Below are 72,089 nucleotides of genomic sequence, written 5' to 3'. Positions count from 1 at the left end.
CTCGGGGTACAAAGTTTCCATGAGACGGGGTTTTTGGAGGAAAGTTTCTTGAAATGGAAAGTTTCCAAAAGTGGAAAGTGGTAAAAGTGGAAAGTTTTATGTGAGTTAAAATTTGTCCATTTTAGTGGGGGAAGCCGTGGAGGGGCTTGTGTGGCCTTAGTGGCAGACTTTTTAGTCATTGTGTGGCCTTAGTGGCGGTCTTTCGAGACATTTTATCGCCTTTGTGGCGGGCTGTTTAGCCATTGTGTGGCCTTTGTGGCGGGCTGTTTAGCCATTGTGTGGCCTTTATGGCGGGCTGTTTAGCCATAGTGTGGCCTTTGTGGCGGGCTGTTTAGCCAGAGTGCCTGTTGAGGCGGTCCTTCGGGGCAGATGGTCATTGTGATGGTCCATTGGGACGAGTGGCCTTGGTGGCGGTCTTTTTTAGGACATTTGTTTGGCCTTGGTGGCGGTCCTGTTTAGGACAATTGTTTGGCCTTGGTGGCGGTCCTGTTTAGGACATTTGTTTGGCCTTGGTGCCGGTCCTGTTTAGGACATTTGTTTGGCCTATGTGGCGGGTCGTTGGGCAGTGAGATGATCCTTGTGTGGTCATGAGGTATCCTAGTGAGGGGATATGTGGTTGGTAGGGCATCGTGTTGTCTTACGCGAGCCACGGGAAGGAAACCTGGATAGGGATAGGACTCAGACGTGTTCAGAATTGTTTGCTCGCGAATCTTGGGGGGACTTAGGTTCTCCTATTACTGCCATATTCTGAGACTTTGTGGCTTGGGAGTATAGTTGGTATATCGACTTCAGATGACGATCCGGAGGCGCGCTGAAGGGTGACGACCCGAGAGACGAGTATTGGATTTTTCCTTATACTGTATGGCATGCGGGTTTAGGCCCGATGAGGAGCCAACATTATGGCATGCAGGCTTCAGTCTGATGAAGAGCCAATAAAAACTCAGGGTTTAGGCCTATGGGTAAAGGAAAGTCCAAAAGTTGAGAGCAAATAATGCCTGGAGCGTGAGTCTATCGCCTAGAGGTGACCTTTTGTAGATCAGTCGGAGGAGTGCGGGCCGTAGAGACGGTGGCACGAGAGTCCTTGGCTGACTATTGTTCAAGATTCGAGGACGAATCTAAATTGGTGGGGGAGAATTGTAACATCCGCAAATCAAAATCCTGGTTTAGGGATTGCATCGGTCGATGCAAGGTTGTTATATGCGGACGAGTTTAGGTGAAACACTGCGTTTTGGGCAAAGGAAAAGGGGAAAAATCCTTAAGTCGTTTCTTTTGTCTCATAGTTGTTTTGGCCGCTTTTGAGAGAAAACAAAAGAGAAAAAAGTTCCCTAAGTGTTCTTGGTGATTTTTGGAGATTTGAGGCTGTTCCTGTAGAAATCTGTAGCTGGGATCGTTGTAGGAGCTTCCTAGGAGCGTTGTTTTGCTTGTTTGAGCTTCAGATTCGTCTTGGCAAAGGTAAGTGCATGACCATGGCTTATCTAAGCTGGAGAAATCTTTGATCTGCTTGTTTTGTGTTGTTAGGTTTGTTAGATTGGTATTTGGGGACGATTGGAAGCTTTCTTGTGGCTTGGGATTGTGTTTTGTGGTTACAAGAACAAAAATCCGGCGAGAAGCTTCGGGGGAAAATGATGCTCGACATTGCATCGGTCGATGCATTCTGTGCGTCGGTCGATGCAAATACGAGGATGGCGCGTAAAATCTAGGGTTTTTGTGCTATGTCGAGCATGCGTCGGTCGATGCAATGGGAGCATCAGTCGATGCAGATCTTCCGTCGGACGACGCAACCTCCATCTGGTGTCGGTCAATGCATATTGATGTCGGTCGATGCTGAGTCCTGGTAAAGGCAAAGTGTGATCGTGCAATCAAGGCAATGAAGAGGAGGATGTTCTAGTGGTTCGCTTGGTTGTCTGGCTTCTGTTAGGTTGCTAGAGTTGAGTCCTAGAATGTTGTTTAGGATTGCTGGTTCTCTGGTTTATGCTGTTTTGGATCATTAGTCTATGATTGGAATTAATATTGGTTATTGTTTATTATTTATTGAATTACTTATTGGATATTGGTATTTGTTTTTCCGTTGTTGGTTGTGTTTGTGGTTAGGTGGATAGTGGGTATGGGACCACTAGTTGTAGTTATTTATTATTTATTATTTATTAATTAAAAAAAAAAACGGGTCAGGTCGTTTCAACTCGTCTCTCGGGTTGCCACCCTACAGCGCGCCCCCGGATCGTCATCCGAAGTCGATATACCAACCATACTCCCAAGCCACAAAGTCTCAGAATATGGCGGTACTAGGAGAACCTAAGTTCCCCAAGAGTCGCGAGCAAACAATTCTGAACACGTCTGAGTCCTATCCCTATCCAGGTTTCCTTCCCGTGGCTCGCGTAAGACATCTCAATGTCCTACCAACCACATATCCCCTCACTGGAATACCTCATGACCACACATGGATCATCTCACTGCCATAAGGGCCGCCACAAAGGCCAAACAAATGTCCTAAACAGGACCGCCACCAAGGCCAAACAAATGTCCTAAACAGGACCGCCACCAAGGCCAAACAAATGTCCTAAACAGGACCGTCACAAAGACCATCTGTCCCGAAGGACCGCCTAAACAGGCACTTTGGCTAAACAGCCCGCCACAAAGGCCATACATCTGGCTAAACAGCCCGCCACAAAGGCCACACATCTGGCTAAACAGCCCGCCACAAAGGCCACACATCTAGCTAAACAGCTCGCCACAAAGGCCACACAATGTATCAAAAGACCGCCACTAAGGCCACACAATGACTAAAAACTCCGTCACTAAGGCCTCACAAGCCCCTCCAAGGCTCTCTCCACTAAAATGGACAAATTTTAACTCACATAAAACTTTCCACTTTTACCACTTTCCACTTTTACCAATTTCCACTTTTGGAAACTTCTATTTCAGGAAACGTTTCTCCAAAAAAAAACCCCGCCTCACGGAAACTTTGTACCCCGAGCACCACCTCATCTTGTTACTTAGTTGCACAACCAACCACCCCAATCGACCAAGTAAACAAGAGAGATGGGCTTGAATACTCCATTCCCGCTCCAGCCACGGATTACAGATAGGACCAGGCTAGACAAGCTCAAGTTGCGGCTTGCTTCTCATACCACCTCTTAAACCTTGCCTTCATCCACGCCTCAGTTTCCCAAGTCTGCTCCTCAACACCATCACAGTCCCAAAGGATTCTCATCAAAGGAATCTTCTTCTTCCGAAGTTCCTTAATCCTCCTCTTGAGAACCCTCACTGGTCTTGCCTCCAAAGTCATGTTAGGCTGAAGATCCTCAGGAATTTTAGCCAACAACTGATCATCCTCACGGAGACACTTCCTCAACATAGAAACATGGAACACCTTATGGAATGCACGCATAACCTCTAGTTACTCCAGTCTATAAGCCACTGGTCCAACACGCTCAATCACTCTGAACGGACCCATATACCTCGTACTCAACTTAGTCTCAATCAATGACCTGTTCGGACCCCGCAACATGTCCATCTTGAGGTACACTCTGTCTCCTACCTGAAACTCAAGATCTCTCCTCCTTCTATCGGCATAACTCCTCTGCCGATCCTGAGCCTCCTTCATGTTCAGCTTGAGAACCCAAATCTTCTCTGAGGTCTCCTGAACAAAATCTGCCCCGTAAATGCTCCTCTCCCCCACCTGAGTCCAGCATAACGGTGTACGCCACAACCTCCCATAGAAAGCCTCATAAGGAGCCATCTTAATACTTGCCTGATAACTGTTGTTGTAAGCAAACTCTACCAAGCTCAAGTGATCTGCCTAATGGCCTCCCCAATCCAACACACACATTCTCCGCAAATCCTCCAGCGTCTGGATCGTTCTCTCTGACTGTCCATCTATCTGGGGATGATAAGCTGTACTCACATGTACCTTAGTGCCCATCTCTGCCTGATATGCCTTCCAGAACACCGAAGTGAACTTAGAATCCCTATCAGACACAATGCTTGTTGGCACCCCATACAACCTGACTATCTCCTTCCCATACTTCTTAGCCAAGACCGTTGCTCCATCAGTCTTCTTAATGGCCAGAAAATGTGCCGACTTAGTCAACCGGTCCACAATGACCCAAATAGCATCAAACGTCCTGGACACTGGCAAACCTACCATGAATTCCATAGTAATCATATCCCACTTCCACTCCGGAATGGGAAGACTCCTCAGTAACCCTCCAGGAACCTGATGCTCAACCTTCACTAGCTGACACACGTCGCACCTCGCGACCCAACTAGCTACATCCTTCTTCATCCTGACCCAATGATAATACCTCTTGAGATCACGGTACATCTTAGTCGCTCCTGGATGAATAGAAAACTTGCTCCCATAAGCCTCTCTCAGGATCTCCTGCCTCAACTCCTCATCCTTGGGCACACAAACCCGACCGTGCACCAAGATAGTACCATTATCTGAGACCTGATACTTTGAATCCACATCCTTTGAGGCATTCACCAGCCCCAAGTCCTTCTCCTGAGCCAACCGCACCCTGGTTAGAAGATCTGCTCTATCAACCGCCTCCAAACCCAACGGTTCCTGAGACACATCACACAAACTCAACGCACCGATCTCTCCTACCAGAGACTCCATCTCCTGCTCTTGAGCCGAAGCTACCCTCTTCCGAATCAGAGCATCTGCAACCAAGTTAGCCTTACCAGGATGATAGGCTATCTCCAAATCATGGTCTGCCTCAAGCTCCATCCACCGCCTCTGCTTCAAATTCAGCTCAGGCTGAGTGAATATATACTTCAGACTCTTATGATCTATAAACACATGTACCTTTGCACCATAAAGATAAGATCTCCAAATCTTCAGGGCAAAAACTACAGCACCCATCTCCAAGTCATGAGTAGGATAGTTGTCCTCATGCTTCCGCAACTGCCGCGAAGCATAGGCAATCACCTTCCCATGCTGCATCAACACACATCCCAAACCAACTCTAGATGCATCTGTATAAACCACATAGGGTTCTCCTTGCTCGGGCAAAGCCAACACTAGCGCAGTAGTCAACATCTCCTTCAGGCTTGTAAAGCCCTTCTCGCACTCCTATGACCAAACAAAAGGAACATCCTTCCCTGTCAACTTAGTCATATGACGTGCTCTGCTCGCAAATCCCTGCACAAATCTCCGGTAGTAACTTGCCAAACCCATAAAACTCTTGATCTCTGTGGCATTCTGCGGTCTAGGCCAATCTCTGATAGCCTGAATCTTCTCCGGATCTACAGAAACCCCGTCTGCAGACACAATATGACCCAGAAAGCCCATCTCACGCTGCCAAAAACTGCACTTGCTCAACTTAGCAGACAACTACTGCTCCCGCAGCTTCTCCATAACTGCCCTCAAATGCAGTGCATGCTCCTCAGGACTCTTAGAATAAACCAAGATATCGTCGATGAAAATGATGACAAGTACATCCAGAAACTCCTGAAACACACTGTTCATCAATCTCATAAACGCTGCTGGTGCGTTAGTCAACCCGAAAGGCATCACCACAAACTCATAATGCCCATACCTCGTCCTCACATCTGCCTCATCTATCAGTATCTGATGATAACCCGACGCCAGATCTACCTTGGAGAACTAAGTAGAACCCCTTAACTGATCCAACAACTCATTGATCCTCGGAAGAGGATACTTGTTCTTCACAGTGACCCGGTTCAAACCCCTGTAATCAATACACAACCGAAAACTCCCACCTTTCTTCTTGACAAGCAACACCGGTGCTCCCCACGGTGATACAGTAGGACGGATGAATCCCTTACTCAACAAATCCTCTAGCTGCTTCTTCAGCTCTGCCATCTCTGCTGGAGCCATTCTGTAAGGAGCCTTGGATAACGACATCGTCCCTGGTTCCAGTTCAATCGTAAAAGGATCAGACCGAGATGGTGGTAACCCCTGCAACGACTGGAACACATCCTCAAATTCCTCTACAACCGGTATACCGCTAACCATAGACTTCCCCACTGACTCACAGCATACAACTGAAGGGGTAACCCCTGCAACCATGTGCCGATGCAACCAATCCATCCCGAGAATCACAGCATACAACTCCACTGGACTGATAAGCAAATCCGCTGGCCATGACTCCCATGCAATCTGAATATCAATTCCTCTGGCCCGTCCAATAACCCTCGGGAACTTGCCTCCCGCAACTCTGACAACTCATGTACGCTCCCCGGGATCCCCTCTGATTCCCGCGCTCTCTGCACACTCCGGAGTAATGAAGCTATGAGAAGCTCCAGAATCAAACATAACGTGGGACTTAAACCCGCCCACCAACAAGGTCCCTACACAAACCTCATGTGTTGAGAACCTAACACTTTATCACAGGAAAACATAAAATCTGAACTTACGAAGAATTCACAAAGTTAAAGTACCAGAAATTTTACCTGTGATCGCCCCGGCACTGGTCCACCAGTCTCTGCAGTCGTGTAAACCCGTGGCGCCTGCTCAATCCGTGCCACCTGCTGCCCTCCAGGCTGCACCTGCTACAACGCTGCCACTGCCACTGGCTGCAACTTGGGACACATGGGCTTGATATGCCCTGGCTCCCTGCAATGATATCATACACGAGCCGCTGTCGTCGGAGCACTCCTCTTGCGACAGCTAGCAATCTTGTGATCCTTGCTTCCAAAACCGAAGCAACTCCCACCACTCGGCCTCTGCGTAGCCTCACACCTCCTCTTGGTTCCCTGCGCAGGCTTGCTGCCCCTGCTAGAACCACCTTGCTGCTGAGCCCTACTAGGCTGAACTGCTGGACTAACCGCCACTGACTGTGCTTGGATGTCCTCCTCAATCCGCGCTGCAGTCTCAACCAGCTCTGCACGCGTAGCATAACTCCGCCCTCTACAGTGAACCCTCAAATCATCACGTAGGGCCCTCAAAAACCTCATGATCTGAGCCTCCTCAGACTCCATAGCCCGACCCCCATAACATAGAAGTCGACTGAACTCCAAGTCCAGCTTTCGCACTAACCGCGTCCCCTGAGACAACTGAAGGAACTGCACCTCCAACCGGTCCAATGCCTCTCTCGGAAATTACTTACGGTTGAACTCCCCCACGAAGTCAACCCAAGTCATCTCCCGCAGCACTCTCCTAGCAGCCACTGATCTCCACCACAACTCAGCATCACCAATCAAATGGTGGACCCCTATGTCCACCCAAAACTCCTCACGACATCTCAGAGTATGGAAGTTATGTTCCACACTCGTCCTCCATGCATCTGCAGTAGTAGGATCTGTACCACCCGAAAACTGCGCGGTCACGAGACCCTTCATCTCCTTCAGCATGGACAAATAACGTCAATGTGCTCCTGCATCCGCAGCCACTGGCTGCCGCTCCTCAACTGAGCCTGAGCTGGTACCACTGCTGGCAACCGCTCCAACAACTGTGCTAGCAAAGCCGTAAATTCAGCACCAGGGACTAAACCCGCTGGGACTCCTACACCCGGGACCCTAGCATCACCGGCCACTGGAGCATCAACACTGCCCCCTCCGGCCACACTCATGGAATCCTCGTGAACACCCTCAACTGTCACACTCTGGTCCTCGGTCTCACTAACCACTGGGACTCTGCCCCTACCACGACCACGTCCGCGTCCACGACCATGACCACGACCAGCAACAGCATCCTCTCAAACCATCTGCACTACCATGAAAAGAAGGCTAAGCACGCAATTAAACATAACACAAAAACATATACTCATCGTGGAATCACACTGTAGGCTCGAAGAGGATGTTCTAGGACTCCATGCCACACACAATTGACTAACTCACATAATCAATCAAGACATGCACTCCCAAACATCACAACAGAAACCTAGTGAACCCAAACCTAGAACCGTAAAGGCTCTGATACCAAACTGAAACGACCCGACCCGTTTTTTTAATAAAAATAATTAATAAATAATAATAATAAATAAACTACAACTAGTGGTCCCATACCCGCTAGCCACCTAACCACAATCACAATCAACAGCGGAAATAACCAATAATAAACCAAAATTATAAGATAAACAATAACCAAATATCCAACATCAGGAAACATAAAACCGGCAACCTAGCAATGTTTCTAATGACCCAACTCTAGCAACCTAGCAATGCCAGACAACAACCAATCGAGTCCCTAGAACATCCTCCTCTTAATTGCCTTGATTCCACGATCACACTTTGCCTTTACCTGCACCACAAACACAAATTGCAATGCATGAGTATTTAATAAACACTCAGTAAGGCAATCCTCCCATCTACTGGGCTATACACACAAGCAATAGAGACATCTCTAACCATCAACGAACAATCAACAATCAACAAATAACAAACCAGGACTCTGCATCGACCGACACCAACATGCATCGACCTACACCACATGGGGATGCATCGACCGACACAAGGGATGCATCGACCGATGCAAGTTATACATGCATCGACCGACACTCGCACTGCATCGACCGACGCATGCTCGACATAACACGAAAACCCTAAGGTTTTACGCGCCGTCCTCGCACTTGCATCGACCGACGCACAGAGTGCATCGACCGATGCAACATGTCGAGCATCGTGTTCCCCGAAGCTTCTCGCCGGATCTTTGTTCCTGCAACCACAAAACTCGATCCCAAGCCACAAGAAAGCTTCCTAACGTACCAAATAACCATCTAACAAGTCTATCAACACATAAACAAGAAGATCAGAGAAGCTCTAGCTTAGATAAGCCATGGTCTTGCACTTACCTTTGCCACAGAAGAAAACCAACCCAAACACAGGAAGAAAACGTTCCTAGGACGCTCCTACAACGATCCCAGCTACAGATCTCTACAGAAACCACTTCCAACTCCAAGAAATCACCAAGAACACTCAGTAACACCAAGAACTCTTCTTTCTCTCTTCTTTTCTCTCAAAAACGGCTAAACTCGCCGAATGAGACAAAAACCTCGACTTAAGGGTTTTCCCTAACACAAAACGCAGCGTTTAACTTAAGTCAAAACGCAGAAACTCAACCCTGCATCGACCGATGCACAACCTGCATCGACCGATGCAATCCCTAAATCGGGATTTCGGTTCGCGGGTGTTACTTGTTCATTCATCGTAACAAGGATCACTACAAGACACACCAAAGACATGTTAAGTTTTCCCATTTTTATATGTTTTTAAACTTTTAAATTGATTTTTCTTTTTTGGTGAAGGAAAAAAAGAACTTTTAGTTTATGTTTTTTTTCTCCGATTGAATATCCTTACTCTATTTATAGATATGAATGATAGTCTTTAAACATGACATTAACTTAGATACAGTTATTTCTTATATTACATTTATTAAGCTTTAATTTAGCTATTTGGTTATAGACTTATATATCAAACAATCAATAGCGCTGATTTGAAAATATTTTCTTTACCTTTAAAAAATATTAAAAAGTATACTTTTAAAATAATTTTCTACTGTAAATTATATTTTAATTTATATAACCGATTATATGATCTTAAATGCTACCCAAGTTCTTGAACATACTGTTTTGCAATTTAGTAGGCACAAGAGAGTTTTAGTTTCTCGAAAGAGAAACTTTTCCCTACCATTATTGGCTTTGAATTTGTGTTTCTCTTATGGATTTTCTGGTTCATTTCGCTAGCCTTAAGAGTTTTTAATTTAGTTGTGTTTATGTAGACTAACAAAATGTATATTCTACACAATATAGAGTGTGAAAAAAAAATTGTGCAATCACAGTTATGTCTAACCTTAAGGGTATAGGACATTTATCTCACAACGTCATCTATATTAAGATTTGTATAATAATTTTATTGAGATCTTTGAATATTTAGCTATGTATATTTTTAATGTAATTTCTCCTCACATATAGTTATTTCTCCATTTGTTTATAAACAAGACTGTCTATTTATATTTATCCATGACTAGTAGTTCAAGTGTATTTTTTTTATTGTAGTTATTTTTTTTTGACATGTCTAGTTTCATATGAATTTTTTTTCTCCTCATTTCTATCCGAAAAGAATAAAGTTCTTAGGATTTTGAGGGAGTTATATACTTTTCCATGTAATCATATATATATATGAAACTGATATAATTCAAAGATTTACTCATATATAGAGTTTACATAGCCTAAAAGCATTATAGAAAGGAGAAATAAATAATTTTATTTAAATAAATGTCTTATCTTAAAACATTTAGTCATACAATATTAAGACATCTATAAGGTTTTGGTAACAGAAACACAATAAACCCACAAATCATCTCTTTTTTTGAAATATTGGGCTTCATGTGCAATCAAACTAGGTCTATCGACAATATATTTGATAAGTGTATCATGATATTCTTTTCCTTCTGTCACAAGCTCCTTGCAGCAAGCATCCGAGACGACTCCATTCATGAAAACTTGAGCCATTATATCCAATGCACACTTTGCAGTAATCTTGAGAACACATTGATTCCACAGTGTTTTTGGTTCGCTTACTTCTACAGCAAATGATTGGATGTGTTCACTCATCGTAACAACGATCACCACAAGAAACACCAAAGACATGTTAACTTTTCCCATTTTTATATGTTTTTAAACTTTTAAATTGATTTTTCTTTTTTGGTGAAGGAAAAAAAGAACTTTTAGTTTATGTTTTATTCTCCGATTGAATATCCTTACTCTATTTATAGATATGAATGATAGTCTTTAAACATGACATTTACTTAGATACAGTTATTTCTTTTATTACATTTATTAAGCTTTAATTTAGCTATTTGGTTATAGACTTATATATCAAACAATCAAAAGCGTTGATTTGTAAATATTTCCTTTACTTTTAAAAAATATTAAAAAGTATACTTTTAAAATAATTTTCTACTCTAAATTATATTTTAATTTATATAACCAATTATATGATCTTAAATGCTACCCAAGTTCTTGAACATACTGTTTTGCAATTTAGTAGGCACAAGAGACTTTTAGTTTCTCGAAAGAGAAACTTTTCCCTACCATTATTGGCTTTGAATTTGTGTTTCTCTTATGGATTTTCTGTTCATTTTGCTAGCCTTAAGAGTTTTTAATTTAGTTGTGTTTATGTAGACTAACAAAATGTATATTCTACACAATATAGAGTGTGAAAAAAAATTGTGCAATCACAGTTATGTCTAACCATTAGGGTATAGGACTTTTATCTCACAACTTCATCTATATTAAGATTTGTATAATAATTTTATTGAGATCTTTGAATATTTAGCTATGTATATTTTTAATGTAATTTCTCCTCACATATAGTGATTTCTCCGTTTGTTTCTAAACAAGACTATCTATTTATATTTATCCATGACTAGTAGTTCAAGTGTATTTTTTTTATTGTAGTTATTTTTTTTTTGACATGTCTAGTTTCATATGAATTTTTTTTCTCCTCATTTCTATCCCAGAAGAATAAAGTTCTTAGGATTTTGAGGGAGTTATATACTTTTCCATGTAATCATATATATATATATATATATATATATATATGAAAATATATATATATATATGAAACTTATATAATTCGAAGTTTTACTCATATATAGAGTTTACATAGCCTAAAAGCATTATAGAAAGGAGAAAGAAATAATTTTATTTAAATAAATATCTTATCTTAAAACATTTAGTCATACAATATTAAGACATCTATAAGGTTTTGGTAACAGAAACACAACAAACCCACAAATCATCTCTTTTTTTGAAATATTGGGCTTCATGTGCAATCAAACTAGGTCTATCGGCAATATATTTGATAAGTGTATCATGACATTCTTTTCCTTCTGTCACAAGCTCCTTGCAGCAAGCATCCGAGACGACTCTATTCATGAAAACTTGAGCCATTATATCCAATGCACACTTTGTGGTAATCTTGAGAACACATTTATTCCACGGTGTTTTTGGTTCGCTTACTTCTACAGCAAATGATGGGATGTGTTCACTCATCGTAACAAGGATCACCACAAGAAACACCAAAGACATGTTAAGTTTTCCCATTTTTATATGTTTTTAAACTTTTAAACTGATTTTTCTTTTTGTGTGAAGGAAAAAAGAACTTGTAGTTTATGTTTTATTCTCTGATTGAATATCCTTACTCTGTTTATAGATATGAATGATAGTCTTTTAACATAACATTTACTTAGATACGGTTATTTCTTTTGTTACATTTATTAAGCTTTAATTTAGCTATTTGGTTATAGACTTATATATCGAACAATCAAAAGCGTTGATATGTAAATATTTCCTTTACCTTTAAAAAATATTAAAAAGTATACTTTTAAAATATTTTCTACAGTAAATTATATTTTAATTTATATAACCGATTATATGATCTTAAATGCTACCGAAGTTCTTGAACATACTGTTTTGCAATTTAGTAGGCATAAGAGAGTTTTAGTTTTCCAACAGTGTAACTTTTTCCTACCATTATTGGCTTTGAATTTGTGTTTCTCTTATGGATTTTCTGGTTCATTTCGCTAGCCTTAAGAGTTTTTAATTTAGTTGTGTTTATGTAGACTAACAAAATGTATATTCTAATAAATATAGCGTGTGAAAAAAAAAATTGTGCAATCAAAATTATGTCTAACCTTAAGGGTATAGGACTTTTATCTCACAACTTCATCTATATTGAGATTTGTATAATAAGTTTATTGAGATCTTTGAATATTTAGCTATGTATATTTTTAATGTAATTTCTCCTCACATATAGTTATTTCTCCGTTTGTTTCTAAACAAGACTGTCTATTTATATTTATCCATGACTAGTGGTTCAAGTGTATTTTTTTATTGTAGTTGAAACAACTCTTCCCGTTTTTTTTTTTTTTTTAATATTAATTCACTAGTGGTCCCATGCCCACTAACACCCTAGAATAATCAACAACAGCGGATAACAAAACAATTCCATTAAACCAATAAGAATTCCAATAATAACAATCCAATAACCAACAGTGCAATAATCCAGAACCAACAATGAAATAACCAAGTTCCAACATCCTACAATGTTCTATCAACTCAACACCAGCAACCTAACAATAGCTATACCACAATCAATCAAGCCTCTAGAACATCCTCCTCCTCATCGCCTTGATTCCACGATCACACTTTGCCTTTATCTGCACCACAAACACATATTGAGATGCATGAGTATTGTCATAAACACTCAGTGAGGCCATCCTCCCATCTACTGGGATATACACACAAGCAACTGAGATTCCATTGTTAAGCTAAACAAATAAACACAATCAACACATCAAAACAAGGCAAAACTCAACATCGGATAAGACTGGTGTCGACCGACAGCAGGTTGGTGTCGATCGACGCTAACACAACAGGGTGTCGACCGACACCAGTGACGCGAACTACATGAATCCGAACGTCGATCCTCCATTTCAAATCATCCCGAAACCGTCCCAAACTCTCCCAAACACCTCAGGAACCTATGGGAAACACGAAAACAACAAACCCAAGAAAGCAAACACCACAAATAAACAAAGAACAACCAAACAACAGAGATCTCAGGCTTAGATCAGCCATGGTCAAGCACTCACCTCTTTTGCAGGAATATTTGATTGAGAAACGGTGGAAACAACACCTTAGGAAGATTCTCCTTCGTTCTCAACAACAGCTCTCCCTTCTACAGCTACAGATCTCACCAAAAACCACCAAGAACAAGCTAAAATCTCAAAAACCAAAATTTCTCTCCTTTCTCTCTTTTTCGTCTGCAAACGGCGACAAGACACACCATAAAACCCTTAATTCGTCGCTTCTCCACTTATATACTCGGTTTAGATAACTAAACCAAACCAACCAAACCAAAATCGTGAATTAAAAACAAACCTGACGAACCAAGAAAAGTTGGTGTCGATCGACACACCCCTAGTGTCGATCGACACCCATCCCCAAATCACACTATTTGGTTCACAAATGTTACAATTCTCCTCCACCAACAACGATTCTTCCTCGAATCCCGCAGCACCATCCCTCCGTCAAGGACCTCCATGCCACCGTCAACACGGCCAGCACGTCCTCCGACCGAACTGAACACCGTCAGCCAAGGTTTTCTGTGCAATTATCGCAACAGCCCGCACACCTCTGACTGAACACCGAGGTCTCCCTCTAGCAAATATACTCACATCCTAGACGTTATTTGCTCACAACTCAGTGCTTCCCCCGTCCGTGGTCGCAACCAACGAATCATGTCGGCTCGCTATCAGGCCAACCGCCTTAAGCTACGACATCCAGGAAGTCACTCACACACACTCTCCCCCCGCTCTCGGGTCGCAACCCTCGAGACATACCAGCTCACTGCAGGCCACCGCCTACAGCTACGGTATCCAGGGAGTCGCTCACACCCACTCCCCCCGCTCTCGGCTCGCAACCCTCGAGACATACCAGCTCACTCCCGAGTCGCGGCTCACAGCTATGATATCCAGGGAGTCTCAAAAATTCTGCTCTTGGGTCGTCTCCCTAAAGCGCGCTCTCGGATCGTCATCCGAAGCAACATACCACTCCCACTCTCTGGCCACAAAGTCCATCGAGCTATCGGTATCACATGAGTTGGGCCCATACGGCCTTGATCAAACAAGTCTGATGCCATTGAGTATCTCCCGACTAGATCTACCTCAACACTTTCCACAAAAAAGAAAATTCCCGTTTTAGAAACTTTCTAACTGTGGAAACTTCCTTTTTGTGGAAACTTTCTATTTATGGAAATTTTCCAAAAATAGAAACCCGAGCTATTTCTCTTTTTCCCATGACAACATCAGTCAACCATAAAGAAAAATACTCATCTCATTAATCTCAAAAATGTCATAATCGTTACAACCTCAACGAAAATACATAAGAAAAATAAGATAACAATCCAAGCCATCAACCTGCATCCCGAGCACCACCTTATCTTGGTACTTAGTTGCACAACAAACCACCCCTAAGTGACCACATATCAAGAGAGATGGCCTGGAATACTCCGTACCCGCTCCAGCCACAAACTACTACATGGACCTCAAGTCGTCCTCTAGCCCAGTTGCAACCTCAACCAGCTCCGCTCTCGTAGCGTAGCTCATCACTCTGCACCGAGTCCTCTGATCATCCCGCAGAGCCAGCAAGAACCTCCGCACTTGAGCCGACTCTGGCTCCAAAGCCCGACCTGCATACCTCATAAGTCGACTGAACTCTGCATCCAGCTCCCGCACTGTACGGTCCCCCTGAGTCAATGTGACAACCCGTCCCACGGACCCCACTAGCCCCCCCGCTAGCTGGCCCAATGGACCGTCCGTGGACCCCGCTAGCCCCCCCTAGCCGCCCAAACGGACTCCAAGCTGGCCCTGCAGGGCATCGATCCTAACCCATCACTGTAGGTTATCGGTGCGCCAGGCGTTCCTCGAACCCTGGTACCCACCCTTTAACAACCTTCCCACAGGACAAGCTGTCACCCTTTAACCGGTCCGTTGGGGCAGCTAGTAGGGTCCACGGGACAGGTTGTCACAGTGAACCCCAAGAACCGTGCTTCCATGCGATCAAGAGCCTCCTGTGGAAAATACTTGGAGTTAAATTCCCTCACAAAATCCACCTAAGTCATATCCCGCTGCACCCTCCGTGTTGTCACCGACCTCCACCACACACGTGCATCACCTGACAAGTAGTGCACTGCCAAATCCACCCTAAACTGGTCGGGACACCGAAGCGACTGAAAAAGATCCTCCATCTCCTCTCTCCACTCATCCGCTAAACTCGGATCCGCACCTCCCGAGAAAGATCCCGCTCCCACTCGCTGCAGCTGCACCATCATCTGCACATACTGAGCATCCACTACCTCGGCCCCCGGCTGCACACCTGCCTGCAAACCTGCCACAGGCTGCACCGCTGGAACCTGCCCACCAACCACTGGCGGCACCACTGGGTCCTGCCCACCAACCACTAGCGGCACTACTGGAACCTGCCTACCAACCTCTGGCGGCATTGCTGCTGGAAGCCGCACCAAAACCTGAGCTAGCAAGCCCATCAAGGCATCCTCCCTGCCTGGAGCACCCTCCGCTGCAACCCTCACACCTGGGGCAACACCGTGACCGACACCGGGCCCATTCGCCCTTCCGTCACCCAAACCAACCTGGTCTCCAGACACACTAGGATGAACCTGTGAATCCGCTACCTCCTCACTGGCCATGCTCTGGGTCATACTCTCACTGGCCTCGGGAACCTGACCTCGTCCCCGACCACGACCATGACCATGACCACAACCACGGCCACGCCCGCGACCAACATCATCCCCACCTCTAACCATCTGTATCACCAAGAACAGAAGGCTAAGCAACAAATAATTCTAGTAGCACAAGAACACAACTCACCGTGGAATCACAAAGCAGGCTCGAAGAGGATGTTCTAGGACCTCATACCACACACAATTGACTAACTCACATAGTCAACTCTAGCATGAAATCCTAAACATCAACAGCAAAAACACAGTGAACCCTAGACCTAGAACCGTAAGGGCTCTGATACCAAAATGAAACAACCTTTCCTGTTTTTTTTATATATATATTAATTCACTAGTGGTCCCATACCCACTAACACCCTAGCACAATCAACAACAGCGGATAACAAAACAATTCCATTAAACCAATAAGAATTCCAACAATAACAATCCAATAACCAACAATGCAATAATCCAGAACCAACAATGAAATAACCAAGTTCCAACATCCTACAATGTTCTATCAACTCAACACTAGCAACCTAACAATCGCTAGACCACAATCAATCAAGCCTCTAGAACATCCTCCTCCTCATCGCCTTGATTCCACGATCACACTTTGCCTTTACCAGCACCACAAACACGTATTGAGATGCATGAGTATTGTCATAAACACTCTGTGAGGCCATCCTCCCATCTACTGGGCTATACACACAAGCAACTGAGATTCCATTGTTAAGCTAAACAAATAAACACAATCAACACATCAAAACAAGGCAAAACTCAACATCAAATAAGACTAGTGTCAACCGACACCAGGTTGGTGTCGATCGACGCAAACACAACAGGGTGTCGACCGACACCACACTGGTGTCGATCGACACTGCTTCTGCAGACGCAAACTACACGAATCCGAACGTCGATCCTCCGTTTCAAATCATCCCGAAACCGTACCAAACTCTCCCAAACACCTCAGGAACTTATGGGAAACACGAAAACAACAAACCCAAGCAAGTAAACACCAAAAATAAACAAAGAACAACCAAACAACAGAGATCTCAGGCTTAGATCAGCCATGGTCAAGCACTCACCTCTTTTGCAGGAAGATTTGATTGAGAAACGGTGGAAACAACACCTTAGGAAGCTTCTCTTTCGTTCTCAACAACAGCTCTCCCTACTACAGCTACAGATCTCACCAAAACCCACCAAGAACAAGCCCAAATCTCAAAAACCACAAGTTCTCTCCTTTCTCTCTTTTTCCTCTGCAAACGGCGACAAGACACACCATATAGAGTTTACATAGCCTAAAAGCATTTGAATATTTAGCTATGTATATTTTTAATGTAATTTCTCTTCAGATATAGTTATTTCTCCATTTCTAAGCAAGACTGTCTGTTTATATTTATCCATGACTAGTAATTATAGTGTTTTTTTTTATTGTAGGTAATTTTTTTTTTGAGATGGCTAGTTCCATATAAATTTTTTTTCTCCTCATTTCTAACCCAGAAGAATCAAGTTCTTAGGATTTTGAGGGAGTTATATACTTTTCCATGTAATCATATATATATGACCCTGATATAATTTGAAGTTTTACCCATATATAGAGTTAACATAGCCTAAAAGCATTATAGAAAGTAGAAAGAAATAATTTTATTTAAATAAATGTCTTATCTTAAAACATTTAATCATACAATATTAAGACATCTATAAGGTTTTGGTAACAGAAACACAATGAACCCACAAATCATCTCTTTTTTTGAAATTTTGGGCTTCATGTGCAATCAAACTAGGTCTATCGGCAATATATTTGATAAGTGTATTATGACATTCTTTTCCTTCTGTCACAAGCTCCTTGCAGCAAGCATCCGAGACGACTCCATTCATGAAAACTTGAGCCATTATATCCAATGCACACTTTGCGGTAATCTTGAGAACACATTGATTCCACAGTGTTTTTGGTTCGCTTACTTCTACAGCAAATGATTGGATGTGTTCACTCATCGTAACAAGTATCACCACAAGAAACACCAAAGACATGTTAAGTTTTCTCATTATTATATGTGTAACACCCGTGAACCAAAATTGTGCGTTTTGGGGGAGGGTGTCGATCGACACCAAGGTGGTGTCGCTCGACACCAATGTTTCTGGTTCGACCAGTTCGATTTAATTATCGATTAGGAATGGTTTGGTTTAGGAAAAACCACTAAGCCGAGATATTTAAGTGTTTTGTCGACCAGAAGGGTTTTGGGAAGTTTCTCTTGTCGCCGTTTAACGCTTTTGAGAGAAAAAGAGGAAAAAGAGAGTTCTTGAGATTTTTGGTGAGATTTGTGAGTTTCTTAGCTGTTCTTGTGAGAAAATTGGAGCTAGGAAGGATCTAGAGGCTTGCTAGGAGGGTTGGATTCGTTGCTATTGGTCTGAATCTTCCTGCAAACAGGTGAGTGCATGACCATGGCTAATATAAGCCTTTGATTTCCTTGTTCTTGCTTGTTTGTTGTTGTTTTGTGTGTTTTTCTTGCTGGGATTGTTTGCTATAGGTTCTTATGGATGTTTTCGGCTTGGCTTTTGAGTATTGGACGATATGGTGGAGGTTTGGGAGCGAGATTCGACTCTCGGCTTTGTGCGGATTGCAGTTGCAGAGGTAGTGTCGATCGACACTGTGGTGTAGTGTCGGTCGACACCAATGCCAGTGTCGGTCGACACTTGGCTGGTGTCATTCGACACCTCCCTTCCAGCGAGATGATGTTTGTTTTCCTGGTTTGTATGTTTTGTTTGTTGTTTGTTTGGAACATTGGTATCACTGTTGCTTGTGTGTATAGCCCAGTAGATGAGAGGATTGCCTCACTGAGTGTTTATCAAATACTCATGCATCTCAACTTCATCTATATTAAGATTTGTATAATAATTTTATTGAGATCTTTGAATATTTTGCTATGTATATTTTTAATGTAATTTCTCCTCACATATAGTTATTTCTCCGTTTGTTTCTAAACAAGACTGTCTAATTATATTTATCCATGACTAGTAGTTCAAGTGTATTTTTTTTATTGTATTTTTTTTTTTTTTTTGACATGTCTAGTTACATATGAATTTTTTTTCTCCTCATTTCTATCCCAGAAGAATAATGTTCTTAGGATTTTGAGGGAGTTATATACTTTTCCATGTAATCATATATATATATATATATATATGAAATTTATTTAATTCGAAGTTTTACCCATATATTGGGGATGGGTGTCAATCGACACCAGTTTTTTGGGTTCGACAAAAATTATTTTAAATTTTTGATTTTGGGTTGGTTTGGTTCAATTGAAGTGCCAAACCGACATATTGAAGAGAAAGTCGACCTAGGGTCGTGGATTAGAGAGTTGGTCGCCATTTTTGAGAGGAAAAGAGAGAAAAGATTAGGGTTTGAGAGTTGGGTGAGTTTTGGGAAAGTTCTTGGCTTGTTTGGGAGATCTGTTCTTGTAGAGGAGAAATTTTGTGCTAGAGACGAAGGAGGAGCTTTGTAAGGTGTTGGATTTGTTGCTGTTGGTCAGAATCTTCCTGCAAAGAGGTGAGTGCAGGACCATGGCTGTTCTAAGCCTGAGATCTCTTGTGTTTTCCTTGTTTGGTGTTGTTTTGGTGTTTTTCTTGTTGGTTGTGATTGCCTTACGGTCTCTAATGGTTCATGTGACCATTTGGGTGAGTTCTGGATGGATTGGAGATGGATTGGAATGGAGATTCGACGATCGGGTTCAAGAAGAACGCGTCTGCGGAGTCGGTGTCGATCGACACCAACTTATCTGTTGCGTGTTTTCCTGGTTTGTTGTGTTTGTTTGTTGGTTGTTAAACATTGGAAACTCAGTTGCTTGTATGTATAGCCTAGTAGATGGGAGGATGGCCTCACTAAGTATTTATGATAAAACTTACGCATCTCAATAGTTACATATTGTAACATCCGTGAACAGAAATCCCGGTTTAGGGATTGCATCGGTCGATGCACTATGTGCATCGGTCGATGCAAGGTTGTTTTCTGCAGACGAGTTTAAGTTAAACGCTGCGTTTTGGGTTAGGAAAAACCCTTAAGTCTTGTTTATGTCTCATTCGACGAGTTCAGCCGTTTTTGAGAGAAAAGAAGGGAGAAAAAGTGTTCTTGAGTGTTCTTGAGCATTCTTGGTGATTTCTGGTGTTTGGAGGCGTTTCCTATAGAGATCTGTACCTGGGATCGTTGTAGGAGCTTCCTAGGAGCGTGTTCTTGATTGTTTACGGTTCAGAAACTTCTTGGAAAAGGTAAGCATCGGTCGATGCAAGTGAACCTGGTGTTGACCGATGCATACCTTGTGTCGGTCGATGCTGGTCCATGATGGTGTCGGTCGATGCTGGTCCATGATGGTGTCGGTCGATGCAATCTTTGTGTCGGTCGATGCAAAGCCTGGTTTGTTTGTTGATTGTTGTTTGATGGTTAGAGTATCTCTATTGCTTGTGTGTATAGCCCAGTAGATGGGAGGATTACTTTACTGAGTATTTATAAAATACTCATGCATTGCAATTTGTGTTTGTGATGCAGGTAAAGGCAAAGTGTGATCGTGGAATCAAGGCAATGAAGAGGAGGATGTTCTAGGGACTCGATTGGATATTGTCTGGCATTGCTAGGTTGCTAGAGTTGGGTCATTAGAAACATTTCTAGGTTGTTGGTTTCATGTTTTCCGATGATTGGTTATTGGATATGAGTTATGTTATAATATTGGTTATTATTGGATATTTATTGGTATTGTTTATTTCTGCTGTTGGTTGTGATTGTGGTTAGGTGGCTAGTGGATATGGGACCACTAGTTGTAGTTTATTTATTATTATTAATTATTTATTTTTATTATTTCTTATTTTTTTTAAAAATGAGTCGGGTCGTTTCAGTTTGGTATCAGAGCCCTTACGTTTCTAGGTTTGGGTTCACTAGGTTTCTGTTGTGATGTTTGGGATTTGCATGTCTTGATTGATTATGTGAGTTACTCAATTGTGTGTGGCATGGAATCCTAAAACATCCTCTTCGAGCCTACATTGTGATTCCACGGTGAGTATATGTTTTGTGTAATGTATAATTGCATGCTTAGCCTTCTGTTCATGGTAGTGCAGATAGTTAGGGAGGATGTTGTTGCTGGTCGTGGTCGTGGTCATGGACGCGGACGTGGTCGTGGTAGGAGGAGAGCTCCAGTGATTAGTGAGACCGAGGACCTGAGTGTGACAGCAGAGGGTGTTGGCGAGTCGCAGGGTGTCCAGAGGGATTCCGTGAGTGTGGCCGGAGGGGGCGGTGTGATGCTCCAGTAGCTGGTGATGTTAGGGCCCCAGGTGCGGGTGTCCCAGTGGTTGGAGTCCTGGGTGTCGACTTTGTGGGTTTACTGGCACAGTTGTTAGAGCGGTTGCCACTAGTGGCACCGGCTCAGGCTCAGGTAGTGCCACCAGCGGTGGCGGAGGAGCGGCAGCCAGTGGCTGCGGATGTGGGAGTTCATTCTCATTATATCAGCATGCTGACAGAGATGGGTTGTATTCGTACCGAGCGGTTTTCGGGAGGTACAGATCCTACCGCTGAGATGTCCAGAGGAGTTTTGGGTGGACATTGGGGTCCACCATTTGACTGGTGATGCTCAGTTGTGGTGGAGTTCTGTGGCAGCCAGGAGAGTGCAGAGGGAGATGTCCCTAGAGAGGCACTGGATAGGTTGGAGGTGCAGTTCCTTCAGCTAGCTCAGGGAACTCGGTCAGTGCGGGAGCTTGACTTGGAGTTCAGTCGACTTCTGAGGTATGGGGGTCGGGATATGGAGTCTGAGGAGGCTCAGATCAGGAGGTTTTTAAGGGCCCTACGTGATGACTTGAGGGTTCACTATAGAGGGCGGAGTTACGCTACGCGTGCAGAGCTGGTTGAGACTGCAGCAGGGATTGAGGAGGATATCCGGGCACAGTTAGTGGCGGCTAGCCCAGTAGTCCAGCCTAGCAAGGCTCAGCATCAGGGAGGTTCTAGCAAGGGCGGCAAGTCTGCGCAGGCAACCAAGAGGAGATGGGAGGCTACGCAGAGGCCGGGTGGTCCGAGTTGCTTTGGGTGTGGGGGCAAGGATCACAAGGTTGCTAGCTGTCCCAAGAGGAGTGCTCTGACAGCAGCAAATCGTGTGTGCTATCATTGCAGGGAGCCAGGACACATCAGGCCCTATTGTCCCAAGTTGCAGCCGGTAGGAGTGGCAGCATTGCAGCAGGTGCAGCCAGGAGGGCAGCAGGTGGCACGGATTGAGCAAGTGCCACGGGTTTACACGACTGTAGAGACTGGTGGAACCAATGCTGGGGCGATCACAAGTATAATTTTTGGTACCTAATCTTCGTGAATTCTTAGTAAGTTCAGATTTTATGTTGTCTTGTGATAAAGTGTTAAGTTCTCAACACATGAGGTTTGTGAAGGGACCTTATTGGTGGGAGGGTTTATGTCCCATGTTATTTTTGATTCTGGAGCTTCGCATAGCTTCATTACTCCAGAGTGTGCAGAGAGCGCGGGAATCAGAGGGGATTCCAGGGAGCGTACAGGAGTTGTCAAAGTTGCGGGAGGCAAGTTCCTGAGTGTTATTGGACGAGCCAGAGGAATTGATATTCAGATTGCAGGGGAGTCGTGGCCTGCAGATTTGCTTATCAGCCCAGTGGAGCTGTATGACGTTATCTTGGGGATGGACTGGTTGCATCGGTATATGGTTCATCTTTATTGTCATCGGGGTAGAGTGGATTTTGAGCGCTCAGGAGGGAAGTTGGTTTATCAGGGGATTAGACCGACTTCGGGGAGTCTCGTGATCTCGGCCATTCAGGCTGGGAAGATGATCGAGAAGGGCTGTGAGGCTTATTTGGTTATTATATCTATGTCAGAGTCAGTGGGGAAGTCTACGGTTAGCGGTATTCAGGTTGTAGAGGAGTTTGAGGACGTGTTCCAGTCATTGCAGGGGTTACCACCTTCTCGGTCTGATCCTTTTACGATTGAACTGGAACCAGAGACGACACCGTTATCCGAGGCTCCTTAAAGGATGGCTCCAGCAGAGATGGCAGAGCTGAAGAAGCAGCTAGAGGATTTGTTGAGCAACGGATTCATCCGTCCTAGTGTATCACCGTGGGGAGCGCCGGTGTTATTCGTTAAGAAGAAAGATGGGAGTTTTCGCTTGTGTATTGATTACAGGGGTTTTCACTGTGAAGAACAAGTACCCTCTGCTGAGGATCGATGAGTTGTTGGATCAGTTGAGGGGTGCTACTTGGTTCTCCAAGATAGATCTGGCGTCGGGTTATCATCAGATCCCGATAGATGAGGCGGATGTGAGGAAGACTGCTTTCAGGACGAGGTATGGGCATTATGAGTTTGTAGTGATGCCGTTTGGGTTGACTAACGCACCAGCTGCGTTTATGAGATTGATGAACAGCGTGTTTAATGAGTTTCTGGACGTGTCTGTCATCATTTTCATCGACGACATCCTGGTTTATTCTAAGAGTCCTGAGGATCATGTAGTGCATTTGAGGGCAGTTCTGGAAAAGCTGCGGGAGCAAAAGTTGTTTGCTAAGTTGAGCAAATGTAGTTTCTGGCAGCGTGAGATGAGTTTTCTAGGTCACATTGTGTCTGCAGATGGGGTTTTTGTAGATCCGGAGAAGATTCAGGCTATCAGGGATTGGCCTCGACTGCAGAATGCCACAGAGATCAGGAGTTTCCTTGGTTTGGCAGGTTACTACAGGAGGTTTGTACAGGGGTTTGCGAGCAGAGCACGACCTATGACTACGTTGACAGGGAAGGATGTTCCTTTTGTCTGGTCACAGGAGTGCGAGGAGGGCTTTGCAAGCCTGAAGGAGATGTTGACTACTGCTCCGGTGTTGGCTTTGCCTGAGCAGGGGGAACCCTATGTGGTGTATACAGATGCATCCAGAGTTGGTTTGTTGTGTGTGTTGATACAGCATGGGAAGGTGATTGCCTATGCTTCGCGGCAGTTGTGGAAGCATGAGGACAACTATCCTACTCATGACTTAGAGATGGGTGCTGTAGTTTTTGCCCTGAAGATTTAAAGATCTTATCTTTATGGTGCAAAGGTACAAGTATTTACAGATCATAAGAGCCTAAAGTATATATTCACTCAGCCCGAGCTGAATTTGAGGCAAATTATGATCTGGAGATAGCCTACCATCCTGGTAAGGCGAACTTCGTTGCAGAAGCCTTGAGTCGGAAGCGGGCGGCTTCGGCTCAGGAACAGGATATGGAGTCTCTGGTAGGGGAGATCAGTGCGTTGAGCTTGTGTACGGTTTCTCAGGAGCCGTTGGGTTTGGTTGCAGCTGATAGAGGAGATCTGTTGAGCAGAGTGCGGTTAGCACAGGAGAAAGATTTGGGGCTGGTGAATGCCTCAAAGGATGTTGATTCTGAGTATCAGGTTTCGGCTAATGGTACTATTCTGGTGCATGGGCGGATCTGTGTGCCCACGGATGAGGAGTTGAGGCAGGAGATTCTGAGAGAGACTCATGCTAGCATGTTCTCTATTCATCCTGGAGCGACTAAGATGTACCGAGATCTCAAGAGGTACTATCACTGGGTCGGGATGAAGAAGTATGTGGCTAGTTGGGTTGCGAGGTACGATGTGTGTCAGCTAGTGAAGGCTGAGCATCAGGTACCAGGTGGTTTGCTGAAGAGTCTTCCCATTCCAGAGTGGAAGTGGGATATGATTACTATGGACTTCGTGGTTGGGTTGCCAGTGTCCAGGACGTTTGATGCTATTTGGATCATTGTGGACCGGTTGACTAAATCGGCACATTTTCTGGCCATTAAGAAGACTGATGGAGCAGCGGTGTTGGCTAAAAAGTATGTGAAGGAGATAGTCAGGTTGCATGGGGTGCCAGCGAGCATTGTGTCTGATAGGGATTCCAAATTCACTTCGGTGTTCTGGAGGGCATTTCAGGCAGAGTTGGGCACTAAGGTGCATATGAGTACAGCTTATCATCCCCAGACAGATGGACAGTCAGAGAGGACGATCCAGACGTTGGAGGATTTGTTGAGGATGTGTGTATTGGATTGGGGTGGCCATTGGGCAGATTATTTGAGCTTGGTAGAGTTTGCTTATAACAACAGTTACCAGGCGAGTATTGGCATGGCTCCTTATGAGGCTTTGTATGGGAGGCTGTGACGTACACCGTTATGTTGGACTCAGGTGGGGGAGAGGAGCATGTACGGGGCAGATTTTGTTCAGGAGACCTCGGAGAAGATTCGGGTTCTCAAGCTGAACATGAAGGAAGCTCAGGATCGGCAGAGGAGTTATGCCGATAGGAGGAGGAGAGATCTTGAGTTTCAGGTTGGAGATAGAGTATACCTCAAGATGGCCATGTTGCGGGGTCCGAACAGGTCATTGGCTGAGACTAAGTTGAGTCCAAGGTATATGGGTCCGTTTAGAGTGATTGAGCATGTTGGACCAGTTGTTGGCTAAGATTCCTGGGGAGAGGAGCATGTACGGGGCAGGTTTTCCATGTTTCTATGTTGAGGAAGTGTCTTTGTGAGGATGATCAGTTGTTGGCTAAGATTCCTGAGGATCTTCAGCCTAACATGACTTTGGAGGCGAGACTAGTGAGGATTCTCGAGAGGAGGATTAAGGAACTTCAGAAGAAGAAGATTCCTTTGATGAGAGTCCTTTGGGACTGTGATGGTGTTGAGGAGCAGACTTGGGAGCCTGAGGCGAGGATGAAGGCAAGGTTTAAGAAATGGTATGAGAAGCAAGCCGCGACTTGAGCTTGTCTAGCCTAGTCCCATCTGTAATCCGTGGACTGAGCGGGAATGGAGTATTCTAGCCCATCTCTCTTGTTTACTTGGTCGCTTGGGTTGGTTGGTTGTGCCACAAAGTAACAAGATGAGGTGGTGCTCGGGGTACAAAGTTTCTGTGAGGCGGGGTTTTTAGAGGAAAGTTTCCTGAAATGGAAAGTTTCCAAAAGTGGAAAGTGGTAAAAGTGGAAAGTTTTATGTGAGTTAAAATTTGTCCATTTTAGTGGGGGAAGCCGTGGAGGGGCTTGTGTGGCCTTAGTAGCGGACTTTTTAGTCATTGTGTGGCCTTAGTGGCGGTCTTTCGAGACATTGTGTGGCCTTTGTGGTGGGCTGTCTAGCCATTGTGTGGCCTTTGTGGCGGGCTGTTTAGCCATTGGGTGGCCTTTGTGGCGGGTTGTTTAGCCAGAGTGTGGCCTTTGTGGCGGGCTGTTTAGCCAGAGTGCCTGTTGAGGCGGTCCTTCGGGGCAGATGGTCTTTGTGACGGTCCTTCGGGACGAGTAGCCTTGGTGGCGGTCTTTTTTAGGACATTTGTTTTGCCTTGGTGGCGGTCTTGTTTAGGACATTTGTTTGGCCTTGGTGGCGGTCCTGTTTAGGACATTTGTTTGGCCTTTGTGGCGGCCCGTTGGGCAGTGAGATGATCCTTGTGTGGTCATGAGGTATCCTAGTGAGGGGATATGTGGTTGGTAGGGCATCGTGTTTTGTTATGCGAGCCACGGGAAGGAAACCTGGATAGGGATAGGACTCAGATGTGTTCAGAATTGTTTGCTCACGACTCTTGGGGGACTTAGGTTCTCCTAGTACTGCCATATTCTGAGACTTTGTGACTTGGGAGTATGGTTGGTATATCGACTTCGGATGATAATCCAGAGGCGCGCTGTAGGGTGACGACCCGAGAGACGAGTATTGGATTTTTTCTTATATAGTATGGCATGCGGGTTTAGGACCGATGAGGAGCCAACATTATGGCATGCAGGCTTCGGTCTAATGAGGAGCCAATAAAAACTCAGGGTTTAGGCCTATGGGTAAAGGAAAGTCCAAAAGTCGAGAGCAAATAATGCCTGGAGCGTTAGTCTATCGCCTAGAGGTGACCTTTTGTAGATCAGTCAGAGGAGTGCGGGCCGTGGAGACGGTAGCAAGGGAGTCCTTGGCTGAGTATTGTTCGAGATTCGAGGACGAATCTAAATTGGTGGGGGAGAATTGTAACATCCGCGAACCGAAATCCCGGTTTAGGGATTGCATCGGTCGATACACTATGTGCATCGGTCGATGCAAGGTTGTTTTCTGCGGACGAGTTTAAGTTAAACGCTGCGTTTTGGGTTAGGGAAAACCCTTAAGTCGTGTTTTTGTCTCATTCGACGAGTTCAGCCGTTTTTGAGAGAAAAGAAGGGAGAAAAAGTGTTCTTGAGTGTTCTTGAGCGTTCTTGGTGATTTCTGGTGTTTGGAGGCGTTTCATGTAAAGATCTGTAGTTGGGATCGTTGTAGGAGCTTCCTAGGAGCGTGTTCTTAATTGTTTAAGGTTCAGAAACTTCTTTGCAAAGGTAAGTGCATGACCATGGCTTATCTAAGCTGGAGATTACTCTGATCTGTTTGTTTCTGTGTTGTTAGGCTTGCTAGTATGTTATGTGAGGCGTTAGGAAGCTTTCTTGTGGTTGCAGGAACGAAGATCCGGCGAGAAGCTGTAGGGAAAACAATGCTCGGCATGAGCAACGGTCGATGCACTATGTGCGTCGGTCGATGCTAGTGCGAGGACGGCGCGGATTGACCTAGGTGCATCAGTCGATGCCATGTGGAGGTGTCGGTCGATGCAACTAGGGTTTCCGCGTATTGTCGAGCATGTGTCGATCGATGCAAGTTGAAGCATCGGTCGATGCAAGTGAACCTGGTGTCGACCGATGCATACCTTGTGTCGGTCGATGCTGGTCCATGATGGTGTCGGTCGATGCAATCTTTGTGTCAGTCGATGCAGAGCCTGGTTTGTTTGCTGATTGTTGTTTGATGGTTAGAGTGTCTCTATTGCTTGTGTGTATAGCCCAGTAGATGGGAGGATTGTCTTACTAAGTGTTTATAAAATACTCATGCATTGCAATTTGTGTTTGTGATGCAGGTAAAGGCAAAGTGTGATCGTGGAATCAAGGTAATGAAGAGGAGGATGTTCTAGGGACTCGATTGTATGTTGTCTGGCATTGCTAGGTTGCTAGAGTTGGGTCATTAGAAACATTTCTAGGTTGCTGGTTTCATGTTTTCTGATGATTGGTTATTGGATATAAGTTATGTTATAATATTGGTTATTATTGGATATTTATTGGTATTGTTTATTTCCGCTGTTTGTTGTGATTGTGGTTAGGTGGCTAGTGGATATGGGACCACTAGTTGTAGTTTATTTATTATTATTAATTATATATTTTTATTATTTATTATTTAAAAGAAAAACGGGTCGGGTCGTTTCACATATAACCACGACCACGTCCAATTCCATGACCAGCAGCTCCAACACCTCTAACCATCTGTACCACCAAGAATAGAAGGTTAAGCAAACAAAACGATCATGGCTACATAAGAAAACACAACTCACCATGGAATCACATTGAAGGCTCAAAGAGGATGTTCTAGTACCCCATGCCACAAAGAAGCATTCAATCCAACATCTAAATACACAAAGCACACAGCGAACCCGTACCTAGAACCGTATGGGCTCTGATACCAAACTGAAACAAGCTGACCCGTTTTTTCTTAATATTCTAATAACTAATAATCTCATACTCACTAGCAACCTAACCCCAATCAAACAACAGCGGATAACACAAAACAATTCCACTAATCCAATAACGAGTAACATAATACCAATAGCAATCCAAAACATAAATCAAAGTCATAGAACCAGCAACCTAACATCCATTCTAGACAACTAAGTTCCACTCTAGCATCCGATCGAAGACACAAAGCAATCAACCGAGCCTCTAGAACATCCTCCTCTTCAGTGCCATGATCCCACAATCACACTTTGCCTTTATTTGCGCCACAACACAAAAGAGAGGCGTAAGTATTACCAGAAATACTTGATGAGGCAATCCTTCCATCTAGTGGGTTGTACACACAAGCAATAAGATCTTCTCATACCACAATCAATAAACAACAAACAAACCAAGTAATACACAAAGCAATCACAAGATCAACCGCTGCTGAAGGATGGTATCGATCAACACCTGCCAGGTGTCGATCGACACTAACACCTGGCGAAGGTTGTGACACACACCATGTGTCTATCGATGCAGTCTCCCGAAGTTGACCGACGCACTCCTAGTGTCGATCGACACCTGCTCGACATCTCGAAATTCCTAATTTTCATCCACCGACACCTCCACCTGGCATCGATCAATGCTCGTAGGTTTCTCGCGCCATCCTCGCATTAGTGTCGACCAACACACTCCTTGTGTCGATCGACACTCAAGCCAAGCATCGCTTCTCTTCGTTCTGAAACTCTGAATCTCGCCTCCAAACTTCTCCAATTCCTCCTACACAATCCCAGGAGCGAATCCAAGCCTCAGGAGCCACAAAAACACACATAAAACTCAAAGGAAAACAATCACACAACACACAAAATCACATAAACAAAGATCTTAGCTTAGATAAGCCATGGTCATACACTCACTTTAGCCAAAACAAGAGATCCAAGCCCCAAACGGCAAAGCTAGCACCACAATAACCTTCCCACACGTCCCTAGCCTTGAAACCTCATTCTCCACGAAGAAAAACTCATCAACAAAGAGGTGTGTGACACCCCAGTTCCAGACTCTTACAGAGAGGTTTAAAAGAATTGATTTGGCCACCTATGTCACCAAAGTGCACTTATCTTTTCGGTCAAGGGTCTTGAGAGAACTCCAGAGTTAAACATGAGCTGGAGTAGTCTCAGGATAGGTGACCTTATGAGAAGTGACTGTCGGAACTGTGTGAGTGAGGACAAAACACAAGGTAACATCATGTTGTGATTTTTAGGGATAGTAACAAGTCTTCAAAGCCTCCCGGACGTAGCAAACCGGCCGTCAGATAAGGATGGGCTCATGGGCCTAATGAGAGGACGTCCCATGGACTGGGATTGTACATAGGACCTACTGAGAGGTGGCGATCGGGGCGTTACAAGTGGTATCAGAGCCGAACCCAGATGAGTGTGGAGTCGAGTGGGCTCACACCATCGGGGGTGATGGTCTTGGTGCATAACGAGGATGTTGTGATCTGTTAGTTGGGGTGAATAGTGACACCCCAGTTTTAGAGACTTCCGGAGAGGTTTAAAATAATTGATTTGGCCACCTATGTCACCAAAGTGCGCTTATCTTTTTGGTCAAGGGTTTTGAGAGAACACCAGAGTTAAGCGTGTTTGAGCTGGAGTAGTCTCAGGATGGGTGAATTTCTGGGAAGTGATTGTTAGAACTGTAGGACTGAGGATAAAATACAAAGAGATATCATGTGATGATTTGTAGGGAGGGTAACAAGTCTTTAAAGCCTCCTCGACATAGCAAACCGGCCGTCGGATATGGATGGGCTCACGGGCCTAGTGAGAGGATGATATGCTCAAATTTACCCTAGAGCTACTCTCTCAAATTAAAAGATCAATTATAGTACTTAGGGATCGAATCCACAAAGACTCCAGATTGACACAATAGATTTAATAATCTTTTAATTACGCTAAACAGAAATATTGTAATTAAATTGCAAAAGAAAACAGAAAATAAAAGAGTTGTAAATTCAGATTGATGAAACGCTAGGCCTAGGGAAATTCTCAGGAAATCATGGAAAATCAGATCAATTAATTAAGCAAGCAGGATTCAATAATTAAGCACCGTTCTTGAACTCTAAATACAACTGTAAAATAAATCAGTTTTTACTGCAAATATTATCTAAATTTAAAACCAGAAAATCCAAATCTCTTTGTAAAATTCTAGGTTAAAAATCAGTAATAAAATCAAGTTTAGATAAGTTCACAAAATCACTAATTCAAATCTCTTTGCAAAATGAGATTTTTTTCACCAAAGGTTTTTGTCAGGAAAATCAATTATATTTTCATATTAATCAATAATCCTAAGATCTAAATCCAGATGACTAATAAAAGATCTAGCATTAAGAACAACATATGGTGAAAACAAGAAAGATAATGAATCCAAACAATTAATCAATCTAACAATCCATGAAATCCCTAATGAGAAACCCTAAACCTAACAAGCAGATCTACTCAGACATAATTGTAAGAACACAAATCATGAATAAAATAAATAGCATTAAGAGATTAAAAGAAGAAGAAGAAAAGGAGTTCTGAATTTTCTCTCAAGGAGTCTTGATTCTTCTCTCCAAAAGCTCTCTAAAAATCTCTCAGGGTTTTCTCTCAAAAGTTGCAGAGAAAAATAAAGCTTAGGTCTAAAACAATAACCATAAAATCCTATATATATTGTAAAACACGTCTTGGGCCATAATTGCAAATAAGGAAAGCTTGGGCAGTTTTTATAAATCTTCCAGAAGTTGTGGGAAAACTTCCGATTTGGCTTGTGAGTGCTGCATCGATCGACACTATCATTTGCACCGGTCGATGCCTTCTGTGAATTCGTTTCCCAACTTTGCAGCTCAGCCTTAATGCTTGATTATGCCCCAAATCCTCCTATTTAGCTTCATTATGCTCTCATCCATGCTAAATCCTATAAAGACTCAAAAGAATCTAAAAATACCAAAAAGACTCTATAAATAAAACTTATATCATGGCTAAAAACACCTAAAAACCATGACATATCAGAGGACGTGAGGCCCGTTAAGAAAGGTGGGCCCATAGACTGGGATTTGACATGGGACCCACTAAGATGTGGCGGTCGGGGTGTTACAAGTGGTATCAGAGTCGAACCCAGATGAGTGTGGAATCGAGTGGGCTCACACCGCCAGGGGTGACTGTCTTGGTGCGCAACGAGGATGTTACGATCTGTTAGTGAGGGTGAATTGTGACACCCTGGTTTCAGGGACATGCAGAAACGGTATGTTTACAACCTCCCGGATGTAACAAACTGTGACATCCGCGAACCAAATTATCGGTTTTGGGGGTGGGTGTCGATCGACAACAAGGAGGGTGTCGGTCGACACCAACAATTTCTGGTTTGACCGGTTTGTTTTAAAACATTGAAATTGGAATTGGCTCAGTTTGGGAAGCCCTAAACTATGGTATTTAAGTGGGAATCGACTTGAGGGTTGGGGGAAGCTGCTTATAGTCGTTTTCAGAGAGAAATAGAGGGAGAAAGAGGATGGTTTTGGAGCATAAGAGGAGAAGAAGGGAGATACATATTCTTCATGTGTGAGGGGAAGGATGGGTGATAGGTGGTGGATAGGAAGACACAAGGAGGCTTTCTCATGGTTGTAATCCAGGTAAGTTGTGTTATTATAGTGTTAGATCGATTAGAGAATCGATGGTTGTGGTGAATTAGGGATTTGCGGCGAGAAGGAACATGAAAGGAGGCTCAGATCGTGATTTCTAGGTTGGTGTCGTTCGACACGATTGTGGTGTCGGCTGACACCAATGCCTGCAGATGGACTGCGCGGACTGGTTCGAGATGGCTACTTCGGATAACGTTTGGAGGATGAAACAAAGTCTGATTCGGCTGAAATTTGGTAGGTAGCTTCGTGGTGCTACAAGATTCATATCCAATAGTGGGTTTGTGAAATTAACGGTTGGTTTGTGTTTTGTTAAAGTGTTTGTATTGTGGTCTGGCATAAACGGTTTTGTAGTAAAGTTGGGGTGTTGAGCGACACCAAGGTGGTTTCGGTCGACACCAGCATGTTGTTGTGTGTTTGGCTCATCTGTTAATTTCTTGAGTTAGGTTTGGAGGAGGAGAGATCGACGGAAGTGATGTTGTGGGATTCTGTATCGACCAACACTAGGAGAGTGTCGATCGACACCATGTGTTTTGTTTCGGTTGTGAAAAGGGATGGGAAATGTTCGACACCAGGTGGAGGTGCCATTCGACACAAGAGGAGTTGATAGCGAATCGGAGTATTCGTGGGTAAGTGTTGTCCATGGCTGGACGGAATCAAATATTCTAGCCCACCTCTCTTGTTACTCAGTCGCTAGGGGTGGTTGGTTGTGCGACACAGTAACTAGATGAGGTGGGGTTTGCAAGGAGCGATTTCTACGCCGGTTGTCTCGTCGGAATTATGGGGTTCCAGTAAGATCGTTTCCTAGGGATCCTGTGCGAGGATTGGAAATACGGGTGCGGTCGTTTCAATTTGGTATCAGAGCGTATACGGATCTAGGACAGACTCTATAATGGTTATAGACCTGTCTAGGTCGTTTAGACGTGGTAAGGTCTACGGAAAAAGCACAGCGATGTTGAGATATTTCATCCATAAGCGATCAAGTAGAAAATAAATTGTTCGGTGTTCGAGAAGTTAAGTCGGGAACTTACTTCATTGGAATGGCTTGGAATGCCATGGGATAGCAAGTCAGGAATTTGCATACAGGTCAAGAGGGGGTATGAGAGTGTGGCTAGTGTGGGTGCCACTTCAACGGGTGTTGTGAGTGTGGCAGCAGGTTGCTCAGGCCTAATGAACCGTATTGTAGATTTTTTTTGGAATCCTGATGTATAATGGGTTGAATGATTATGCTATTATGAAAATGGAAAGTTTTTATAAATAGAAAGTTTCTAAAAATGGAAAGTCCTATGAATAGTTAGGACTTGTCTATTTTTGGAAAAGGGATGTGAAATGCCCGGAGTGGCGGGAATGTTTAGAGGTTGACCTGAAGAGTGGTCACAGATGAGATGATCAGTTCTCAAGGATTTTTTTGATTGGTGATGTCACGGTGCTAAGAGAATATGTGGGTTCTAAAAATGGGAAGTTTTATGAATTGTTAAAGCTTACCTATTTATGGAAAGTGCAGTTGCAAACAAATAGAGAGTTCTATAAATAGTAAGAACTTGTCTATTTTTGGAAAGGGCATGTTTTAAACCCGAATGGTTGAGATGTTTTAGTGTTGGCCTGAAGAGTGTTCATGGGGTGGTAATATTCCGGTGAGGGAATATGGTGGTTGGTAGGACATTGCGATGTTTTACGTGAACCACGGAAAGTAGTTCCGGTCGGGAGATGCTTATAGATGTTAGGACTTGTTTGCTCATGAGGAGATGAGTAGTTCTCCTGGGGAGATGATTAGTTCTCCTGAGGGGATGATTAGTTCCCCTGGTGCACCGCAGGCTTGACGGGTTGCGACCCTGAGAGCGGCAGAGGAGATGACTAGTTCTCCTAGGGGATGATTAGTTCCCCGGAGGGGATGATTATTTCCTCTGGTACCGAGATATCGAGGGTGACGATCCGACAGTGAGACGATATGGCTCGAGAACGACGGTCTGAGAGTGCGGGCGGTGCAATTCGAAGGTTGTGACCTGAGAATTTATGAGTGAGAGAGCAAACAATGTCTAGAACGTGGGTATGAGCATAAAGACTGGATGTAGACCTTGGAGGTCGGGATAGATCTCGTGTTTTTGTGTTCTGCTAACTAGTGGGGTCAAGGTTGTGGGAGCCGTTGGGTCAAGTGGATGTGTGGGCTGTTGCGACAGTTACACGGAAAATCTTGGCTGACGGTGTTCAATCCGGTTGGAGAATGTGCGGGCCGTGGTGACGGTTGCACAGAGGTCCTTGGTGGAGGGATGGTGTTGCGGGATTCGAGGATGAATCCTTGTTGGTGGGGGAGAATTGTACCATCCGCGAACCAAATTATCGGTTTTTGGGGGTGGGTGTCTATATACACCAAGGACGGTGTCGGTCGACACCAACAATTTCCGGTTTGACCGGTTTGTTTTAAAACATTGAAATTGGAATTGGCTCAGTTTGGGAAGCCCTAAACTGGAGTATTTAAGTGGGAATCGACTTGAGGGTTGGGGGAAGCCGCTTATTGTCGTTTTCAGAGAGAAATAGAGGGAGAAGGAGGATGATTTGGGAGCATTAGAGGAGAAGAAGGGAGACCCATCTTCTTCATGTGTGAGGGGAAGGATGGGAGATTGGTGGTGGATTGGAAGACACGAGGAGGCTTTCTCATGGTTGTTATCCAGGTAAGTTGTATTGTTTTAGTGTTAGATCGATTAGAGAATCGATGGTTGTGGTGAATTAGGGATTTGCGGTGAGAAGGAGCTTGAAAGGAGGCTCAGATCGTGATTTATGGGTTGGTGTTGTTTGACACCATTGTGGTGTCGGTCGACACAAACACCTGCAGATGGACTGCACGGACTGTTTCGAGATGGCTACTTCGGGGTAACGTTTGCAGGATGAAACGAAGTCTGATTCGGCTGAAATTTGGTAGGTAGCTTCGTGGTGCTACAAGATTCATATCCAATAGTGGGTTTGAAAAGCGATGGGTAATGTTCGACACCAGGTGGGGGTGCCGTTCGACACTAGAGGAGTTGATAGTGAATTGGAGTATTCATGGGGAAGTGTTGTCTGTGGCTGGACGGAATCAAATATTCCAGCCCACCTCTCTTGTTACTCGGTCGCTAGGGGTGGTTTGTTGTGCGACTCAGTAACTAGATGAGGTGAGGTTTAGTGAATTTGTGGAAGTTTTTGCAAGGAGCGATTTCTACGCCGGTTGTCTCGTCGGAATTATGGGGTTCCAGTGAGATCGTTTCCCGGGGATCCTGTGCGAGGATTGGAAATCTGGGTGCGGTCGTTTCATAAACCAGCCTTCAGATATGGATGGGTTTACGGGACTAGTGAGAAGATGTGAGGCCCATTAAAGAAGGTGGGTCCATGGACTGGGATTGGACATAGGGCCTACTAAGAGGTGGCGGTCGGGGCGTTACATTATGCGAGTTAGAATTTCTCCATTTTTACTGTTTGTGGGCCTTGGTGGTGTATGTGTGGCCTTCGTGGCAGTCTTTGAGTAATTTTGTGGCCTTCGTGGCGGGTACTTTATCCAATTGTGTGGCTTTTCTGGCGGGCTGGTTAGCTAATGTTGCTTGTTAGGCGATCTTTTGGGATGTGTGGCCTGTTAAGGCACTCCTTCCAAATGTGTGGCCTCTTTAGGCGGTCCTCAGGATGTATGGGCTTTTGTGGCGGTTTTTCGGGATGTGTGACCTTTGTGACTGTCTTCCGAGATTATGGCCTTTGTGGTGGTCTTTCGGGATGTGTGGTCTTAGTGACGGTCCTTTTGAGGAAATTTGTGTTGCCTCGGTGGCGGTCACGTTTAAGAAATTTGTTTGGCTTTAGTGGCGGTGAATTTAGATATATGTGCGGTCTTGGTAACAGTTCTGTTTAGGACATTTGTTTGGCCTTAGTGGCAACCCTTGTGGCATATTGTTAATCCTTCTGTGTTTATGAGGTATTCCAGTGATAAAATATATGGTGGGTAGGACATTATGATGTTTTACACGAGCCATAGAAGGGAGACATGGTCAGGAGATATGATTCAGATGGATACAAAATTGTTGCTCTAAAGATAGTTGGTCCTAAACGACCCTTTGGGGAACTTCAGTTCTCCTAGTCCCTTCACAGTCTGAGACTTTGTGACTTGAGAGTGTGACAACCCAAGAGACGAATATTAGACTTCTTTTATATATTATGGCATGCAGGATTAGGTCTGATCAGGAGTCAAAACTATGGCATGCAGGCTGAGGCTTGATGAGGAGCCAAAAAAAACTCAAGGTGGAGACCTCTGAGTAAGGAAAGTCTAAAAGTCGAGAGCAAATAATGCCTGAAACGTGAGTTTACCTCCTAGAGGTAACGTTCGTAGATCGATCGAAGAAATTATAGGACGTGGAGATGGTTGCATGGGATTCACTGGCTGATGGTTGTTCGAGATTCGAAGACGAAACTACGTTGGTGGGGGAGAATTACAACATCTACGAACCAATTTTTAGTTTGGGTGTCAATCGAGGACAACCAAGGAAGGGTGTCGGTCAACACCACTAATCAGTTTGACACGGTTTGATGTGGGAAACCTAGGGCTCATGTTTAAAAGGAGAACCTCGATGATTAGAGGTGGGTTTTAGCCGTTTGTCATTTCTGAAAGTTGAGAGAAATAAATCTTTGTGAAAAGTCCCTGTGAGTGTTCATGAAGAGTTCTAAGTCGTTTCTGCAGAGGTTTTTCTCTGTGAGAAGAGATCCAAGGCTAAGGACGTGAGAGAAGCTTGCTAGGAGGCTTGGTTTCGTCATTGTTTGGTCAGAAACATTTGTAGCAGCCTTATTGGTGGGAGGACTTCCGTCCCACGTATTGTTTAATTCTAGAGTAACTCATTGCTTCATTACCCCGAAATATGCTCAGAGTGACAACATTCATGGAGATCCCGAAGAGCAGTACAGGGCCATTAAGGTATCTGGAGGTGGGTTGATCTAGTTCCATGGACGGGCGAGAGTTGTTGATATTCAGGTAACTGGAGATTTGATGTCGGCGGATCTGATTATTAGTCAAGTGGAGTTGTACGATGTTATTCTGAGTATGGATTGGTTGGATCGGCTCAAAGTACATTTGGACTGTCATCGGGGTAGAGTTGCTTTTGAGCGGCCCTGAAACGACCTGGTCTATTTTTTAATATGTAATACTATTTAACAAGTGGTCTCATACCCACTAGCCGCCTAACCACAAACAAACCAAAACTGCGGAAACCAACATATACCATTAAACCAAAAACTAGGCTTTGGCTTTCGGCAAGAACCGTGAAAACTGAACCAAAAGAATCGAGTTTTTCGGTTATCGGCGCCGAAGCTGAGAGGAAGAGCGAACCGATCGGCAAAAATATTTAGAGATTTTGGTTTCCAATTTGTTTCGGTTCGGCAAGCCATAACCGAACGGTTTTTTGGTTTTCCTCTATCATCACCTATACTCACAATTTTCTCAGGTTTTTAGACCATCATTAGTGAGAGTAACGATGAGGATTGCTCAAAATAATATTTTTTTATTATTTTCTCTAAATATTATTATATATTTAAATAAAAAATCTGTAAAAAAAGAAATTGGTCAATCATAAACCGATGTTTCAGATGCTCAGTGGAGAAGCGTTTCTCTCTCTTTGATTTGTTTTATCATTATTTTTCAATTTTTAAGTGAGAGTATTGTTACTCTTAACGACTAGTAATCATGCTCCTAGGTCCTAGCAAGTTGCAGATGTGGCGTATGTGAGACAGAAAATTATGTTTAGTATCCAAAGGAGGAAAAAGACACACGTAAGGGACTTAACAAATTGTGGGGTTAAATTTTTAACTGACCTATTTTATAAATAATTAGAGGCTTATTTAATATGTAACACAAAGCACAAACTTAGTGACAGCGCACTATCTATTTACAAAAGAAACTAATATCAGATTTGTTTTATCTTTTGTCTCTTCCAGCCGCATCTTTTTTTACCTCTTTCTATTTACCAGCAAAAAACCGTGTTTTCTTTTTTTTTTGCTTTTGCTTCTGCTTCACATCTCTCATTTTATTGAGAACCTAACAGATCTTTGGGGGGTTTTCAACTTTATCTTGTCTCTCCTCCTAACCTCACTGATCGAGTTTACCTACTTTTTGTTACGCTCATCTTTCTCACCGTCAATACTCAATCGTCTTTCACATTTTATCATGCCATCAACGCAAAGCCTAAGTCTTCACAGATCGTAAAACGATTTTTTTTTGTTTTCATTTTCATTATTTTGGCCTAATTCGGTTTAAATTAACCGAAATATAACAAAAGTCGGTTTAATTCAGAATTGATTTAAAACTCGATAACCAACCTGAATAAACCGATTACCGAATAACCCGAACCGAATTTTAATTTGGTTCAATTCAGCAGAATTTTGAAATAACCAAAAAATTGGAAAACCAAATAAATCGGCCCGTATAACCCAATTAAACCGAATGCCTAGGTCTACTAATAACCAATAATTAATAAACAAATAACCAATGATTCAATCCAACAGAGTCATAAAACATAAAACCAGCAACCTAGCAATATTCTACAGACTCAATTCTAGCAACTTAACAGAAGCCAGACAACACATCAACAAGTCACTAGAATATCCTCTCCTTAATCGCCTTGATTCTACGATCACACTTTATATTTACCTGCACCACAACACATATGAGATGCGTGAGTATTTTATAAACACTCAATGCAATCCTCCCATCTACTGGACTATACACACAAGCAATTGAGATAACTCTAACCATTAAATAAAAATCAACAAACAAACCATGACAACTGCATCGACCGATACCAACCAATACATCGACCGACACCAACTGGGGTTGAATCGACCGATGCATGCTTGACATTTCACAAAATCCTTAATTGCATCGATCAACACCTCCATCGCATCGACCGATACTCTTAGATCAAATTACGCCGTCCTCGCATTGCATCGATCGACGCACATGCTAAGCATCGTTCTTTCCCGAAACTTCTCGCCAAATCTCCGTTCCTAAACCATCAAAATACGTCTCAAAACCACAAAGAAGCCTCACAAAGCCTCAAATAAATCATAAACAATCTAAGAAGCCAAGGAATCTACCACATAACACATGAACTTGTCTTATCTCTTTACCTATATAAACATTAAATTTCAAAAAAGTTATTATATCCCCTATAGTTTATGTCCCCTATAGGATGTTCACCTAGGCAAGGCCAACCATGTAATTAACTCACCCCCAGCTGACAAGTACTGTTCATTTGTGGTAGTTTCTTAATTAAGTCTGATTTCTATGCTATCTACTGCATATTTCCTAATTTATATTGGTAACTAAATGTTTTGCCAAAATGGTCATATAAAAAATCTCGTTGATAGATCGAGTAGTGTTGCTTCTTGGGACTTCGATGAGGTGACTAGAAACAGGCTCAAAATGCCACGTATTAGAATTATATTTCCATTTACTTTTTTTTGTTCTTGTAAGAAGCCATTTTGTGGTTTCTGATGCACCATATTCGCATTACCATTCCAGATCCAAATTCACATAATATAAAGATTTCCGATTTTAATGGACAGTAAATGAATAATAGCGTGAACTAAACACAATTTAACACCTCTAATTTAAAAATTCAATTCTTTTTAATGCAATTTTGAGTCTTTTATAAATAACAACTATTTATGATTTTATAAAAATAATGTACATAAGATTATATATTATATACTTATTTGTTTTCTTTTTGCTTTCAATTTTCGATAGTTTAGAGTACTTCTATCAGTAGGTTTTAAGAAGATATCTATAGGATAAAACATTAAAAAAAAATTAAGAGACAATCTAAGAATCGTTTTTTAACAAGATTCCATGTAGACTCATAACTCATAACATAAGAAACTCACCAGCCATTTTGTGTAATACCTTAAATTTGAGAAAAAGTAAAATGGGACCAGGGGGACTGGTGGAAAGATGCGGCAAAGAACATGCAGGAGATATTGTCGGGAAGAATCGAGGAGATTTTGTTCAGAAGAAGAAGAAAAAAAAATATGAGGAGAAACAGAATATACATATACTAATGAACACAAATAAATTTTATTTTATACTTTTTCTCAAATAAAAATCCCACAATACCTATTCATTTTTCCTAATTTAACGTGTAAATAATAAATTCAATATTTTTAAATTATGATTTATGATTGTTGGTTTGTCGATAATAAATAAAGTATGTATTAAAAAAAAAGTATGTACTTGGAGTCAATCATAATAAAAATTGTGTCACTTGTCGACAACTGATTAAAATATTGACTAGTTATTTTATTCTATTCGACGCATGGAAAATGCGAGTTAAGCCAGCGAGCATCTAGTCATAATATGATTATTTAATAATGAGCTTCTTTTGTTTACTTTTTTTTTTGTGTTTACTGATAGTTAATTTTTTATCAATATATATATTGACTATTGTTTTTTTCCATTTGACCACCTTTGTATATTTTACTCATTACTTCATTAGCATTAATAATGGCTGTAAATGGTATCGTGTAGAATTTGGTGGAATTCAAACAACTTTTTTTTTATTTTTTTTACTCAAAAAAAAAAAAGAATAAATAGTGCTGAATTGCTAAATCTATTTTCTCCTTCGAATTTTAAATAGAAGGGTCACTCGTAGGAAGCTTTATTAAACTTTTTTTACTTTCATGTTTTTTATTTGCAATATTAGAAATCAACTCTTCAAATAATATTGCTTAGTTTGCGTTCTAATTAGCTAAAAAAATATTTTTGAAAAGGACACATTTATTGATGGAATAAGTTTTGTTTGTGTGATAATTAACAAGTTTCTTTGGTAAAAATTAGTATTGTATTTACGAAAGATCTTAAAAGAGTATCAGTAAACTTTTTTTTTTTTGAATAAAATATAAATTTGATTCAAAAGAAAAGTAATGTTTGTACAACTAATGTAACGTTTACATTAAACCGAAGATTTTATCAGTGTATTAGAGTCTAAAAAAGAGAAAACCTAGAAGCGGGTTGTGAGCCAGAGTTGGAGACCCTTGCCATAACGCCAATCATCACTTCTTTGCAGAGATAGGAGTTGATCTCGTATTTGCCTGTCAATGCTCTTAATCAGCTGAGTAGTACCATTTGTGTGCTCGCCATATCGCCTACCATTCCTCTCCCGCCAAATTGTATAAAGTGTAGCTTGAAACACATAGCGAGCAATAAAACTTTCCACTCGATCTTGCCAAGGTGCAGAGATAGTTGTGAGGATGTCTTGCCAAATGTTGGTGAATCGCAGTTGATAGACCTTCCTAGCGAGATTTCCCATATACCTGACGTAAAGCTACAGGTAAAAAAGAGATGGTCGCGAATTTCAAGGGTGTTATGACAGAAAACACAAATAGTCTGCAGTCCCTTGTTCGATAGAAGCATTCAATCCCCCGTGGAGAGTCTATTCCTTGTCGCCAACCAAACACAAAAAGAGAACTTTGGAGTTGCATGAGCAAACCAGACTCTATTGTGCCAAGGGACCAGGGGTGAAACAGAGAGAAGGTGAGCCCAAGTGTCTTTTGTAGAGAAGCGTGGGCGATAGGTATCATTCTTCCCCTTCTAGAGCGTGACATCGCCGGTCTCAGAACGAGTCAGATGTTTAGAAGCCAAAGCGGCCTCTATTTCATTGAAACAAGTAACTCGGTGCCTCCTAGGTCTGCGGGCAGACCAAGCCTCTGCAATGGTCATGTGCTTGCTTATACCAAGCTCAATATATCCACGCTCCCCTACAACGTCTATCAGTCTGCCCATACCAGACCATGTATCAAACCAGAATGATGTTTGAGCCCCATCATTCACATCCACTCGACAGAAATGCTTCGCTATGTCCCGAAATTTAAGTAGCTTCCACCACATCCACGAACCTGCAGTTGTTGTTTGTTGAAGCGACCAAAACGTATCCTTCTTAAGAAGAAACGCCTTCACCCATTTAACCCACAGCGAGTTCCCATGGGAAACCAATCTCCAAATCAACTTCAAACAACAGACGTCGTTAGCCTCACGCAAAGAACGCAACCCGAGCCCTCCTTCGTCTTTTGGCTTACAAGCCTCCTCCCAAGAGAGATTCGCTTTACGTGAGTTTAGGTCTGGTCCCGACCAGAGGAAAGCAGAATAGATTTTTTCCACCTCTCGAATACATTCCCGGGGTAGCCTGAACGCAACCAACCAAATTTTGCAGACACTCCAGAGGACTGAACGTATTAAGTTGAGACGACCCGCATAGGAGAGGAACCGAGCCTTCCAAGAGCCTATTTTCTTCCTAAGGTGTTCTAGAAGAGGATTGTAATCTGTGGAAGTGAGCCACTTAGTTACTAGTGGGAGGCCAAGATATCGAACAGGTAGTTGGCCAGCCCCAAACTGAAACCTTTCCACAATCTCTTGACGACACAAGTCTGAAACCCCCGCAAGATAAATTGTGGATTTCTCTACACTTATCCGGAGCCCTGAGCGCGTTGCAAACTTGTCAAAGACCTCCACAATTCCCTCTATGGAATGCACCTTGCCATCAGAAAGGACCATAATATCATCGGCAAAATTAAGATGTGTTAAGCCAATAGTCTTACATTGAGGTTGATAAGCAAACTTCCGCACCCCAGCAGCAGTATCAAGCATCTTAGAGAGAACATCCATGGTAATGACAAACAGATAAGGCGAGAGAGAGCATCCTTGTCGCAACTCCCGAGAACTGTTAAAATAACCGGCTAATTCACCATTAACTTGCACTGAAAATGATGCAGTAGTAACACACAGCATAGTCCAGTGGATAAATTTATGAGGAAACTCCAAAGCACAGAGGACATTTTGGAGAAAAGACCATTGAACAGACTCGAAGGCCTTAGAGATATTTATTTTGATGGCACACCTACTTGAGATGGAGTCCTTATGGTATCCTTTAACCAGCTCCGTAACGAGGAGCAAATTCTCTATCAATAGTTGATCCTGTACAAATGCAGACTGGTTTTCTGCTATAAACTTCGAAAGCACCAGTTTGAGTCGGTTAGCAATGATTATTGAAATAACTTTGTAGAGAACATTACAACAGGATATCGGCCTGTAGTCTTTCATTTCGCTAGTCCTTCATTAGTAAACTTTTATTAACAGAACACTTATTATCGTTAAATATGCTACAATATTCATTTTGCGATTCAATTTTGTTTCCAATATCTGATTACTATTTGGTTTCTTAGTAAGCTACAAGAAAATAAAACAAAAGGAATAATAAAAAAAAAAGTTTCAACAACTTTTGTCCATATGATTTAAATATTGTGAGACACACGATTTAAACAATTATCTTCATCATCTTCCTTTTATCTTCCTCTCTTTCCACTATATATATTAAATTCGAAAATTATATATATATAGTAAGCAAACATAGAGACACTTTTACCAAACCAATCAATGCGAAGACACAGTGTTGTCTCTATGTGTATAAATACGCTATGTAATACCCGATTTCTAGAAAATGAGGCGTGTAAAAAGAGCTTACAATGATTAATTTGTGACAACTTAATTATGTCACTAATTTGCACTCATATTTTCTGTAACTCATTCTGATATAACTTTAGCATTACATGTGCTTGGGTTAGAACAATTAAAGAATGGGTGACTTATTGAGAAAGTAATTTGTAAAACAGTGTAAATGAAGAAACGTAAACCGAAAAATATCTCGTTGTAATTTGTATGTTTAGTAAAACAAGTCTTTTTAAATCTCTAGAAGTAGTGCACCAGTGTCGGATGAGAGGGCAGAGGCCACCGGCTAAGAGAGGGTGTGGGAGGCCACGAACGTCAGTGGTGGAGGCGTTACAGGTAATACAATACCAGCTTATACGGTATGAGGTGACAGACATTATGCTCTGTCAATGAGAGTATTTTTAATTATTATCCTAATTATGAAAAATGTTGGTGCATATAGAGAGACGAAAAGAATGGATTTGGTTGTGTATGTCATCGATCAACACAGTAAGACGTGTCATTCCTGCTTCGAACCTCCATTTTCAGCATCAACCAAAAATGTGTTGATATGTAACCACAATCTTCCATTTAAAACTTATAATATATATTTTTTTATAAATAGTTATAATAATTTTTGAAGCTTATTTTTTATAATTTTTGAAGGAAAAACTTTTTAAAAAAATAAAACAATTAAAAACTTCAATTTTTTTTCCTATAATTTGTTGTGTGTTTTTTGAACAAGAAATTTTTTATTTTTAATCAAGATAATTTTTATTAAATTGAACAAGCATATTAAAAATGTGGTCTAACTAATCTCAAAAATTTAATCAAAAAAAAAGAAGATTATCACATCCTTTATAGATATTGTCCAAAGATTTTTATCTATTTTAATAAAGCATAATGACAGTAGAGGTTGGGTTATTACGATTGGAACATAATTATAAAAAGAGAAAGGATGATCTTCTGCGATTCTATGCTCAGCTAGTATATCGGCACTTTTGTTTGATTTGTTCTGTTGACAGATCTTGTAAACGTTTTATTTTATGGACCAAGACCTTTCGAAACAGAAGACATTAGTGAGTCGTTAAAAATAAGACCATTTGTTTTATAAAGAGTTCAAAAATAATATAACATTTAGCTTGACTGATGTTGTGTCACTTTTGTTTGTTGAATACTAATATACATTATTATTATTTTATCAAACAAATACTAATATATTTTAAAACGTACTTGTTATGAGTTTAATTACGGACTTAACACGATACGTTGTAGTTGATATAAGTTTAAATAATCATATAAAAGCGCACAAAACAAGATGCGAATAACACAGTTTGAATAATTTCAGTCTAACTAAGTTTGTTTAGTCACGAAGACACACGAGAGTCACGATTTTAATCATCCAATTAATTTAATCAAATAGTCATCGAAAGACAACCGGTTTAGTCAAAGATTTTGATTATTTTATAGTTAACAAAAACTATTCATAATATATGGTACGCGTGTGCCCTAGCTAACTACCTCTCTCTCTCTATATAAGACGAAGTTGATGCATTAACACTTCTCAGAAGTCTTTTACATATCTTGTTCTCTAAAGACTTACTTACATATCTCAAAATTCTCAAATCTTTTACTAAAGCTTTTTTCTTCCATAAACTAAATAACGTCCAAGGAAATGGAAATTAAGCTACTTGCACTAGTACTAATTACACTAAGTGTAGCATCATGGGATGCTGCACAGGGAAGATCTCTTAGATCTCCTACGGCACCTCTAAATCGTTATAGCTTTCCTCCTGATTTTGATTTTGGCGTTGCTTCTTCCGCTTATCAGGTTTGTTTGTAATGTACTGATCAATGAAATGTACTCATGCTTTCGATAGTTTTTTTTTTTTTTTTTTTCGATAGATTTAATTAGTTTGTTAAAGTAATTAATCAGGATATTTGAATATATGTGGAATGCAGTATGAAGGTGCAGTAGAAGAAGGAGGAAGGGCCCCGAGCATATGGGATCGTTTTACACATGAATTCCCAGGTTCACCTTTTTTTTCATTCATCCACACGTTGTTAATTTTTTTGTTATAAAGAACTTATCTTTTCCAACGTTTCCAATATCTATACGTAAAAGTTTTATATATTTTTTCAGAAAGGACAAGCATGGACAACGGAGATGTTGCTGTAGACTTTTACCATCGTTACAAGGTTTGTGCCGGCATGACTTTTATTATTTTATACTTGCTTGCTTTGCAGCATTTTTGGTCATTGGAAACGTGATTGAATTGTGAAATATAAGCATAAAAAAATTGGTGGGACATATCTGCATAATCAAGTTTTAAGTTTCAATAGTTATTTTATTATTATTTTTCTTGCAACAACTTATATTAATTAAATGGTAAAATGAACAGGAAGACATCAAATTAATGAAGGAAATGAATTTGGATACTTTCAGATTTTCACTATCCTGGTCAAGAATATTACCAAGTAAGTAAATATTTGGATTTTTTTTTTTTTCCTACTATCAATTTGGAAGATACAACTCACGTGACACGTACATTTTTTTATTTTTTACCTTTTTCCCAAGAATTATTTTTAACCGTTTTATCTATTATATTTTCAGGTGGAAAACTAAGTGATGGAGTAAATAAAGAAGGGGTTCAATTTTACAAGAATCTTATTGATGAACTTATCAAGAATGGTAAGAATCATAAGCTCAAATCGTTAATAATAGCTAAGTTTTGTGTTTGAAATGTTTCTCATCACACTATATATATAAACATTCATACAGGTATAAAACCATTTATAACAATCTATCACTGGGATATACCACAAGCTCTTGATGATGAGTACGGTAGCTTTTTGAGTCCTCGAATCATGTAAGTTAAAAGCTTAGATTCATACACGATATACATAAGTTTTAAGTACTGCTCTTTCAGTCTTTTGACATTTTTTTGTTGTTGAATGGTTTTATCCAGAGATGATTTTAGAAACTATGCCAGATTCTGTTTCCAAGAATTTGGAGACAAGGTCAATCTATGGACAACGTTCAATGAGCCATATGTTTATAGCGTTGCGGGTTATGATAGGGGCAATAAAGCAATCGGTAGATGTTCAAAATGGGTAAACAGTTTGTGTGTAGCTGGTGATTCGGGCACAGAGCCTTATATAGTATCTCACCACCTTCTTCTTGCTCACGCTACTGCTGCTGAAGAGTTCAGGAAATGTGACAAGGTAAATAAGAAACTATGTCTTCCTAAAAAACAGTTTCTTTAAAATTTTTATTTGTTTTGAACACACACACAAACAAAAGTGTATGGATATTTTCATGTCATTTAATCTTAAAACGGATTTGAACGCCAAAAAAATTAACAGTTTGATTTATTGTAACTGTGAAACAGATTTCAAAAGATGCCAAGATAGGCATAGTGTTGTCTCCTTATTGGTTCGAGCCATATGACAGTGATTCTAATGCTGATAAAGAAGCAGTTGAACGAGCTCTTGTTTTTAATGTTGGTTGGTGAGTTGTCATCTATGTAATCAACGTTGAAACAAAATAAATAATTTGCTAATCATTTATTATTAATTTTTTCTAATCTTGTTTATTCTACAATTATGTATAGGCATCTTAACCCTTTAGTCTTTGGAGATTATCCCGAAACGATGAAGACAAACGCTGGAAATAGATTACCTTCTTTCACCAAAGAAGAATCTATGATAGTAAAAAATTCATTTGATTTTATCGGAATAAATTACTACACAACGCGTTTCATCGCTCATGATCTTCACGCGGATCTTTCACGGCCTCGATTCACAACCGACCAACACCTGCAATATAGATGTAAGTACCGATAAACAGATTTGATCACTTATACTTATTTTTAGTTTTCTCATTAAAATATTCACGAACCTACAATTAATGACTTTGTATTTTATCATTATTTTTATCAGTGACAAATCGTAGCGGCGATTACATCTCATCAGAATCGGTACGAACATGAATATCAAACAACTTTATTTTCAAATTAGTATACCAAACAAATGCTTAAATATAACCATTTTTTCTTCATTTTTTTTCAATTTCAGGATACTTCGAAACTTCTTTGGTCATATCCAGAAGGCTTACGAAAGATTCTTAATTATATCAAAGATAAATACAATAATCCAACTATTTACATCACCGAAAACGGTAAGAAAGTTAGAAGCATAATTATGAACATCATTTTATTAGTCATCAATAGTTTACTCATATATTATTTTTATATAATAAAAAGTAACCACGTCTAAATAAATGTATAGGTTATGATGACTATGAAGATGGGATACTCACACGTGAAGAGATACTAGAAGATACGCCGAGAATAATGTACCTCCAAAAACATCTTCAACATCTCCAGAAAGCGATCACGTAAGAGTTTTTCCCTGATCTCTTCAATAAAAACTGATACACTGTATATGATTAATTAATTAATAAAAATCTTGGGATAATAAATTAATTAAATCTTATGAATACAAAATATACAGTGAGGATGGGTGTGACGTGAGAGGGTATTTCACATGGTCGATGTTGGATAATTTCGAATGGGAACATGGATATGCAACGAGATACGGATTGTACTACGTCGACTATTCAGATGGTTTAAAAAGAATTGCTAAAAGCTCGGCCAAATGGTTCAAGCATTTTCTTCAGAGATCCGAAAAGCCAAGGCTGATGGTTCTGTTTGAGAGAGTCAAGAATTGGTGGTCTGCATTACAGATGATCTAAGCTCGCTTGGTGCGCTGGGAGACTAATTCTTCTTTTTGATAAACTTTTTTGGATAATTAAGAATGTATGTGAATATTGATATGTACCATATGTATTACTTGTAGAAAAGAACAAGTTATTTCTTTAATTTTATAAATATATATAGAAAATAGCATGTTAATATTGAGATAAATGTCAGAAACTATCATTTTTTGTTTGAAGTTCATATTCAACCTCACTTTCATGTATATTAACCCAACATAAGCCAAGATTTCACCAATGCCATTACTGTGTTCAGCCAAAATCGTTTATCACTTGGCATTCACCTAGATTTAGAAAGAGACCTTCTTCAGTATTTCTTCCTTATTGCTTTATTCCTCTCCAGGATAATCCTGCTTATAACTGCGACTTTCGTTTTTCCGTGTGACCCCTTTTTCAGCTTTCCTGTTGTTCAATCATCAATCATCCGATCCGTGTTTACATTTTCTGTGTTTTTGAATTGGTGCAGTTTTTATTTTTATCCTTCACAAAAGCACAGCCTATTAATTTATGACAGAGCTATAAAATTCATTGTTCGTTTGTTGAATAGGTAATATTTGGGCCTGTCAGCCTATCAGAACTGACCATATCATTGACTATTCTATTCGACAACCTTGCATGGAAAGTGGGAGATTTGTGCACCTTTAATCATATAAATGATTATTTAATGTTGAGTAAAAACAAGATGTCGCAATTTATAAAGAGCAAATTAGAAAAGCTTATTAAAAACAAATAAAATACGAAATGTAGGTACGTACATTTATGTTTAACAGAAATATTGTTTGGATATATAGTAGATAATTTACTGTAAATATTGTTTAGATACATGGATTTTAGTTAACATACACAGATATTTTTGTCATTTGTGAAAATATTTTTTTCTTGTTCCTCCAAAGGTAACTTATGAACTTTTTTTTGTTTACTTTAAATTTTATTAAAAAATACAAGACTAGAAAACCCAAAAGAAAACAGAGGCCCAACAAAATTCGATAACCGAAAAGAAAAAGAGGGCTAAAAAGCCATACAATACACATGTCGAAAACAAGAAACAAACCATCTTGCTCTGGAAAAGGCTGACCAGCAGCAACAACCCACTAAAGGGAAAGACATGAACAGATACAAAAGTACAAACAAGGAGGGAAAAGAGAAATAGCAGGTACAAGACAATAAGAGTTCCAGATAGGAGTGAATCATTGGAACAGGTATAAGACAATAAGAGTACCAGAGGAGTGAATAATTGGAATCCAACAAGAACCAAGTAGCAAGAAGAGTTAGCCGAGTAGATGAGCAAGTCTGATCTTGTGAGAAAGGTACGTAGAAGACGAGCTCTAATGATGGGTTTGATTTCCCTAATAATCAGTTGCACTGTCTTAGGAGAAGCAGAGTGGATACATTGGTTCCTCTCCCGAGTGAGATAGATGGACACTTGATGAAAGAGATGGAGAATGAGAGAGATAATCTTATTTCTAGAGGATGTCTGTAACCAGATGAGACATGCAAAAAACTCGGTTGATGGCCTTAGAGACGCTCTCCAAGTGAAGTAATTCCAGATTTCACTACTGAAAATACACTCAAAAAACAAATGATCCCTAGTCTCTTTCTGAGCAGAGCAAAGAACACAAGTAGGAGGGATTGAAAACCCCCATCTCGTTAGTCTGTCCCTTGTGTGCAGTCTGTCCAAGTAGCAACCCAAGAAATGAAGGTATGTTTCAAAATGTGACCTTTGAACCAGACCGATTGGTTCTAAGGGACCATGATAGATGCAGAGTGAAGAGCAAGCCAAGTCTCAGCAGTGGAGAAAGTGTTTGAAGGTGCATGATTATCCAATTTCCACAGATAACAATCGTCCTCCAGTGAATATGATATAAGCATGTGCCTTTGCCGCAGTCATAGTAATGGGACCCGTGGTAAGTAACTTAAGTTGATTTAGAAACAAAGAACGTAAAAGCTAAAGCTTCCCTTAACCCTAGTCTCTCTTTGAGAATAAGGTTAATGCTTGAAAGTTATTCTTATTAATCTTGTAGAGATCCTTTGTATAGATCTCTATAAACCGACATAAGCAATAACTAAAAGGAAAACTGTCAAAACCTTACATATCATAAAAAGGAAACATTAAAACTAAACCTCCTTTGCAATGGGCTTTCTTCTTTGATACGTGAGTCCATACTTCGTATAATTACTCCCCTCCTCCACTAGGAGCTTGTCCTCAAGCTCCAATGCCGGATAAGCTTCCAGGATCTTCCCCGCGTCTTCCCATGTTGCATCGTCTTCTGCATCAGCCGTCCATTTGACCAAAAGTTGTCTCTGACCGCTGCGTATACGAGCCTTAAGGAGCCCCACCGGTTGAGCTGGCACTGAACGGCCATGTAAAACAGGCGGTAGGACCGGAGTATCGGTTGGCGGTTTTCCTTTGTGACCCTTGAGCAGAGAGACATAGAACACATCATGAATTTTTGAGCCATCCGGAAGTTTTAAGCGATAGGACACAGTCCCAACACGAGCCACTATCTGGAAAGGACCATAAAACCTTGGAGAGAGCTTTGTGAAAGCCATCTTAGCCGCATATAGTTGACGATATGGTTGAAGCTTGAGCCAAACCCACTCGCCGATATTGAACTCAACAAACCGATGATGTAGATCATAAATAAGCTTCATACGATGTTGAGCTTCCATTAAACGCTCCCTAGCGAGTGCCATAAACTCATCACGTTGTCCTAAGGCAACGTCCACAGCCTCCACTTGAGTGCTTCCGCCAGTGTAATCTAACAACCTAGGAGGATCTCTCCCATAGACTAAACGAAATGGTGTTGCCTTAAGGCCAGTGTGGAAGGACGTATTATAGCAATACTCGACCCATGGCAGCCACTCAAGCCATTGTCTGAGTGTATCTCCCGTTAAACATCTTAAGTACATTTCTAATGTTCGATTCACCACTTCGGTCTGACCATCTGACTGAGGATGGTAGGCAGTGGTAAAACATAAATTTGTTCCCATCAGTTTGAACAATTCTCGCCAAAACAAACTCCGAAATACCAGATCACGGTCAGTAACAATGGTCTCTGGAATACCGTGTAAGCGGACAATATCACGGAAGAAAACATGAGCGACAGATCCTGCTGTATAAGGGTGACTTAATGCAATGAAATGAGCATATTTCGAAAAACGATCTACCACTACCAAAATCACTGTTTTCCCAGAAAACTTAGGAAGAGCTTCAACGAAATCCATTGAGATATCTGACTAAACCTGAGTCGGGACTGGAAGCAGTTGTAGCAGCCCACTCGGTTACAATGTCTCCATTTATTTTGTTGACCAACTTGACAACCCCGAACAAACTCCTGAACTGTTTTCTTCCACCCTTTCCAATAGAAATCTCGCTGTATTCTATCCATAGTTTTCTGTACTCCTTCATTGCCAAAATTATGAAATCCTGAAACCACCTCACCTACCAACTCTGAGCCAGAAGAGAGATACACTCGACCTTTATAGAATATTAACCCATCCTTAACCGCCCATTCCTTTGTCAGTTCTCCACAGATTATCTTATCCCGCAATGTGGCGGGCTCCGCTTACCTCTCTATTTCACCCCGCAATCGTCCAAAAATACTTGTGTCAGGTCCTTTAAGTGCATACACCTCACATTTACCTGCATGTTCCTCCTCATCACGTCGAGATGAATCTGCGGAGACGTAGAAAGGCGTTGTTCCAACAACAATTTTAAACTGTAATGGTCTGTGCAAATCAAAAATCAACGGCCCCATAAGTAAGACCTCCAATGAATCACCGCTTTAGCTAAACCAATGAGTTCTCTTTCGTATGCTGCAAGTTTATGGTGATGGGCTGCTAATTGCCGACTAAAAAATGCAATAGGGTGATTTTGTTGATGAAGAACCGCTCCAATGCCACTACCCGAAGCATCGCACTCCACAACAAACTCTTTTGAAAAATCGGGCAAGGCTAAAACAGGAGCTTCAGACAAGGCTTTCTTTAACGAAACAAACGCTACTTCAGCTGCCTCATTCCAAAGAAACCCCGTTTTTTTAAGAAGTTGCGTCAAAGGAGTAGCTAATGCACCATAGCCTTGAATAAATTTCTGGTAATACCCCGACAACCCTAGAAACCCACGAACAGCTTTTACTGACAGCGGTCTTGGCCACTCCCTCACTGCAACTATCTTAGACTCATCCACACGAACTTCACCACTGGAAATTACATGTCCAAGGTACGCCACTTCCTCTCTCCCAAACGAACACTTGGAATGTTTGAGGAACAGCTTATGAGCTTGCAGCAGCTCAAAAACCTCTCGTATATGAAGCAGATGCTGGTCCCAAATGGCACTATATATTAAAATATCGTCGAAGAAGACGAGCACAAATTCCCGTAACATACCTTAAAAAACCGAATTCATGAGGCTTTGAAACGTGGATGGTGCGTTTGAGAGACCAAAGGGCATTACTAAAAATTCGTAATGGTCGTGATGCGTTCTAAATGCCGTCTTTTCAATGTCTTCAGCACACATGCGCACTTGATGATAACCAGACGTAAGGTCGAGTTTGGTAAAATAATGTGCCCCATGTAACTCGACAAGGAGTTCCTCAACCACCGGAATTGGAAATTTATCCTTAACTGGGACCTTGTTAAGTTCACGATAATCAATACAGAACCGCCAGGTTTTTTCAACCTTCTTCACTAACAAAACCAGAGAAGAGAAAGGCGAAGAACTATGTCGTATAATGCCATGTCGCAACATTTCGGAACATTGCCTTTTAATCTCATCTTTTAAGAGATGAGGGTAGCGTATGGTCTAACCGCTACAGGGTTTGCTCCTTGAATGAGCCGAATAAGATGATCACAAGTTCGTTAGGGTGGCAATTCGGTTGGTTTAGCGAATAACTCCTCAAACTCCACTAACAACTTACCAAGTAATCCAGAAGAACCTTGCGTCATCATTTCCTGCATAGTTAGGCTGCGAACTGATTCGTGTTGAGCGATAGGAACTACAACCTTCTCCTTTGTAATGAAAGTTCCCTCCCCATTATCGAACCAATTCTCAAGTGTGTCATTCTGAATGGAGTTTAAATTAGGGTCGTGTTCCTTCCTATCTTCAGCCTCTCCATGCCATTTTATCAAAGTATCTTCATGAGTAAACTCAATAGTTCGTGCTGGACCATCCCATATCACACGTCCTAAGGCATTCAACCAGCGAATCCTGAGAACGACATCAAACCCACTTAACGAAATAGCAAAACAGTCAGCCTTGAACTTGTGTCCTTGTACCATCATTGGAAGATCCTTGCACAACCCGTCTATTACACACTTGCCACCATCGGCGAGAGATACGAACCTTCCCGGTCGGCGTCGTATTGGTATTCCCAACTTCTCAGCTACACTACTCTTAATAAAATTGTGAGTACTCCCTGTGTCCAACATTGTTCATCCTATTCCAGTTGCAATGTCTGCTTTCACTTGAAAAGTGCTCCCGATTTGTTCTCCTTTCATGGCGTTGAGGAAAAGATTGATGTCCTCATCGTCAAAGGGCTCATCATCCACACTCTCGCCCTCCAGGAGGGGTCTAATATAAAACAAAACTGCCTTACAAGCATGGCCAGGGCCATACAAATCATCACAATTAAAACAAAGTCCTTTTGCTCTTCTTTCAGCCATCTCAGGTTTTGTTAATTTTTTCCAAACTGCTCCTTGTGGGTTTTGTTTCTGCTCCGCTGGACCCATGTGAGAAGCCTCTCCGCGTTTTACCACCTAGGTTCCTCGATAACCGGTTGAGGTTGGTCGTGAGGCTGGGGCTGAATATCGCGTGGTTGGGGCTATGTGTCCTCCAAAGGTACGAACTCCCCTATCATTTGAGATTTTATACTCATTGTCCCTTGCATACTCCATTGCCTTAAATATTGTCTCGGGTCTCAAATACTCCACTTCTTTTCTCAAAGAATCCGTTAAACCCACACAGAACTGCCATAACTACTGATCCCCTGTTAGTTTTGTTTGCCTTACCAAACATTCCTCAAACTGCTCACAATACTCATATATTGTTCCTGTATATCTGATGTTCACATATTTTACCCTGTTTTCCCTTAATATATTCACATCTTTTGCATCCTTTGCTATCCTTTTTGACCATTATTGCATAGTTTTAGGATTGTTCTTGCATTAGAGTGTAGTTGCATTGCATTTGCATATTTTCTTGCATCAACAGGTTATTTTGGAGCCTAAGAAGCATGGAAGCAATGTTGAGGAGAAGTGAAGCAATCATGAGGAGAAAGCAAAGGAGTTAAGGCTGGAGAACCAAGGTCTGGAGTCCCACTCGACTGCCCACTCGACCAGATACTCGACCGTGTGCTGAGAGTGACTCGACCGAGTGGAAGGAGCACAAGAAAACCCAACTCGACCGGTCACTCGACCGAGCACCGGGTCGAGTTGGCCGAGCCGCCTGGCTATTTTGTCTTTTAGCATATTTAGGGCTTCCTCTACTTTTTCTATTTAAATGCCTTGTACCCTGCAGCCACCAAGAGTCCAGCTTTTTAGATAGTCAAAAACCTAGTTTTTACCCTTTTGGGAATTATTTCCTTTTGCACTTTTATTTTTAGATCTTGTACCTCCTTGAAGGAGAAAAACATAAGATTCTTGGATTTTGTTGGTTACATAACTTGGAAGATATTAAGAATTCGTGTTTAATTCCTTCTTCAATATTGTAGATCTTTGCTTTATCTTTCTAGTGATGCAAGTTTCGGTATTTTCTGGATTTATTACTTTGTTGTTCATCATGTGTTCTTGTGAGTAGTTGCTTAAGATCTTGAGGATGGGTTAGGATGGGTTGTGTTTGAGGTTTGTTTGATTTGGTCAAGCTTGATTGTTGTAGGTCTCTTCTAGGCTAGATGTTCTTAATGCTGGTCCTATAACCGAGAGGGTATGATCTGATCTGAAGCATCTTAGCATCACACCAATGTCTAAGGAGCATATATAAGGCTAGATCTAGAGACTATCATTAGGCTTGCTAAGAGATTAGAAGTCTTGTTTGGTATTTGACATATTGCTTAATGCCTGCTTGTGTAGATTCTTTACTTTGTGAGAACAAGTCTAGAGATGCATGAGTTTGATTGTTTCTTGCCATGAGAGTGGATTAAACATGTCTTAGAAATATATGTCTAGAGATTAGCTCAAGTTGTTTGAGATTTGTTGGCCAAGTTAGATGACCTCAATCATTAGTCCAGCCCATGAATCCCTCCTCAAGACCTTCCTTGTTTATTGATTTCCTAGCTTAAATCCTGTTGTTTGATCGTTGTTTGATTTGCTTTTGTATTGCTCTGTGTTTCTTGCATTGCTCTGTTTTCCGGATTTGTCCAGCTCGACCCTACACTCGATCTACACTTGATCGAGTGCTTGCTCGAGTTCATCCCCAGAATTCTTGTTTATGCTTTGTAGTTGTCCTGTCTTGTTTCCTGTTTTATTTTAGTTGCATTTCTGCTGCATTCACTTAGTGTCCTGTTCATTACTTGTCTTGCATTAGTTCATTACTTACATTATCATAGTTCTATTTCTGTTCTTGGTTCATCATAGCTTTGATTAGTCTGTTCTCTTTACATTTAGCATCTATCTTAGTAGTTTTTACTTTCTGCATTTTACATTTCATCAATAGGATTGTTAGTGACAAACATCCTTTACATTTGGCTTGACTTAGACATTTATGCACATCCTGATTGCTTGCAAACTCTCAGATTGGACTGACACCTCTTGTACTACTACATCATAAGGGGAATTGAAACAGTTTGCTTTCACCATTGTTCATCACCATATCATTCATTCACATTCCATTTCACACACCAAGAAAGATACAAGTTTCAATTTGGCGTCGTTGCCTATTTGAGTGTTTATTTGTGACAATTAGGGTCTATATTAGTCTAAGATTAAGTTCCTTTATCCCCTTGTTCGCTACTGATCTTGATTCTTCTACTGCTTGTTTGTGATTGAGTTTCAGGTACCAACTCGACCTTCAACTCGACCGCCACTCGACCGAGTGCGTGCTCAAGTTCGTGATCGAGTCAGAAGCCGGATACAAATAGACCTCACCTCCCAGTCGACTCGACCATCCACTCGAGCCTGCGCTCGACCGAGTGCTTGTCCGAGTCTGTACTCGAGTCTGTTGATGCAAACAAGATCCAAGGGTCATCACAATCTTTAGAGACTCCTTGATCACATCAACCGACCACCTAGGAACCTGAGACAGCAGAGAACAAGAATCAATCAGGAACAAGAACAACAAGTGCTAATGGAGCAACACGATCAACAAGCTCCAAGGGCAAGGAACGTTGGTGCTGGGGATGTACCTAACACACACAACTAAAGAGCTGGTATTGTGCTTCCTGCAGTTGCCAATAATAATTATGAAATCAAGAGTGGATTGATCTCCATGATACAAGCCAACAAATTTCATGGGTTGCCAATGGAGGATCCTCTAGATCACCTTGATGAGTTTGACAGGATATGTGGACTCACAAAAATCAATGGAGTGAGTGAAGATGACTTCAAGTTAAGGCTATTCCCATTTTCCCTTGGAGACAAAGCTCATCTCTGGGAGAAGACTCTTCCTACTGGAGCAATAACCACATGGGATGCATGCAAGAAAGCTTTTCTGGCCAAGTTCTTCTCCAATGCAAGGACTGCTAGGTTGAGGAATGAAATCTCAGGTTTTGCACAGAGAAATAATGAAAGTTTTGTGAGGCATGGGAGAGATTTAAAGGATTCCAAACTCAGTGTCCCCACCATGGATTCAGCAATGAGTCTTTGCTCAGCACTTTGTACAGAGGAGTTCTACCCAAGATTAGAATGCTACTTGATACAGCCTCCAATGGAAACTTTCTCAACAAGAATGTGGAAGAAGGCTGGGAGTTGGTAGAGAATCTTGCTCAATCAGATGGTAATTATAATGAAGATTATGATAGAACCATAAGGATCACCTCCACTGATCAAGAGGACAAATACAAGCAGGATTTAAAGATGGTCAATGAGAAGCTTGACAAGATTCTCCTAAGCCAATCAAAAACCATTCACTTCATTGGTGAAGAAGAAGCTCCAGTCCAAGAAGGAGATAGGGAGTTTACTGAGTTGTGTTATATGCAGAACCAAGGAGGAGGATACAAAGGCTACAACCAAGGTGGAGGATTCAAGCAGAACAACCTCTCTTATAGGAGCACCAATGTAGCCAACCCTCAAGACCAAGTCTATCCACCTCGTCAGCCTCAACAACAGAACAACTATGCACCCAAGCAGCAGCAACAAGTGTTCGAATGTCCCCCACCAGGGTTTCAGACTAACCAAGGCCAAGAACAAGACCTAAGAGCAATGATACAACAGCTGTTGATTGGGCAAACCAATGGAAAGATTGAGGAAGCCAAACAGTTTGCTGAGTTGAACCAAAGGCTCACATCCCAGTACAATGATATGAACATGAAGTTTGAAGGTCTCAACTCTATAGTGAAGTTTATGGAGAGAAACCTTGCCTCTACTTCAGCTCCTAAGCCCAACCAACTCCCTGGAAAAGCAGTTCAAATCCCAAGGGAGTTTATTGCCAAAGCCATTCATATATTTGAAAAAGAAGTCACTAAGGACAGTGAAGTTCAAGTTGGGGAGGATTGATCATTTCTTGAAGCTTAGAGTGAAGTTTGTGCAAAGCAGACTGAATCCGGTATTGCACTCGACTAGGTGCTCGAGCAAGCACTCGACCGAGTGAGTATTAGAGTGGCCAATCGAGCTGAAGAGTCAGAAGCTGTCAAGCCTGCTAAGTACATCCCTCCTGCTTACAAGCCTCCACTACCATTCCCAGAGCGTTTCAAGGCACAAAAGTTGAAGGAACTAAGGGAAATTATTGAGAAAAGAGAAATGATGGCTTTGCAACAAGAGGAAGTGATTGAAAAGAAGGAAGTGATGGTCATACAACAAGAGGTTGTCATTGAGAAGAAAGAGGAAGAGAGAGGACCTCCCTTGGAAAAATATGCTCAACATCCCGTCCTCAAGGACATGCTTCTTGAATTATCCAAGCAGAAGGCTCAAGATCAAGACATGAAGGATTTGAAAGAGATTGGGAAAGCTATTATCCCAACAAAGCTTGAAGATCCAGGGTCATTTAACCTACCTTGTTCCATCAGCTATATGCACTTCAACAAGTGTCTATGTGACTTGGGAGCTTCAGTGAGCTTAATGCCATATTCAGTTGCTGAGAAGTTGGGGTATGAACATTTTAAGCCCTGCAATCTCTATATTGGCCTAGCAGATGGATCAAAGATGGATGTGCTTGGATTAATTGAAAATTTTCCAGTCAAGATAGGGGAGTCTAGGATTCCAACTGATTTTGTGATCATGAATATGGATCAAGAGCCAGAAAATCCTCTCATCTTGGGGAAACCATTCTTAGCCACAGTTGGGGCTGTAATTGATGTTAAGATGGGAACCATCAAGCTCCATCTTTCTAAAGACTTCACTATGAAGTTTGACATCAAGAATTCAACATATCAATCTACTATTGAAGGTCAGCACTTTGTGGTAGAGAGAAAAGCTAGTTCTGAAGTTTTTGAGGATGGAGAGGACCCTAGGATTAAAGGTTCAGCCCAAGCCAAGATTGTCCAAGAGCTCAAGGAATCAGTTCAAGTTTTAGCTGGTTTAGTGAAGGAACTTCAAGTTCAGCTCAACAAGAGGTCTTTGAAGAAGGCAAGACCAAGACTCAAGTTTAAGAAGAAACATGGTTCAAGTGTCAAGTAGTGATCAAGAAGGAACACCAAGGTTATCAAGTAGAATCAGGGGGGATTTCATCACCTCCTTGGTCTCTAAACCAAGCCTGAAAAAGCATCAAAAGTCAAGCTTAGTGACTTTAAACAAGCTCACTAGGGAGGAAGTCCCTAAGGTATCCCTGTACATAATGATTAGGATTTTGTTATTTTGATATTTGTTTTGGTGTTTTCATGGTCAGGGAAGCAAGGGAGTTTAATTAGAAGAAGAAAAGGAGATTTGCAGTCCAACTCGACCCCCCCACTCGACCATGCACTCGACCGAGTGCCAGTCGATTCCCATCGTCGAGTTGCCTCCATCTCCCCCTCAAAGTCACCAACCAGACCTCAACTACACATTTGACAGAATGAATGAGGATGTGGACAGCTTCTTCTCCAATCCTTGAGGTACCACTATCACCTTCACTTGTAAATATCATAGCATTTGATGTTGTGTTTTGTTTTTGGTCTTGAATCCTCTTACAAATTTCTTTCACACAGAGGACTGTGTGATTTAAGTTTGGGGGAGGGTTTGAGATAGCATTTGATGTTGTGTTTTGTTTTATTATTTCAAATTTTTAGCATCATCATGTTAGTATTTGCATAGCATCTAAGGCATAGAAAACCCCTAAAAATTTGAAAAATTTTGCAAAAATCTTTATAAAAAAAGAGTGTTCATGTAGTTTGCATTGCATAATAGCATCTTGTTTAGAATGTTTCATTTAGGACTGTTAATTATTTGCATTAGGGATCTATGATGAATTTTGCCTTGTTAGCTTGTTTAATTCACTAAATTAGGATCAATGCCCAAGTTAATAGTACTTTGATGCTAGTTGAGTAGTTAGAAGCATAAGATTGAACCAAGCCTTGAATTCCTGCACTGCATTTGGTCTAAATTGAAGCATGTTGTGATTTGATGCCATTTCCTATTTATATGAACCTAATATTGACTTGTAATTATCAGTTTGTGCGTTGCTTTAAACTCATGGATACCATATACATATTTGGATCATCTTTCTCCTTTTTACCACTCTTGTTGATCCAAGTAGCTGATTGAATCATTAAAATCAGTTTCCAATACCCTTAACCAACCCTTCTTTCAAGCCATGTTTATTCTTGAGTGTGTAAGGCCTATTTTGGGATTGAGCTTGGTAGAAAGTGTTAGGTTTGAACTGACAAGAATAATGCCTTGTGTAGTTCTAGTTTGTATTTTCCAAACTAGATAGGACTAGGTGATTTCATTGTTGGGTTTGGGATTTGGTTGTTTGAAAAAGAAAGAAAAGAAAAGAGGAAAAGAGAAAAAAAATGTTAGAGTCTTTAGGAGGGGAATGTGTTTAAGTAAAATCAAAGTCTAGTGAAAGAACGGGAAGTATGATATTGTTTAAAAAAAAAAAAAAAAAAAAAAAAAAAAAAAAAAAAGAGTATAGCAAAATGCTTTTATGTCTTAAGAATAAGAAGAAAAGAGAACCATAGCAAATAAGTAAGAATCTCCCATTCCACTAGAAAGATCAAATAAGAAACCTCTCCTAAGGCTTGAAAACAAAAGAGAAAAGGGTATTTGAGAAGAGAAGAAGATAAAGGGTGAACTAGGATCATTTGGGCTTAGAATGATAGGAAAACACTTGGGTTACTTTTGGGTATACAAGGTTTTGTTCTTGTATGTGTCTAAGTGCTCTTATCTTTAGGATTCTTCTAAAGCTCAATCCATTTTTTATGAGAGAACCTTGATATTGATAAGCCCCACTCTAAACAGAGACCATCATTGTCTCTAAACCTTTATTTCCAAGCCAAATGAGTTTAAAACATTGCATAAGATTGATCCATGTTCTTGATTAAATGAATGTTAAAGGAAATGGTTGATTTGAATGCATGTGGAAATCTAAAGCTCAAATCAGTAAAGGTTGTGATAGGTTTGTCTAAAGTCTTTAAGTATAGCTCATTCAACTTGCATCATAGTACTAGTAACTTGGACATTGATTCTAGCTGGTTTATTTGCAAGCTTTAGGAGCTGAGATCCCACTTTCAACCCTCACCTACCTTCTTATGTCTTGTTTATTTGCTTGAGGGCAAGCAAAGAGATTAGAAGTCTTGTTTGGTATTTGACATATTGCTTAATGCCTGCTTGTGTAGATTCTTTACTTGTGAGAACAAGTCTAGAGATGCATGAGTTTGATTGTTTCTTGCCATGAGAGTGGATTTAACATGTCTTAGAAATATATGTCTAGAGATTAACTCAAGTTGTTTGAGATTTGTTGGCCAAGTTAGATGACCTCAATCATTAGTCCAGCCCATGAATCCCTCCTCAAGACCTTCCTTGTTTATTGATTTCCTAGCTTAAATCATGTTGTTTGATCGTTGTTTGATTTGCTTTTGTATTGCTATGTTTTTCTTGCATTGCTCTGTTTTCCGGATTTGTCCAGCTCGACCCTACACTCGATCTACACTTGATCGAGTGCTTGCTCGAGTTCATCCCCAGAATTCTTGTTTATGCTTTGTAGTTGTCCTGTCTTGTTTCCTGTTTCATTTTAGTTGCATTTCTGCTGCATTCACTTAGTGTCTTGTTCATTACTTGTCTTGCATTAGTTCATTACTTACATTATCATAGTTCTATTTCTGTTCTTGGTTCATCATAGCTTTGATTAGTCTGTTCTCTTTACATTTAGCATCTATCTTCGTAGTTTTTACTTTCTGCATTTTACATTTCATCAATAGGATTGTTAGTGACAAACATCCTTTACATTTGGCTTGACTTAGACATTTATGCACATCTTGATTGCTTGCAAACTCTCAGAATGGATTGACACCTCTTGTACTACTACAACATAAGGGGAATGGAAACACCTTGCTTTCACCATTGTTCATCACCATATCATTGATTCACATTCCATTTCACACACCAAGAAAGATACAAGTTTCAATATCGTAGGTTACTTAGCTCACCCATAGGATTTACTGCATCTGCTCTGCCAAATCTAGTTTTGCAGATTTTCTTAAACTCTCTCCAACCCAGTCAATGTGTAATTAACCTTCGCAAATTGATATACTAATGATATGCCTTATCTGTCAACACAAAAGTTGCTTGTCGCACTTTCGCATCATCGTTGTATATTCCTTGATCCTCAAAGTAGTCTTCACACATCTTCAGCCACTCCACAACATTCGTTGAGCCATCATATCCCGGAAATTCCATCTTAGATGGTGGAACTATGATTCTCTCAGCCTCCCTTCCTCCACTCTCTCTTCCTTCAGCTCCACTTTTCCAAACAGCCCCCTTGTGTTCCCTAAGGTCTCCCGTCATGTGATTCGATCGCTCCTCTTGTGGAAGTTCCCCAATGGGCCTCACCGACCATTCTCCACCTCCATCTTACAATCGGTGTCCCTGTTCTCTTCCCATAGATCGTTGTGCCCAAGGACCACCAGAGGACGTGCCTTTACCATCTCCTCCGTTAGTGTTGTTATTTTTTTCTGCTTTAGAAACCGATGTTGTGTCTTTTTCAACCTCCTCTGCTTCCACTCCCACCACTGAGGCCAAAAAACGAATTTTACCCAAGACTTCTTGCTTATCAGCTTTCATAGCTTCCCTGATCTGGGTTTGCTCTTCACAAGCCTCTTCCATCCTTGACTTATTCTGCTCTCGCTCCTCCTGTTGGTCCGTTTTTATGGACTCAAGGGCGGCTTGGTGTGAGTTTGAAGTCTGACGGAGTTCACCCAAGTCAGCGTGCAGACGTTTGAACATCTTTTTAACTTCCTCAAATTGTGATGTGGTCATCGCACCTTCTCCCATTGAACCGGCTGGCTATGATATCAAGATGATATGAGCCTGTGCCTTTGTCGCAGTCCTAGTAATGGGACCTGTGGTAAGTAACTTAATTTGCTTTAGAAACAAAGAACGTAAAAGCTAAAGCTTCCCTTAACCCTAGTCTCTCTTTGAGAATAACGTTAATGCTTGGAATATTCTTATTAATGTTGTAGAGATCCTTTATATAGATCTCTATAAACCGACATAACCAAAAACTAAAAGGAAAACTATCAAAACCATACATATCATAAAAAGGAAACATTAAAACTACACCTCCTTTGCAATGGGCTTTCTTCTTTGATACGTGAGTCCATACTTCGTATCAGAATCAATCATACTCTCTGGACTAGGTAAAGCGCCTTTTATGAGGATGATAATAGGATTTCTGCTCCGAAATGAAGAGAAACGCCAATCTATATCCCTCAAAGCATCTTTGACCACTACATTCAAGGGCAACCCCACCATATATGGTCCGAGAGGACTAGCGATGTCAATAAGGGGACCAAGACTAGTCCAGTTGTCTTGTGAGAAACTTGTTGTTATTCCTGCAGTGCCAACTTCACATACTAGGAAGGGTCTTGCCAAGGGACACAACACACAACTTACAGAGTTTTCTCCGAATCTAAATATCTGAGGAAGCGAGATTTAAGTCCCAAAAAATTTTATTAACTTTTATTTGTGAAAATTTTAGTAATTTTATGTCGTTAAGTTAATAAGAGTTGTTGTTTATTCACAAGAGCTTCTATATTCATTATTTGTATATTCCTTCATCTTTCCATCTCTGCTTTGCGTTGTAATTTCCAAATGTTGTCCCTTTAGGAAAGTTGGAAGATGAATAAAAATATTTGAAAGAAAACGGTAACAGAAAAAAATATTTTGAAGGATAATGTTCAGCTACTAAAGTGGACAGAAATGAATATTTTGAAAAATACTTAAAAAATATTCAGCTACAACAATATGATACATCTTTAGGGCATCTTTATTGGGAGAAATTTGGGTATTCTTAAAGTAAAAATATTATGAAAATAATGTAAGATCATTAGTTTAGATCTTTTGTTAAGAAGTTAGTTATTGGGAGAACATGTTTAAGATCATAAGATTTAATAATATAATAATCTTAAACATATTACAATTATAAAAACTTTAAAAAATAACATTTAAATTGTAAACTTAAAAAACTTTTACTAAAATTCAAAATACAATACCAAATTTTTATGAAACAAAAAAACATTGTAAATAAAATAAAATAAAAACCAAACAAACATATTACTTAATTAATTAAAGCACACAAACATTTTATTTAATTAACACATAGTTTAATGTCCAAATTTATTCCATATATTCTCAATCAAATCCTCCTTTAATTTATGATGTGCTTGTCTATCACGAATTATTGTATGACCATCACCTAAACCTTCAAGATTTGAAGGCATATTTACTGAAAACGTAAGTTCTGGAGTAGTTCCGGTTCCATCTTCTTGTTGGAATTCTTGTTCGTCATAGAGTGTGTATGAATCTCTTTCATCTTCGACAATCATATTATGGAATATGAGACATGCTCTCATAATGTATGCAATTTTACCCTTTGACCATAAAAGAGATGGATTTTTAATCATGGCGAATCTAGATTGCAGGACTCCAAATGCACGCTCAACATCTTTTCGTGCACCATCTTGACGTTCTGCAAACAAACGATGTTTCGGGTGTTGTGGTTGTGGGATGGATTTAACAAATGTTGCCCATTCGGCGTAAATACCATCCGTCAGATAGTAAGCCAAATTATACTCACTTCCGTTGACATAGTACGTAACTTCGGGAGCTCGACCGTAAATACTGGTGATTGATCAAGAACATTTAAATCGTAACAAGTACCTGGAGCTCCAAAAAATGTGTGCCATATCCAGAGATCTTGTGAAGCTACCGCCTCCAAAACAATTGTTGGTTTACCGGTGCCTCGCGAATACATTCCTTTCCAAGCGGTTGGGCAATTTTTCCACTTCCAATGCATACAGTCGATGCTTCCAACCATCACGGGAAAACCCCGCTGTTCTCCATAAAAGAGTAGCCTTTGAAGATCCTCTGGTGTGGGTCGGCGTAGGTATTCAGTGCCAAACAAGTAAACTATTCCGACGACGAAATGTTCCAAACATTTACGAGCAGTCGATTCAGCAAGACGTATATATTCGTCAACCGAGTCCGACCCAGTCCCATATGCTAATAGTCAAATTGCTGCAGTACATTGTTGTAGCGGTGATAAACCATTCCGGAAGGTTGCATCCTTTTTTGGTTTAAAATATGGAACTTCTTCACTGAGACGATTCACAATACGCAAGAACAATGACTTGTTCATTCGAAACCGTCGGCGAAATTGCCTCTCCGGGTAAGTTGGATTATCACTAAAATAATCGTTCCACAAACGTTTGTGCCCATCTTCCCGTTTTCTATCGATATATGTACGTGTATTCCTTTCCGCCGGAATTTCCTCTTCAGCAGCTTAAATTGATTATTAAATTGCTCTTGAAAAAATTGGTTAAAACTATCATTATTTGAATCATAATGGTAGTGAAAATTGTTGGAAGAAGATGCCATAAGATGAACAAGAGAAGGAAATGTTTGTTTTTGGTGAGAGAAGGAAATGTTTGTTTTTGGTGAGAAAGGAAATGTTTGTTTTTGGTGAGAAAGGAAATGTTTGTTTTTAGTTAGAGAAGTAAATGTTTGTTTTTGTTGAAATAAAACCTTGTGCTCTTCTCATATATATAGAGGGATCATCAACTCTTGTGATACATCAATGTTTGTGATACATCAACTCTTGTGACTCGGTTAATATTTGACTTTAAAACTAAAATCCAAACAAGCCTAAACAAAGCTTACAATCAAGCCGATCACAGGTTCACCATCCCGGGTACATACCAATCAAGCCTAAACTAAAATTCAAACAAGCCGATCACGGGTTCACTAGCCTCTGCTTAAAATCATACAATTCACGGGTTCACCATCCCGGGTACATACCAAAAAGCTTACAATCATACATAAAGCCTAAACAAATTTACTTACTAATCATGATAAGTACCACTACCATAACCATCATACTGAAGCAGACAACAACTACCAATTCAGGGGTCATTTGAAAGAATGGTTTCTTCTCTTGTGCCTCAGTAACAAGCCTCTCCAGATTCACCAACCTCTGATCTGACTGGTTTTGATGGTCCTTGAGCTTGATCAGTTGGTCCTTGAGCTGGGTCAGTTGTGTCTCATAATCAGGTAGTGGTTCAGCTTCACGGCTCCACAGACTTGTGAATCCAATCTCAGTTGATGGTTGCGGAGGATAGTAACAGGTCTCAGCCTCCTCTTCTGAATCGGAACTATAGTCTAATGGGCTGTTTATACCATAGTCGTATTCAGAGTCCATGACTTCTTCAACCTGAAACCGAAACACATATATAAGTTTCCAACTAATATATAACAATGGAAACAAACATCCGAGATTCATTAAAAACATAGAGAACAAGCATAGTTAAAACAAACATCCGAGATTCATTAAAAACATAGAGAACAAGCATAGTTAAAACAAACATCCGAGATTCATTAAAAACATAGAGAACAAGCATAGTTAAAACAAACATCCGAGATTCATTAAAAACATAGAGAACAAGCATAGTTAAAACAAACATCCAAGATTCATTAAAAACATAGGACAAACATAGTTAAAACAAACATAAACTACAGCGGACAAATCATCTACTATTTCTTCTAAGTTAAAACAGTTCAGCCATTAGCTTCTTCTTTAGAGCTTTTTCATCTTCGTCTAGAGTTTCTTTCTTGGCAATGAGAGTGTCAAAATGGACATCTTTTGGAGTTCTTTCATGCCCTCCAAATCCTTCTGTTTTATCTCCCACATGTGACTAAACTCTGCAGATGGTGCAGCCTTCTCTTTACCTTTGGAGTTCCTTACTTTTTTCGTTGCCTTTATGCCCGAAGGCCTGATCTCGTGCTCACCAACGACAGAACCTGTAGATGGTGCAGCATCATCAGCTTTTCTTTTGTTAGAGCTGGTTGTCTTTGGAGTGGGGTTCATAGCCTCCAGGTTTGCCCATTTCTGTTCATAGCGTAGCACACTCCAAGCATACTCCAAACCAAACTTCTTCTTGTACAGCTTAGTGTAGATTTGGTGAGCATTTTGCAAAATATCTAAATCGTTCATGCCACTAGCTTTCTCACCCTCTGCCTCTCCAAAAGCTCCACAAAACCTGCTCACTTCCTTACTGATTTTTTTGCCATCTTTGTCTACAATGGTCAGGGCGCCTAGGCTCAGCACCACCACGTACATGACTACTTGTTTCCTAATAGTCTCCTATACGGATCCAAAAGGACCCTGCCTTTTGGCCATTCCCAACTATTGCATCCTTCGATGTGTTTAACGAGCCGCTTATTAGGACTAAGTCATCTTGTTTGGACCATATCCGTCTCTTCCTACTCTGTTCTGCTATCTTTTCTGATTGACTAGGAGGTTGCCTCGGCTGTGAACTAGTTTGTGAACTAAAAGCAGGGATTTGAGAGGAACCAATGTTTACACTGGGAGCAAAGCTGTCATATGGGAAGTTAAGAAGGCTAAAGTAGGATTGAGACTGACTGTTAGGAGTATTGTTTGATTCCATAGCAATCAGAATTAAACAAGGAAGAAGCTTAGGCAGAGATATTATTCGAAAGTTATTAGAGATTGGAAGAAACAAGCAAACAAGATGGATGATAGAAGAGAAGTAAAAGATATGAGAGATTGAGTATTTGGGTCGTATGTAATATAGAGAAGTTAAGAAGATCATTAAATCAAAAGTTTGGTGTTGTTAGAGACTTTTAATTCTAAATAACCATTACCTACTTCAGTCACATCAGAAGTAAATAAAGGTCATTGAGTGTTTTTAATATAATGAAAACCAAGACATTCAAATTATTCATTACCTACTCAACTAGTTTTGTTAAAGCATTCATATTATAAAGTTTTAAAAGTTTCAAAAGTTTCAAAGCTTTCAAAGACAACTCAGTTTCAAAAGTTTTAAAAGTTTCGAAAGTTTCTAAAGTTTTAAAAGTTTCGAAAGTTTCAAATCAGTTTTTAAAGTTTTAAGACAACTCAAACCTAAAAAGCAAAACTACAATCACAACTTAATACGAGAACATGACCAGATGATAAAAGGTTAGATGCTGAGACATACAAAGCAAAACTAAGTGACACTAAATTCACAACAACTCAATTACAAGAAATAAACCTAATCAAACATCCGAGACCATCACAAAACAATTATGAGAAACTCATTACACTACTACACTTAACAAGCCACAATCAAACAACACTTAACAAGCCACTACAATCAAATAAAATCTGTGAATAAACACTTACACTACTACACAAACCACAACACCACTCAAATCAGGAAACCAACCTTGTGACTTACCTTTTAGTTTCGAGCAAATGCAGGTTTGTTGATGGTTATCCGATTAAATTTGCCCTGGTTAACCTCACCTACAAGCCTCCGAAACAAAGCAAAATCAATTAAAGTTCATCAGTGTTAAGGTTGATTTCAAATACAACTTACAACACTCGGAATTTAGTCATACATAAGCTCACTAAAATCCTATATTAATTAATCAAAACCGTTAATTGACAGAAGAGACAAACCCTATACCATGTTACTAAACCCAAACCTAGTTCACATATTTCAGTTTACCCTAAATCGATGAAACATCCAAGAAACAATGACTGACAGAGGAAACGATGGGACTACCTTGTCTATATCGCCGGAGATGAGATTTGCCAGACAAAGGAGACGAGGAGACAAAGGCTCAGGAAGAAGATTTCGACTTCGCCTTCAAATCACCAGACATATCAATCGACAAAAGAAGAGAATTTAAACGGATTTGTCGGAAAACCTATGCAAAGATCGATTTCTAAATGGAAGAGCTCTCGATTTTGGTGTTTTAATGGCCGGAATACTAACCTTAGCCGGCGAAAATGGTGACAACGAAGCTTTCGCCGTTTTGGAGAGAAAGAAAAAACCTAGATACGATTCCGAACAGAAGGAGAGAAATGAAATATTTTCTTTCTTTGCAAAAAATCTTGCCCAATCACGTGAAGCCACGTCCTATGAGAACTGGGCTTAAATCAGTTCTCATTCAAGACCAAAAAAATTGTTCTAAACCCACTGTTCATTATTTTTCTAATTTAATTGGGCTTAGAACAGCCTCGGTGTTCTCCCGTTAAAGATGGCCTTATGCTGTCGAGCGAGAATCTAGGGCTTCATTTAAAAAATATGAAAATATACTATTTACTTGATCAGCAAGTATTTATATCATTAAGATATATCTTATTATATAAAGTCGGGTTTTGATAGTTCGTCATTAACAGGATTTTGACATGTGTCAAGTTATCAATCTTAGATTTTGACATGTGTAAAAGTTAATATTTAATAGGAAGAATTTAATTACAAGAAAAATAAAATATTTTGTTTTCAAAAAATATTAATAATGTAAAAAGATAATTAGCAAATCTAACTGAATTTAATAAAAAATACAAAGTTTTTAAATAATTATAAGGAGATTATATATATATAAATAAATATATATATATATATATATATATTTCATAATATTCGAAATTATAATATTATTTACTTATTTTTAATTTTAAGTTATTAATTCTATTAAAATAGGAAAAGTGATTAATTAAAATATACAGTTAATTATTAATTCTAAATTTTGTAAATACTCACTTCTATATAAACATAGATCGTCTTATATTTAAATAATTTATTCAAAACACTGTTTTCAACTTTGTTTAATTGAGAATTTTTTTTAATGGGAAGATAAATTTTGTTTATTTTTTTGCAACCAAAATTTTTCCTACTTTCTGGGAATAGGTAAGATGAATATGTTGACAAAAAAAAAAAATATATATATATATATATATGCGTCTTCTTTTCCTAATACTGTAATTTAAATTTTATTGTAGTATTTTTAGATTGTTTTATTTAATTTATCTTTTCAATTTTGAATTATTTGGGATTCATATATTACAATGCTTATAATTTTCTATTGTTTCTTTAATTGGTTGGTCGTAAATCATTCTTTTTTTTGCAAACATAATTATTACCATTATTCATTCAATCCTAAAGTAAGATATTGAGTAGAAGCTCAACAACCTAATGGATAGATAAAATAGGCTAATCAAACACAAGCTTACAACAAACATAGATAGATAGATTAGAAAAACATAAATCGTTGGTGATATATCCATAGGAGCTCAAAGACTGTTACAAACTATTTTTTGGAAATGTTTAAAATAATTGATTTGACCACATACGTTACCAAAATGCAGTTATTGTTTTGGTTAAGGGTCATGAGAGAACTTCATGATGGGTGACCTTCCTGGAAGTGATTGTCGGAACTGTGCAAGTGAGGACAAAAACACAGGAAAAAATCCTTTATTGATTTGTAAGGTCGGTAAACAAGTTTTTAAAGTCTCCCAAACGTAACAAACTGGCCATCAAATATGGGTAGATCTACGAGCCGGGAAAAAATGTAGGGCCCACATAGGAAGATGAGCCCACAGACTGAGAGTGGACATGGGCTCACTAAACAAGGCGGCAGTTGAGGCGTTACAGAGACAAATGCTACATCATGGTATGTCAAAAACACTTCCACGAATACATTGGGAAATTTAACATTAGTTACTATCAAAAAAAAATTTGTGACATTAGAAAAAGGTTTTTACTTTGATTGGTTGTCGGAGCAAGCTACTTTGAGATAGCAAAAAGACGTGAACATTTTCTCTCCACACAGGAGGAGGGCAGAGCCGAGGTTCTCTCTATGGTGGAGAAGGTTGGACATAAGGTTATCTACCCAAGGGAGGAATGTGGAGGAGGTTGGACGCAAGGTTATCTCCCCAAATGAGGAAGGCAGAGCCAAGGTTCTCTCCATGGTGGAGGAGGTTGGACGCAAGGTTCTCTCCATAAGGGATGAGGGTGGAGCCGAGGTTTTTTCCATGGCGGTAATACATTATTGTGATGATACATCATTGATTAGTATATTATGTAATATATAAACACATTAAGCCAACTATATTACTTTCACTTTGGCATAGTTACTATCACAAATACATTGGGAAATTTAACATTGGTTACTATAAAAAGATTTTGTGACGTTAGAAAAAAAAATTTACTTTCATTTGTTGTCGGAGCAAGCTATTTTGAGATAGCAAAAAGACGTGAATATATTCTCTCCACATAGGAGGAGGGCAGAGCCGAGGTTCTCTCTATGGTTGAGAAGGTTGGACACAAAATTATCTCCTCAAGGGAGGAAGGTGGAGGAGGTTGGACGCAAGGTTATCTCCCCAAAGGAGGAAGGTGGAGCCAAGGTTGTCTCCATGGTGGAGGAGGATGGACGCAAGGTTCTCTCCATAAGGGATGAGGGTGGAGCCGAAGTTTTCTCCATGGTGGTCATACATTATTGTGATGATACATCATTGATTAGTATATATGTAATATATTTTTTATTCAAAATATTTTTTGAGCCAACAATTTTAGTAATTAAAAAACTTTGAAGAAGTGAAAGTAAAATAGTTGGCTTAATTTGTTAATATAGACATTTTCTAGGTGATGATAAAAAATATATTTGTAACATAGAGTATATTTATGTGTAAAAATAAATACACTTTTAGTAGTAACATACATAAAAGATTTGTAAATAGATATAAATTAATGTATTATAACAAAAATAAAATTTATAAACAACATACAACAAATTTTAATATATTTTTGTTAAACTTAATTTCATTTATAAAACTTTAAACCCGCACATCAGTCGGGTCCTCATCTAGTATAATATATGCTCACGTTTGA

At 40.6% G+C, this 72,089-nt stretch overlaps 2 protein-coding genes, 1 non-coding gene and 1 pseudogene across 3 annotated transcripts; 1 reads left to right on the top strand and 3 right to left on the bottom strand.

The window, feature by feature from the left end:
* Positions 1–45,415: 45,415 nt before the first annotated feature.
* Positions 45,416–48,784, top strand: LOC104775470 (beta-glucosidase 32-like). Its single transcript, XM_087480265.1, has 13 exons — positions 45,416–45,687; positions 45,819–45,888; positions 46,000–46,055; positions 46,259–46,334; positions 46,471–46,548; positions 46,639–46,726; positions 46,826–47,081; positions 47,249–47,367; positions 47,471–47,688; positions 47,799–47,836; positions 47,934–48,036; positions 48,147–48,255; positions 48,372–48,784. The coding sequence occupies exons 1-13, from the start codon at positions 45,532–45,534 to the stop codon at positions 48,610–48,612; spliced, it is 1,608 nt and encodes a 535-aa protein (XP_087336391.1). The 5' UTR covers positions 45,416–45,531; the 3' UTR covers positions 48,613–48,784.
* A 374-nt stretch (positions 48,785–49,158) lies between these two features.
* Positions 49,159–63,953, bottom strand: LOC147929382 (uncharacterized; annotated as a pseudogene).
* On the bottom strand, positions 57,308–57,413 carry LOC147929383 (small nucleolar RNA R71). Its single transcript, XR_015579055.1, has one exon. It is a non-coding gene; the product is annotated as a small nucleolar RNA R71 (small nucleolar RNA).
* Positions 63,954–67,006: 3,053 nt separating the features above from the next.
* Positions 67,007–67,528, bottom strand: LOC104738148 (glutathione S-transferase T2-like). The gene has a single exon (XM_010458371.2). The coding sequence runs from the start codon at positions 67,526–67,528 to the stop codon at positions 67,007–67,009; it is 522 nt and encodes a 173-aa protein (XP_010456673.2).
* Between the last annotated feature and the right edge of the window lie 4,561 nt (positions 67,529–72,089).

The sequence above is a fragment of the Camelina sativa genome, chromosome 13, assembly GCF_030686135.1.
Source record: "Camelina sativa cultivar CO46 ecotype springtype chromosome 13, ASM3068613v1".
NCBI lineage: Eukaryota > Viridiplantae > Streptophyta > Magnoliopsida > Brassicales > Brassicaceae > Camelina > Camelina sativa.
Note: the sequence above shows the minus strand (reverse complement) of the source record. Positions and strands in the feature narration are given on the sequence as shown.

Excerpts from the sequence above, each read along its gene's own strand:
- LOC104775470 (XM_087480265.1), top strand. The coding sequence starts at position 45,532 with ATGGAAATTAAGCTACTTGCACTAGTACTAATTACACTAAGTGTAGCA. Across the intron at positions 46,335-46,470 it reads CTGGTCAAGAATATTACCAA|GTGGAAAACTAAGTGATGGA; the intron begins GTAAGTAAATAT and ends TTATATTTTCAG. Across the intron at positions 47,689-47,798 it reads CCAACACCTGCAATATAGAT|TGACAAATCGTAGCGGCGAT; the intron begins GTAAGTACCGAT and ends TATTTTTATCAG.
- LOC104738148 (XM_010458371.2), bottom strand. The coding sequence starts at position 67,528 with ATGTACGTGGTGGTGCTGAGCCTAGGCGCCCTGACCATTGTAGACAAA.